Raw genomic sequence first — 72089 nt, 5'->3', positions numbered from 1 at the left:
CTTTAAGCCCATGTGCTAACACCAGCATATTTTTCCATTCTCAGGTTATGCTTAGGCTATGATATGCCTAAAATTGACGGTTAAGCTTTAAGCTATGATTTTTCTCATATTTGTAGAATTGTTGTGAACTATTTGAGCCATGTTTGAGGTTACTTATAGGCTAAATCGCTGAATGAACTTGATAATTGTTATCTTTATGATGAAATAGCCAGTTTGAGCTATGATTGCACATTATCCACATGCCTACACTTTAGCATATCACATATACCAGTCCAGGAGCATGAGATATGTTATCCATTCATCATATACATGTATTCTTGTATATTTGCTTCTGTGTGATATAATTTGGACTGGATGCATGTGACCACGCCGGGCAGATTGTGTTGTTATGCCTGTGACCATGCCGAGTGGATTGTGTTGTTATGTATGTGACTACGCCGGGTGGATTGTGATATTATGCCTATGACCATGACGGGCGGATTGTACTATTATGCTTGTGGCCACCCTGGGCAGATTATAATATTGAGCATGTGACCACGCCGAGTTGGTAGCGCGTTGAATTGGCCGTGCTTGCGTGTGGATATGGATCCATCCCCCTATGGTCACCCTCTCATGTTTCTCTCTTGATGGTGTACACGCGGATATTGAGGAACACGGATCAGTGGTTTGGTACGGATATGGAATGATTGAGGAAATTTGGCCAGTGTTTGTTTGGATTCTGCATTTCATCTTTACTTGCAATTTTCGTGATTTATTTACCTGATTTAACTGCATATTATCTATATATGTTGAACATGGACTGAGTAGAGTATTTGAGTAAATGTAAACATACACACACAGATGCTTCTTCCTGTGCTTTATGACTTGATTTCATTATTGTTCTGAACTTGTTAAAAATGATGAAACACTACAGGTTATAGCTAGTATATAATTTGTGCTTTTTTTACCTCGCCGAGGTTAGTTACGATTCTTATTGAGTACATTGGGTCGGCTGTACTCATACTACACTCTGCACTTAATTGTGCAGATCCAGGTGTAGGGACCAGCTATCAGCAGTAGATCTATCTGTTGGACCTATCTTCGAGAGGCGAGGTATAGCTGCATCCTTGGCCGCAGTTTTGACTTGTCTTTATTATGTACTATTGCTTCAGTTCAAATAGTATTAATATTACTTAGTTTCGAGACTTGTATTCTATTGTAGAGCTCATGACTCCGTATTTACCATTTTCTGGGGGATTTATCTTGTATTGGCAATATTTTGTTACATTGAGGTTTCAGACTTATGTTATTTCTATAATTTCTGTTATTTTGGCTCTTTATTGTTAAGTTTCGGCTTGCCTAGCCGGTGTGTTAGGCGCCTCATGATGGGTTAGGATTTTGGGTCATGACATTCAGATAATGTATTTGTACTTGTTGGCATGATTGGATGGGGTCCCGATTGGCTCGGGTGTATTTTGGATCATCGGTTGAGAAACTAATTAAGTTAAGGATTTGGAGTTTGACCATGGTCAATATCGGGTCAAGATGACCTCTTTTAAATGTTTTGAGTGCGCAAGCAGGTTAGTCGCGTGTTTTGTGATTGAAATGCATATATGGTTTGTATCCTGGAGGTTCTGAATGATTTTTGGGTGCTAAAAAGAAGATTTTCTTATTGCTGGGTTTTTTTTCTGGTATAAATAATTACGAAAAATGCCATTTATGTCCCTGTTCAGATTTTCTTTAAAACTTTAAAACATCATAGCTCCCTCATTTTAAGGCCAAATTGGGTGATTCAAAGGCTATCGTGGGTGTAATATCACAAAGACCATGCTGGGCTTATCAAACGTGAGTTTCGGGATCATATAGGATCTGATTCAGGCTGGGAGAGCTGCTACATTTTTACTTATTTCGAAATTTAGTTACTTTTTTCACAAGGTTTTGGAGCTCGGTTTTGGACAATTTTGGAGAGAATTTTCACTACATGGATTGGGGTAAGTATTTTTATACTTAGATTTGTTTGAATTTCATGATTCCAACCTTGAATTTAGTGATTGATTGATGAATTGAATCGAAGAAATTTGGGATTTTAGTATATAAAAAAAAAATCTAACTCATAAATTGATTATTTGAAGGCCGATTTGAGGTCGGAATTGGATGAAATTGTTATGGTTGGACTCGTATCGGAATTGGTTTTAGAAATTTGTGAGTTTTATTGAGTTCTAGGGTGTGATCCTGGGGTTGACTTCTTGATTTTAGTTAAAGATCGAAGCTTTATTATTCTGAATTGTTTCCTATGACTTTTATTTATGTTATTAAGTTATTTTGGCTAGATTCAAGTCGTCCGAAGGTTGTTTCACACGGAAAGATCTTCTTAGAGTGTTGATTTTGCTTTCTTGAGGTAAGTATCTTACCTAAACTTAGTTGAGGCACTAGTTGCCTAAGTTATTTGTGATAGCTACATGTTATGGGTGCACATATGTGTGGGGTTTGAGTTCATATGCGAGCATCGGGGTATTTATCCATGCTCGGGGTAGTGCTTAAGCTATGAAATGCCTTTATTCGATTGTTAAGCTTTATGTTATGATGTTTTCTCATATTTGTAACCATGTTGTGAACTATTTGATCCATGTTTGAGGTTACATAGAGGCTACACCCCTGATCGGACTTGATTATTGTTATTTCCATTATGAAATTGCCGATTTGAGCTACGATAGCATACTTTGCACATGCATATACCTTAGCATGTCATTTATACCAGTCCAGGAGTATGAAATCTGATATTCATTGATCTATACATGTATTCTTATATATTTGCTTCTGTGTGATAGGATTGGACTATATGGTTGTGACCACGCCGGACGGATTGTGTTGTTATGCCTATGACCACGCCTGTCGGATTGGGTTGTTATGCCTTTGACCACGTTGGGCGGATTGTTTAGTTATGCATGTGACCAGGCCGAGCGGATTGTATTGTTATACCCGTGACCATGCCGTGCGAATTGTGTTGTTATGACTGTGACCACGTCAGGCGGATTGTGTTATAGCTTGTGACCATGCCGAGCGAATCCGTGATATTGAGCATGTGACCACGCCGGGTGGATTGTGATATTGTGCATGTGACCACGTCAGGCGGATTATGATATTGAGCATGTGACAACGCCGAGCGGATTATGATATTGAGCATGTGACTTGTCAGGCTGATAGCACGTTGAATTGGTCATGCTACGTGTGCAGGGGCGGACCTACGTTAGGGGTATGGGGGTCACCAGAAACCTGTTGGACTCTACAAATCACTGTATATATGTTTTGTGTATATACGTGTATACATCAATAGGACCCCTTAAATATTTTGTTGGTGCCCCCAAAATCACAAAAGGCCCATGGCAGAGATGGTTGAGTGTAGTGTTGTAGCCACTTACCTGTGTTTGTCGTCTTGGGATCAAAACCCAACTTCTGCATTTTAGGTTTTCCTTTCCTTTACTGATTCATTGATTGTTTTACTTAGTAGTCAACTATTTTATTTTAATTTCATCTTTTCTGAATTCAATTATCATTTAATACTTGTATATAATAATCAACTTAATTAATTGATGTTATTCTTTTCAAGTCCCTCCCTCAAAAATAAAAAACTCCAAACTCCTATCTATGCAAATAAAAAATTACAAACCCTTCTCTCTTCCTTCAACAATCACTTCAACAAAGTAGTAATATCTATCGATTCCGGTAAACGGGGACTAAGAATTTTACTTTGTGATAAGTCATCATAATACGTTAAATTCTTAAAGAGTTGCACGCCAAAATTTGTCGCAAGTAATTGACATATTTAAAGACAGTGTGCCACGGTTGTACTTAAATCCTAGGTCCGCCTCTGTGCGTGTGGATATTGATCCATTCCCCCAGGGTCACCCTTTCATGTGCCTTCTTGATGGTGTACACGCGGATTGTGAGAAACAGACAAGTTTATGGTTGATGTGAGCTCTCGGAGAGCTGGTTAATGGTTTGGTTTGGTTTGGTTATTGAGATTTTGATGTGGGCCTGAGAGTCGTGATGTGATTTCTATTTTTGATCGGATTGCGCACCGCAAAGGATTGATATTTGATTATTGCATTTCTTCTTTACTTGCAATATTCCTTGGTTGTTTACCTGATTTATTTTCATATTGTCAACCCCCGACTTCGGGGAGCACGACCGGCGCTCAACCGATATAACCCGGCCGATCAAGCCTGCTAGATTGCCTTCTACCCGACTTAGTCATAAATAAAGAGAATATAAATTTCATTAATTAACACCAAGAGGATTCATGAACAACATTAATTCCATTACCATTAGTTGCTTCATTTTAAAGTCTCAAAATACATACACTTTCATAATTGAAGTGAAACAAGTGATTTTGATACACCAAGACTAGTTTGACTTTCCCAACGCCCATATATATACAACCTACACTGTGTCTACGGAGATTCTAATGGATATAAAAGAATTCTATGATAATATCGGCAACAAGACCCCGACTATACCTCAAATACAATACACTGGAACAAAAGATGGAAGATACTGAAATGAAGTAGGGCTCACCAAATCTGCTGGGAAGAGGGTGTGCTGCTATTAATGATCAATACCTCCTACTGCGGAACCACCTGCATCCATTAAAGATGCAGCGCCCCCGGCAAAAGGGACGTTAGTACATATGGAATAGTACTAGTATGTATGACTAAACACCCTCTCATTAGAACAGGTAACAATACAGGAAGAACAGTCATAGAATCAATAGAAGCATCAACCAATACTAAAACATAAAGTTAGGAGCAAGATAATTTTTCAAGTAAATTTCCATTATTTTAGGTTGGGAGATATTAGCACCGATATACCACCGTGATTTTAGCACAGAGCCCGATTATGGCCCGATCAGCTAGGTCGTCTCACCCAGAGACACCAATCGTATTCACAATCACTATTACAGTTTTAATCATTATCTCAATCACAATTTCATGCATAATCACCACTATGTGTGCGGCATGGCGTCCGATCAAGACCCGGTCGGCTAGGCCATCTCACCACAATGTCGTGTGGAATGACGTCACCCTTTTCTAGCAATCATCTCATCTAATAAAGGGGAATAATTACAATCTACTCCTACACCGCATGTGTAGTTTCGAGGTTAGGCTATTTCAACCTACCTTTCCTCGGTGACTAACGATACTCCTAAAGTGTTCATTATTAAAATGGTTTACAACTCATTTCAACTTCCTTTACATGTTTCTTAGTTTCATTGGCACTAGTGGCTCCAAACGTAATATCATACTTGGCACGTTAGTCGTGTTTCACATTTCATGCTTACCTCTTTCACTTTCAACATCATCACGGATTATCGATAACAAAGCATTTCTATTCAAGACTTTAAGTACACATGTGAGCAAGTAAGAATCTTAAGCACATTGAGATTTCATACACAATTCAACATAATAGCTTTCATTTGAATCACGACTTGAAGTTATAACATTTAGATATGCAACCCTTACTTTGAACACATTCTCAAATGGTAACACAATGCAACAAAGAACATTTGAAATACATAGTGAACACGTATATCTTTTGACACAAGGCTTATTCGGAATAATCAATTTATAATGAGCAACTCGGGACTTACAAGGACATTGTGGGGTTCAATTCTAAAAGAGGAGTTAGCCAACATACCTCGCCTTGAGCTTCCCTTAAATTACTACAATATTCTGGAAATCTTAGCCACTTCGATATATTTAGAGATATAGCAAAATTGAACACGAATTAGGAAGGAGTTCATAGTTCCAGCTTGTTTGAGCATTTTATCAAACACTAGGTGTGCATTAAGGTTTCAAGGTCCTCCTATGGTGGATTCCTTCATCCCCAACCCAATATCTACCCTTTTAGCTCAAAAACCTTCCTAAAACTTTGTTAGTACATGCATGCATAGATAACACCCCCACACCTAAGAATTACACTCCCCATTATCCATTTTCTACCCCAAACTCGAAATTGAAGACTAGGGTATGGAACTTTACCTCTTGGATGAAGACCTTGTGACTTCTTCTTGTGAATTATTCAAGACTTGAGCAAGGATTGGTAGACAACTAGTTTACGAACCCCCTTTTACTCTAGAGCACTTCCCCACTCTCAAAATATTAGGGTTTTACCTTATAAATGGTCTTCAACGACTATATATCGAAATAGGGTCGGGTCACAAAATTAGAAAAAATGAAGCCCTGATGCGATTCTGCGGTCGCATATGCCACCGCATAACACTTCTGTGGTCCGCAAAATGGACCGCACAATGGTCCTCCAGAATTGGGCATTTCTGCCTCACTCTGTAACAGGTCTGTGATCCACAAACCAATTCTGTGGTAGCAGAAAGGACCACAGAACCTCCTTTCGAAATTTCTTATGCCGGACATTGCGATGAATATGTGGCTCGCAAAACAATTATGCGGCCACATACTAGTCCTAAAATTAGCTCAAGTTTCTGCTTCATTCTGTGGCAGATCTGCGATCCACAGAAATGCCCTGCTAGGCCAAAAATTTTCTTCAACTCCCCAACGCTCTGTTCAATCCAAATGATCTGTACCACGACGAACAAAGTCTGTTAAGGAAATTATGTGCACTAAGGTGGTCTTATCAGTAATTTTCATGATTCGTTCATATTATAGTTCTGTACTTATTGGAAATTATGAACTGTACAGGTGATTGGAGAGTATCATTTATAATTCTTGCTTCTATTACCTCATCGAGGTTAATCATGATACTTGTTGATTATTTGGGGTCAGATGTACTCATACTACACTTCTGCACCTTGCATGCACATCTTGGAGTTGTGATTCTGTGGATGATGGAGCTGGCATTGAAGATACACATGCCTTCCGGATTAAGCTACCACTTGTCCTTGGTAGTTTAGATTCGAATTCTGTTTTATATATATACAATAGATGTTGAGCTTATTTCATACCAGCCTTGTAAATCTAAGTCTTAGTGGCAAATGACTTGTTCTACCAATCCTTGGGTTATTGTATGGTAATTCAGTTATTTCACTTATTGATCTCTTATTATCTTCATTAGAAATGGGTTCACTATTACTTGGCTTACCAAGCAGGTTTGGGTTAGGTGCTATCACGACTAGGTAGATTTTGGGGTCGTGATAGGTTTCTAATTGTTTCTTCTGACCTTGTCACTGCTTTCAGTCCAAGTTTATTTTTGTTACTTATTGAGTATATACACTCTGCACTTCGTGTGGAGATTCAGATACTTCTGGACGTGGTGACTGCTAGAGATGTGTTGATACCAGCTTTTAGGAGACTACGAGGTAGCTTCTATGTCGGTCACAAACCTTAAAGTTCTCTTTCATTTATTCTGTTATTACTTCTCTATTATCTAGACAGTTGTATTGAATATTTGGCCTTGTATTTGATATTTAGTAGTGCTCATATGCTCGTTGACACCAGATCATTGGGATGGTTGTAGTATTATTATTGTTGCTTTCTCAGTTATTTCATGATATTTCTATTGTTGAGTTTATTAAACCTTGTTTTATCAAATTTGTTGTTATTGTGTGATTGTTGGCTTGCCTAGCAAGTAGTGTTAAGCGCCATCACAGCTCTGATGGTAGTTGGGTCATGACATGAAGGTTCCGTGGAGAGGGCAACGATCGAGGAAGCAACTTGAGAGACCGAGCATGATATGCGGAGAAGATATCCTCATCTTTTTGACACTTCATGTTTGAGGGTGGAATGTAATGAGTCAGTTGGTTTTTTTGTGTATTTGAACCCCATTCCCTTATTTGATGCTTCCATTATATTTGTTTGGTGTTTTATGATATAGGGGGATGGCTGGTTTAGTTTTGGGAAGGTTGAGAGTAATTTGGAATACTTAGTCTCATTTAAAAGCTTAAGTTGCTAGAGTTGATCAATGTTTGTGTCACGACCCAAACCGTAGGGCCGCGACGGGCACCCGGTGCCTTACACAACTGAGTACCAACATAACATATCTTTCTTATCATACTGTCATGGGTAAGTGAGCCAGAAGGGCCATCATGAGATAACGGAAATAAAACATAAGGGAATACTAGACATAGGACGACCCAACATAACATAGAAACTTATACATGTGACATACATGCTTATAAGGCCGACATGATCATTTGTATACTCAAAACATAGGCCGATAAGGCCATATAAGTATCCATATATATGACATCTGTCTACAAGACTCTAAGAGTACATAAACGGCATAAAGGTCGGGACAGAGCCCCGCCATACCAATGAAAACATGTCCAAATTATACTGACCAAATAGGCAACTCTGGAGCAAGTGGAGTGCACAAACATCTTCCGCTGAGGTGATAGCCTACTAGGAGGACTCTCAACCTATCTATCGGGACCTACGGGCATGAAACGCAGCGTCCCCAGGCAAAAGGTATGTCAGTACAAATAAAGTACTGAGTATGTAAGGCATGAAAGTAGTATATAAAGACATAAAAGAAACATGGAGTAAAGAACTCAATATGTAAGTCTGAATAGCTTTGTGAATCATGAAATATTTATAATGTCATGCATATGCGTATAAATGTCATATCATACATAGTTATATGCGTACATAACATAATCAAGCCTCTGAGGGTATCCCATCATATCATCTCGGCCTCTGTGGGTGAATTCATCAATGTATACCAGCTGATCAGGTGGTGGTACATATATAACGCCATAACTTTTTGCCATATCCCATATACATATAATATACGCGTATATAACGACATCTGGTCATGGGTCAATGTACATGTATAAATGAATGCAATGCATAATGAAGTAAGTCAGTAAGATTTCTCTGAATATCATAAGATAAATATGCCTTCGGATAAACTTTAGCAACTTATGTATTTTTCTGATACCCATGAACAAAGATATAATAATAGGACACATGGGGAATCAAGAACGTAGGCACCACTAGTACTTCTATGAATAGAGTCATTTATGAAAGTTTCGTGTTTGCACATTTTGTTTGTATCATATGGATCATACCAAAAGGAAATAAGGGATATCCTTAACATACCTCAAGTCGTTAATGCAACTCAACAACAAGCTTATGACAACTAGAGTGCCAACCCTATAACAAAGAAATACGTGTACAACTTAGATGGCGGTGGCATATCACGTATCTCAAATGATAACTCGATTCTAAAATAAAACGGGCAGCATTTCCCCTGATTTCACTGCTCCCTCAAGCCTACTATAGGTGAGATACAAACACAATACAATCAGCAGCCCAAAAACAACCCAACTACAATTCGGGACCTTCAATACAACAAAACCCCCCAAATATACCATAACACACCCAATCAATAAGTTATCAATTAGCCTGAAATTGCCACGACAAGCGACCAGCCTACTACCCTACCACATATGGCATTTCTCTATGCCCTTCATCCTTCCAAACTCCATAAATTAGTAGCACAATAGGCCAACACGAGTGGACTACAAAACAGTCCACTAAAAGTGAAATAAATCGAACTCACGGCTTCCGATCACCGTCCCATGAGTTCAAAATATTAGGAAACCAATTTAACAACCTTCCTTGATATTTAAACACTTAAATACAGAAATTATATGTTTCTTAACTATAAAGTAACTTACAAAACTCGAACTACAAACAAAAAAGAGAGGCGGTCTAATGATACTTACGTCGTAGGGATTGTTCTGATGTTATCGCTTCTCGATTTTGTACCCGAGATGTTAGTATTCTTTGAAACACTATTAGAGAGCTCATGGATAGGTTTTATGGTGTTCTCTGGTCGGGTTCTATGTAAAAATGAAGAGAGAGATGAGTTAAGACCTATATATCAACTTTTAAAAAGTCAAAGAGGTGCTAGCTTGGCACCCTCTAATTGGCCCATTTTCCAACGCTTATATCTTTTTATGCGGATGTCGTATGAATGAACGGTTAAGATCGTGGAAACTAAATTAAAAGACCTTTATTTTGGTATATAATATGTCCCAAAAGACATCATATAGCACACGAAATTTATTTCTCAAAAATCTTTGTTACAAGGTAAATCCTTAATCGATTTTTTCGCAACTTAAATCCGATTTTTCCCAAACTTTATATTTTCTATCCAAACATCATATATAGTCATATTATGACTTTAAACACATTTAAATCGTGATTAACAAGTCTCATATTCATTACGTCACCTTGGGACACACAAGGTGTAACAATCTCCCCCCCCTCCCCCCCTAGAAATATTCGTCCTCGAATGTTAAGCTCCCAGAAATTTATAGAAATTTTGGTAGAGTCTCCTCTATAATGGTACTACTACAAACCTGTCACACAGAAAACCCAACCATACAAAGCCACACAGGGCCACAATCATCAATAACACCAATGGTCTCACACGACCAATAACAATAACTAACATAAGAATCAAGTATCATATACGAACCTCAAGGTTGTGATGTCTCAGTCTGATCATCCTACAGAAGCGGAAATAAGTGAGGATACCTAGTCTTCATTTCTTCTTCAACTTCCCAAGTCATCTCTTCCACATTATTGTTTCTCCATAATACGTTAACCGAAGTTATATCTTTAGTTCTCAATCTCCGAACTTGTCTATCTAGTATAGAAATGGGAGCTTCCTCCTGTGATAGCTGCTCTATAACCTGAACATCATCAACTGGAATGAATTTAGAGGGACCTCCAATACACTTACGGAGCATGGATACATGAAAGACTGGATGTACAGACTCCAAGTTGGAAGGCAAGTCTAACTCATATGCTACTTGGCCTACTCTACATATAATCTTATAAGGTCCAATGTACTGAAGGCTAAGCTTTTCTTTTTACCGAATCTCATAACGCCTTTCATCAGTGATACTTTTAGGAATACCCAGTCGTCTACCTGAAACTCCAAGTCTCATCGTCGATTATCTGCATAGGACTTCTAACGACTCTGAGCAGCTAATAGTATTTCCCTTATAAGCTTAATCTTCTCAACTGCCTGTTGTATCAACTCTGGTCCTACTAACTTAGTTTCCCCAATCTCGAACTATCCGATAGGAGACCTGCATTTTCGTCCATACAGATCTTCGTATGGAGCCATCTAAATATTGGAATGATAACTATTATTATATGCGAACTCAATAAGTGGACGATGATCATCCCAGCTACCCCTGAAGTCCATCACACAAGCCCATAGCATATACTCCAGTGTCTGAATAGTACACTCAGCATGACCGTCTGTCTGGGGATGAAATATTGTACTAAGACTTACCTGAGTCCCCAATACTTTTTGGAAGGACCTCCAGAGATTAGCTGTAAACTAAGCACCTCTATATGAGATAATAGATTTAGGGAGCCTTGCATAATCCTCTGCTGAATAAGTAGTCCTGACAGGCAGAAAATGGGTTGATTTTTTAAGTCTATCAATAATAACCCATATAGAATCGAACTTACGCTGGGTACGAGGTAAGCCTCTGATGAAATCCATATTAATCACTTCCCATTTCCAAGTCGGAATCTCTATAGCCTGCAATAATCCACCAGGTTTCTGATGTTCAATCTTAACCTGCTGTCAATTAGGGCACTGAGCAACAAACTTTGCTATATCCTTCTTTATTCCGTCCCACCAGTATATTCCCCTTATATCATGATACATCTTCGTCGCTCCTAGATTAATAGAATAACAAGAATAATGAGCTTCTCCCATAACCTGCTGGCGCAACCCTGCCACATTAGGAACACATAATCAACCTCGATATATGAGGACTCCATCTCCTGTAATCTCAAATGGTGTATTCTCCTTTTGAGGGGATGTATCTCTATAATGTGATAGCATAGGATCCTCATACTGGCGTTCCTTCACTTCAGTTACTAAAGAGGATGTTGTCGTGTCCTGAATAGTAACTTCAGTATCACCTGAGTCCAGTAATCAAACTCCGAGACTAGCTAGTTGATGAATCTCATGGGCTATCCCACTCTTCTCTAGCTATAAATATTACATGCTACCCATAGATCTACGGCTGAGGGCATCGGCTACTACATTCGCCTTCCCCGGATAGTATAAAATATCAACGTCATAGTCTTTCAGTAGCTCCTACCATCTCCTTTGGAATAAATTCAATTCTTTATGCTTGAAGATATATTGAAGGCTCTTATGATCCGTATAGATATCAACATGAATGCCATACAAATAGTTCCTCCACATCTTTAGTGCATGAATCATCGCGGCTAACTCTAAATCGTGGGTCGGGTAATTATTCTCGTGCTTTCTTAGTTGTCTTTAAACATAAGCAATTACTTTTCATGGTCGTTCTGCCACTTGTTTCATGAATACATGGCTTATCTCATTGCCCACAAATACTGGAATTTTCTGTAACTCATATGATCTCAAATATCATCTTTTGAATTATTTTTTTCCCCATTCATTAGCCACGATAGGTGTCACTTTCTTATGGAGCGCATATAATGTTATTGTGAGACTGTTGTTACAAGACCATTTTTTTCTTTATGTCATTATGCTTAAGTTGAAGCCTTCTTCCTTATTTCCTCAGCTAGTCTTTCTTTGTAGACTTAGGGGGACCTTTTAACTCCTGTAAAGCTGCAAGCTTATTACCTCGTATACCCAAAAGATTTTTTGATGTTCTTACTCGCCTATAATTATCCTTTATTACTTACCTTCGCGCCCTTGTACTCGTAAGGTTGATTCTCAACTGAAATTTTTGACTGTCTTCTCAGTGGCACCATTTTTTATTTTGGTAACACTTATACAGTACCTTTAACAACCCCCAACTCCTATCTGAATATTTCTCAAGGATTATGATGTCATCATATTTGCGAGACTGAATTCCCTATATTGGGTTTCACTATGTTTATCTCGCACAACCTGCTAATTTGTCTGTATCCTTTTGTTTAGCCATGACTAGGCTCTTCCTGAATCAACTACTCATTAATCCATTCTCATATCTATATTATGCGTAATCTCTCTTGGGTTATATCCTTTATATTAACTTACCCCGCATACTGGCTCCTTATGTATCAAGTGTTCATTTGCACTTATTTATCAATAACATCTAGTGATGGAACCATTACTGCCTCTCACCGTCGTCATGCTTACATAATGTTCTGGAGTCGTATCATATCCGTAGGATCTGAATTAATGCAATCTCATTCCTTTTGCCTTTCTACCACATTCTTCCTTTATTATTCCATAGCTACCTGAACCACATAACTCCGACTTAATACCATATCACACCATCTTCCCCCTGTACTAACATTTAATGCTATGAAGATTTACCTATAAATGTTTTACCTCTTCATCTTTGGCATCTTTTCACATTTCCACGGACTTTTACTTGCCTTGCGGTAACCTTTCTGTAGCATGGATAACTAAATTTCTTACGCACGAAGGTGACACCTAGTGTAACTGCCACACTTAGTCCCTTAAGCTTAACTCTGCTCACAGTTCTTGCTTTAGGGAAGCGTCTTCCTGAATAACCTTTAAAGGTTATTCTTTTGTTGTCCATTCAATTATTGCCGGAACGCGATCTCTGAAATTCTCACAATGTAAACTATTATCAAATCCTTCGGTCCCGAATTCATGTTCAGTTTATCTTATTCACTAGCCCATACTAATTTCTATTACTCCGGGGGTCTAACTTTTCCTTCTAGTAATCACGTACGAGTCACCAACTCATTTCTTGAAATGGGGGCATGACTTTATGGCTTATACTCTTTTATTGTCTCAAGGCCTGTAACTTCTTTTCTTTTCCTTCACTTGACTATAAAATATGTAGTCCTGTCATATTTTGATTTAACGTTATCATCCATTTATCACATCTTACTCATAATATTTTATTTACTTTCTTCTTATTCTCCTGCTAATATTTCTGTCTATCACCTTATTATGAAAACTTCTTCAAAACATTCTCACTTTTAGCCCCCCTTGATTCACCTCACTGGCTCTTCGGGTCGCCTAACAGTCTCTTTACTAGGGATGGGAGTCATACAAAGATAAATAGTTATCCCTTCTAGGATTCAAATGCCAATCTTCTGAAATTTCTGAACATTCTAGTATTCATATCTGATTGTACTATTCTAGAGTGCACCGTCTGGGTGTCTCACAAGGAGAACCATTACCACGTTTGCAATATCCCTCAGAAATGTGAGCTAATGATAATAATTCATCCACAATTTTGGGTTACTCCAACCCCAGTTAGATGTTGATATCCCATCCTTCTCTTAAATTATATCTATTAGCTCCCACGGGGCATAACTGAAATGGGCATTGTCAAGTGAATATATCTTTGTTATTGTTAAAAATAACTCAGAATGCTTATATGTCTCTGCCTGAATTGTAAATATTGGTAATCTTCACTAATTGGGTACCTCATATCCTTCTTCGCATTGCTTCTTTTACTTATTGAAACTTGTATCTACCTTTTCTCTTCTTTCGTTGCTTTTTACCATATGGGTGGATAGATATTCATGCCTTAGGATTCCTTATCAAGAAGCTTACACGTCTTAGTACATAATGATCTGCAGAAGACCTTACATTTACTCATCATAAGTATGATGCAAAATCGTGTTCCTCTGACTCAACTCTTCCACAGCTACATTCAATCTCTTACCAACTATTTTCCTGGATGTAGATGTCATTGTATAACGAATAAAATAGAATTAAGAAGTTTGAATTTCTTACAACTGAGCTCTACCACACGATCCAGAGTTAGAAGAAAGAGTGACAGTCCTAAATTCCCTATAGCCTACGGCTTATAAGTGTGGTGCACAACACACCCATAAATAAGACTCTATTAGACACAGCTTATAGACTCTCTAGGACAGAACTACTCTGATACCACTTTTGTCATGACCCAAACCGTAGGGCTGTGACGGGCACCCAGTGCCTTACACAACCGAGTACCAACATAACATATCTTTCTTATAATACCGTCATGGGTAAGTGGGCCAGAAGAGCCATCATAAGTTAACAGGAATAAACATAAGGGAATAGTAGACATAGGTCGACCCAACATAATATAGAAACTTATACATATGACATACGGGCCTTTAAGGCAGACATGATCATTTGTATATTCAAAACATAGGCCAAGAAGGCCATACAAGTTTCCATATACATGACATATGTCTACAAGCCTCTAAGAGTACATAAACGTCATAAAGGTCGGGATAGATCCCCGCCATACCAATGAATACATGTCTAAATCATACTGACCAAATAGGCACCTCCGGAGCAAGTGAAATGCACCAACATCTTCCGCACAGGTGATAGCCTACTAGGAGGACTCTCAACCTGTCTATTGGGACCTGCGGGAATGAAACGCAGCATCCCCAGGCAAAAGGGATATCAGTACAAATAAAGTACTGAGTATGTAAGGCATGAAAGCAGTATATAAAGACGTGAAAGAAACATGGAGTAAAGAACTCAACCTGTAAGTCTGAATAGCTCTATGAATCATGAAACATTTATAATTTCATGCATATGCATATATATGTCATATCATACATAAGTATATGTGTACAAAACATCATCAAGCCTCTGAGGGCATCCCATCATATCATCTCGGCCTATGTGGGCGAATTCATCAATGTATACCAGCTGATTAAGTGGTGGTGTGTATATGATGACGTCCAAATCCACTACTAAAAAGTAAATGGACACGATCACATGCAATATCATTTACCCAACTATGAGTCGGGGTCGAATCCCACAGAGAACAATATGTAGGCGATTAGGCGTGTAAGAGAATTATCACTTATTATGCTAAGCCAAACAATTATCAGTTATCAATTATCAATTCAAAGTAAATCGGCGAGTCCTAGGGTTAGCTAATCCTTTTGGAAACATTAAAGAACAAGAATAATTAAATAAACAATAACTCACTTCATAATAAATAAAAATCGTTCAATACATAAGCACAATAATATATTTAATCCACACTTTAAATATGAATATTCCCATAAACAAGATTCAAGTGTTGGAAAAAATACTACACACTTAAATATACAATACAAAGCAAGGAAATGAAAACCTAAACATAAATGGGTAAGAAATTCTCAACCAAAAGCTTCAAATCTTCAAGACTCAAGTGTGTGTGCAAGAACCCTTGCTCCAAAACTTGTCCTCTCTAGTCAAGAGGCTGAAAATTAAGCCAAAGATATGTTTCCAGTAAGCTAGGTCGTGTATTTGTGGGTTTGAAGTTGAGAAAATGTGAAATGCCCAGACTGTCGATAGTTGAAGCCTGTTGACCGCCCCTGCGGAAGGATCCTCGCAGGTGCGGCTCCACAGATGTGGATAGCCTACTGCAGAAGAGAAATTTGATGGGAAACACTGGCTCCACGGAAGCAGGCTTGCACGCGCAGATGTGCGATCGCATATGCGAATACTAAGCGCAGAAGCAAAATTTGATGGGAAATATTGGCTCCGCGGAAGCGGGCTTGCACGCACAGATGCGCGATCGCAGATGCGAATATTAAGCGCAGAAGTGCTACCGCAGATGCGGTGAGTCGATCGCAGAAGCGCTTTCTGCCATCCAGGACTTCTTCCGCAGATGCGGGTCCTTTCTCATAGATGCGAGATCACATAGGTGATGTGTCGTCCGCAGATGCGAGATATCTGAAGGATTTTGCATTGTTTCAACTCTTTTCTGCTCAATTCCACTTCAATTGAATTTAACTCTCTTCATGGCATCATTTACCTATAAATTTAGCAATACACGCCATAAACAACCTCATATGATAATTAAAGGATTCAAAATCTAAAGAAAAAGAGACTAAAATAAATGGTAAAATCACCACTCATCAACACCCCAATTTAAAGCTTTTGCTTGTTTTCAAGCAAATCAAAACCAACAATTCAATGAGGTTGTCCCATTTAAAGCACAAGTAGCATTGCTATCATTCACAAATCACATTCTCCAGTTAAGCACCATACTTATGGATTTGGTTGGTACTAATAATTAGGCCCAAGCATGTGAATCTCAACCCAATAACTCCCTCATTTAGAAACAACTTCAAGAAATGCAAAGGAGTTTCAAAATAATCAAGTGAGAACAAAAAGCCTCAAGAAGTGATCAAAAGCACTAGTCAACTACATATGCTCAATTTACTCATTTCGGGATACATCAATATCACCAATCCATCCTAATCCATGTGCCCTAACAAGAAAGAAAGTCCCAAAATCACCGTATTTACAATAACACAAGGGACAAATGCACAAAGACACTCATCTCAACAAAGAATTTCAAGTGTTACAAAATGTCATGCCATAAGCTTGCCCTTATTTTAATTCGCCGCTCATTCAAGAATATTCGGTTGGAGATCCCATATGGACTTTTTAAGCTTGTAATGTAGGTTTAGGAAAGGGTAGGATAAGCATTTGGGACACAAGTGACTACACCCTCCTTGAACATTACTCACATTTGTCTTTCGTTTTTCACTTTGCTTCGTTTTTAAACCACATAGCCCTTATTGACATCTAGTTACCAATATAGAACCACCTTAAAGTACCTCTCTAATTTTCTCAAGAATATATATATATATATGAGTATCTTCATATAAACAACTTTGAGGTATATGTTTCTATACACAATGTACAACCTTACCAATTTCTAAATTGACACAAACGCCCCCAACTTAGGCTTTTAGCCTCATTCTCAACATTCAAGGAGGGACGGGTTCAAAAGAGGGAATTATTTCACAAAAGGTAAAAGGTTTGTAATGAGCTAGCCAAAGAAAAGGTTAAAGGCTCAAATGGGGTAAAGTAGTGATAATATTTATGCAATGGTAGGCTTGAAAGGCAAAAGAGGCCTTTTCAAAGATCACAAAGAATGCCTAAGGTCATCCCTCCAATCAAACATAATTAACATTAGCATTGAAAGACCAACCGGGCAAGTTCTAGATGATAGAAGTAAACACAAGAATTATTTTTAACAAAAACTAACACACATGCACATGAACTAATCAAGACGGATCAACTTCACTTCTTAATAAGAGCATTTAGAGCAATATCATGCCAACTAGTGGGCAAAAGAGTCACTGAAAGAGCCAAAAAGTTATCACAAAAATTATTCTTCCTCATGCAACTTACTTTTTCAATTTAAAACCAAAATTTGGAGGGGTATTCTTAATTCACACTTCACATACAAAGAAGCTAATTTTATTAGTATCAAACAATCTAAAAGTCTCCACATGAAAAAAACGAGACTAATTCCCTTAAGAAAGTCGTCACGCCATCCATCATAGGAAAAAGTCACCTGGTTCAACACAAAAATATTCCTCGGGAAAGAACCGTAGCATAAATAAAACCCAAGAAAATACTACTAAAGTGATAAAAATAATATAAACTAAAAACTACTAAAGAAATAAAATTAACACTAACAGAATAAAAATAAAATAACTAAAAACTACTAAAGAAAATAAAATAACAAAAGCAACTAATAGTAGATGAACAAAAATAACATAAACTAAAAACTACTGAAGAAAATAAATAAAGAAAGAAAAATAAAATCGAATAACAAAATGCGACTAGTCTGCAAATATATCATCAACCACGAACTACGTTTGGCAAGAGCACATGATAATCAATAGTAAAACAAGCCCGGCAAGGGCACACAATATCCATACAAAAGCATAAGCCCGGCAAAGGCACAAGTTAAACATCAGTGTACAAATAAAGTATACTCCCTAAAGCCACCCCCAACTAAAAACACTGCAGTGTCCTCACTGCACAATATCAAAATAAAATAAGAGTAGTTTGAGGGTCCCCTGAGGTCTGCATCAGACTAGCAAAATGCTGGAAAAGGCTAATCACTGCCATGTAGAGCTCTCGGCCTCATCATCATCTGTAGCTTCAGTATCATCAGTAGCAGCACTCGACAGGAATGAATACTCTTCACTATCATCTTTGTCCTCGGCTAGTATCTTCCTGTTCGACTGCCCACATTTGAAGACGGCTTTGATGCCTCTCCACATCTGTATCATAAACTTGCCTTTCTTCTTATTTCTCTCTTTCTACTTTTTGAATTCCGCCTGAAGATTTACATGTGCCTTGGCCATGTTGCCATAGGCTGCCTCAAGCCTGCCAACAGAAGCTGCCAACTTCTCGTGAGATACTGCCTGCTTTTTCTGGACCTCCATGTAGGTCTTCATTTCTTCCCTAGTATAATATTCGGGCATAGGTTGGGAGTGTGATGGCCCACTAGGGAGTTGTGACACAAGGTCACGAATGGAGGAAATCTGGGAATTTAGCATCCCAAATGGTCCCTCGAACTGAGTAGATTGTGATGAGGACCCCTCACCTACAGTAATCTCCACTCTCCTCTTCTTTCTCTTTAGCACACTGCCTGCTCCTGTCACTCTTAATGGGTGAAAAGGCTTGTCTGTCGGTATCAAATGATCTCCATCCCATTTGTTAACTTGTACACGCTAGCACAACTCTGTAATCAATGATGGAAATATCAATGATGTGCCACCTTGAAGCACATACTCATTCAGCTCCCGAATAATATAGTGACCGACATTCACAGGAATGACATCAAGGATGCAAGCAACTATCAAGGCCCTGGTATAAGGGACATCAGACATGTTCCCACAAGGAGACAGTCTGCTCGCAATGATATACAACCACATTTTTGCTTCGGCTGTGAAATCACCATATTTGATGCTTTTTTCCTTTGTACCCCAAGTTACTCTATGACCTGGAGGACATAGCTTTGCGACTAGACAATCACTATTGTCGCATGTATCTCTTTCTTGCATTGGCTCGAGCGGATGATTTGGGAGCCCATAGACATCATTTATATCTTCAAGTCTAAATCTCACAATCTTCCCCCTTATAGTGATTTCATGGTTTTGGGAATGTGTATGCCTTAAATTAGCATAAAATTCCCTAACCCATTCCTCATTGACTTTGCATGGAGTGGGGAGGAAGCAGGTCTAGCCGCTTGAAACTAGCCGGCCATGGAAATCCGAAAGGAGCTCGGCCACTTTGTCATCGGCAATTCCCTTCTCAAGTTTGAGCTTCTTCGTGAGGAGCTCATCATAATACCGGGCTTGGCACTGGGAAGACATGAATCTGTTAGCATCATAGTTCAAGTCCTCAGCCACTTCTTTAATTTCGTGATCAAGCGGAGTATTGTCATTCATGTTCTGGTCAATTTTAAATTTAAAGTACTTCAAAAATAAAAACAAAGTTAGTCGGGCATTAGAATCATGTTAAAAAATTCAAAATAATGCAATTAGGCCAAAGAATCAAGTCGAATGGACCCCGGAAGCTCCAGTTGCAAAGCTATTGGAATTTGCTAAGTCTGCCCAGTTTGCGCACCTGCGGAAAATCCATCGCAGGTGCGGGCTCGTTTATGCGGCATTTCTTTCGCAAATGTGGACTTGGCCAGCTGACCAGAAATCACACCTACAGAAGTTTCAATGCAGGTGCGAGGCCGCATCTGCGGCACTTCTCTCGTATCGGTGGTGTTCATTAGAGGGTTCAAAAGCCCAAAATATTTTGACTCTTTTCACTTCTGAGCATGATTTTAGCACATAATTTATACTCAAGAATTCTAAATTAGTGCACTACATGAACCTATGACTCTATTAAACCTGATTTTATGGTACTTAGCAAAAAGTTTTCTTTCGGACAATTTGTCGAACACATGACATGCAACGAGAAGTTATGCTTCTTTAAACAAATTGGGTGCTCATATTTCCCCCAATTTTCAACAACAACAGCACACATATGCACACTCTCAACCAATTTCCTCACCCTAATATCAACCCTAAACAAGAATGGGAAAAATGGGACTGTGGAATGACTGTGACGAAGAAGAAAAAGAAAATTGAAAAGTTAAAAAAAAAAAGAGCAGTAGAGAAAGAGGTCGTTGATAAGTGCCTTATTTTCTTGTGTGAGAGTAGTAGAAATCGAGAGCAATGGAGAATTTGAGTAGCATTTATGTGAGAGATGAAGGAGTTTGAGTTTAGGGGAAAAAGAGTTAGAGTATTACCTGATGAAATAAGGGATTGGTCCATTAAACCTGCCCGATTTACGCACCTCCGGTGAAAAAAGCGCTTTCACGAAGCCGCTTCTGTGTTAATTCTCACGCACCTGCGCAAAAGGCGCATCTGTGTCCAGTGACTTCACATCTGCGAAAGCGCGCCTGCGAGATTTTATCCGCAAGTGCGGTTTTATCAGAGTTCAGCTGGATTATTTTAAGCAACCACTGTTTTGCCTTGTTCCAACACCTCAAACTCCTTAATTCAACTCCAAAAATCTGAAACTTTGCAAATTAGTCAACAATGACATATTAAGCTAGCCTAAAAAGGAAAATTTCAAAAATGAATAAAAATTTTAAAAATGATGGGTTGCCTCCCACCAAGCGCAACATTTAACGTCGTGGCATGAAGCGAATCAACTTTACCATTTTTTTCGCCACTTGGATGAAATGAATTGGGCACCTAAATTGGACTCAAGCTTATGACTACGAGCAACGGGGGTTGGTAAGTAGATGATCAAGCCACACATTAATTTCTTCATTTTGCATTTCTTGACTTTTTTTGTGAGAAATGTCATTTTGCCTTCTTGAATATGCAAATTGCAAAATGTATGGTTCTTGTTTTTCTTCTTTGCACTTCCATATGGATTCGCACGGCTCAATTCCCATATCACCATGCAATTCCAAAGTTGAAAAATACTTGGAATGCGACCTCAAGCCTTCAAATTGCAATTCTTTCCAGATTTTGACATCCTCTTTTTCCCCCGAACTAGAGTCAACTTCAACCATATTTTTAAATTTATCGGTTGACTCTATTCCATATTTTTCTTGGCATCACTAACGAGCATGGGGTCGGTTGGCGGACGTTCAATTCTTGATTCCTCAAAATAAAGTTCACTTTATTCCTCGAAGTCGGACTCTTCTTGACCTCTTTCCACACTCTCAAGTTGGTGGGCATCGTGAGCCTCAACCAATATTTTCATTCGATCTTCCAAAGTGCGGATATTCTCATCATTTTGAGTCAAGACTTGTTTCAAGTCCTCAAGTACCAAGTTTTGCTTCTCCTCATTTTTCAAGAATGGCCTCCAACATGAGCATCATCCTCTCATTTTGAGCATTTAAGAGTTCTTCTTGGTTTTGATCAAGTGCCAAGGGAAGATTTTCGGCCTCCACATCTAAGGAAGGTTCTTGGCTATCATTCAATTACAAGGCTTTTTGGACCTCCAAAGCTTCAAGCATTTCTTCAATTTGTGAGTTCAACCTTTCAAGCGCCAAGTCATTTTGGAGACTATTTTTCAAAAGCTCCTCCAAGGCACTTTGCTCTTTGTTTCCTCCTTCAAGTAGGCATTCCACCATGAGCTTGAACTCTCCATTTTGACCATGCTCTACTTCTTCCACTTCCATATCCCTATACTTGTCATCATAAAAAGTAGAATCATCATAGCGGGGGTTTGGGGAAGGGAAGGACAAATAAGCACAATTATCTCAATGGCCATTTTGACGACCACACTTATCACAAAGACTCCACTCATGGGTTTGAGATTGTGCACACAATCCGTCCCCGGGAGAATTTAAATAATTTTTCCAAGAGTGTGGTACTCCACAATAAGGACAAAGGTCATCAAAGTATGAACAAGTACCATCCGACCGATTTTCATTATATGATGCCATTTTTCGAAAACTAAGAAAACAAATAAGAAAAATAATTACATAAATATTCACAAGTTTGGACCAAAGCACTTACGCTTACTTCTCAAACAACCTAAATATGCCAAATTGTTCCCCGGCAACAGCGCCAATTTTGATGACGTCCAAATCCATACTAAAAAGTAAATGGACACGGTCGCATGCAATATAATTTACCCAACTATGAGTCGGGGGCGAATCCCACCGATAACAATATGTAGGCGATTAGGCGTGTAAGAGAATTATCACTTATTATGCTAAGCCAAACACTTAGAAATATTTTGAGAAAATATTTATAACTAATTGTGAAAATGTAAACTAACTTAGAAAGCAAATAAAATGATCAATGGATACAAGCATGGATGCATAGGGAATTACACTCAAGTAACGATCCAATGTATTTAACGATTTTACAAATATGAGCGAGTTTATGTTAATTAGCCTCGGGTAATAATTCAATATTAGCTTCTTCCAAAGACTAAAAAAACTTCCTAATTGATTTATCCCTAAAATAATTAAGAGATTAAGAACACCCGATTATGGCTACAAGTAGTTCAATCCTATCCCTAGGTAGAATCTATAAAGTAAGAGTTAAAGCCTCAAGTTCTTGTTAATTAATCTTCCCAACCCCAAATTATCTTTCCCAAAATCAATTCGAAGAAAAAATGGGTGAGTCCTAGGATTAGGTAATCCCTTTGGAAACATTAAAGAACAAGAATAATTAAAGAAACAATAACTCACTTCATAATAAATAAAAATCGTTCAATACATAAGCACAACAAGATATTTAATCCACACTTTAAATATGAATATTCCCATAAACAAGATTCAACTGTTGGAAAAAATACTACACACTTAAATATAAAATACAAAGCTAGAAAATGAAAACATAAACATAAATGGGTAAGAAATTCTCAACCAAAAGCTTCAAATCTTCAAGACTCAAGTGTGTGTGCAAGAACCCTAGATCCAAAACTTATCCTCTCTAGTCAAGAGACTGAACAATAAGCCAAAGATATGTTTCCAATAAGTTAGGTCTTGTATTTGTGGGTTTGGAATTGAGAAAATGTGAAATGTCGAGACTATCCATAGTTGAAGCCTGTTGACCGCACCTGCGGAAGGATCCCTGTAGCTGAGGCGCCGCAGATGCGTATAGCCTACCGCAGAAGCGAAATTTAATGGGAAACACTGGCTCCGCAGAAGCGGGCTTGCACATGCAGATGCGTGATCACAGATGTGAATATTAAGCGTAGAAGTGCTACCGCAGATGCGGTGAGTCGATCGCAGAAGCGCTTTCTGCCAGCCAGGACTTCTTCCGCATATGCGGGTCCTTTCTCGTAGATGCGAGATCACATAAGCGATGTGCCTTCCACAGATGCAAGATATCTGAAGGATTTTGCATTGTTTCAACTCTTTTTTGCTCAATTCCACTTCAATTGAATTTAACTCTCTTCATGGCATCATTTACCTGAAAATTTAAGCAATACACACCATAAACAACCTCATATGATAATTAAAGGACACAAAATCTAAATAAAAGAGACTAAAATAAATGGTAAAATCACCGCTCATCAGTACATAACGCCATAACCTTTTTCTATATCCCATATACATATAATATATGCGTATATAACGCCATCTGGTCATGGGTCAATGTACATGTATAAATGAATGTAATGCATAATGAAGTAAGTCAATAATATTTATCGGAATGTCATAAGATAAATATGCCTTTGGATAAACTTTATCAACGTACGTATTTTTCTTATACCCATGAACAGAAGATATAAAAATAGGACACATGGGGAATCAAGAACGTAGGCACCCCTAGTACTTCTATGAATAGAGTCATTAATGAAAGTTCTGCGTTTGTACATTTCGTTTGTATCATATGGATCATGCCAAAAGGAAAGAGGGATAGCCTTAACATATATCGAGTCATCAATGCAACTCAACAACAAGCTTATGACAACTAGCGTGCCAACCCTATAACAAAGAAATACGTGTACAACTTATATGGCGGTGGTATATCACATATCTCAAATGATAACTTGATTCTAAAATAAAACGGGCAGCATTTTCCCTGATTTCACTGCTCCCTCAAGCCTACTATAGGCGAGATACAAACACAATACAATCAGCAGCTCCAAAATAACCCAACTACAATTCAGGACCTTCAATACAACAAAACCCCCAAATATACTATAACACACCCAATCAATAAGTTATCAATTAGCCTGAAATTGCAACGACGAGAGACCAGCCTACTACCCTACCACATGTGGTGTTTCTCCATGCCCTTCATCCTTCCAAACTCCATAAATAAGCAGTATAATAGGCCAACACGAGTGGACTACAAAACAGTCCACTAAAAGTGAAATAAATCGAACTCACGGCTTCCGATCACCGTCCTATAAGTTCTAAATATTAGGAAACCAATCTATCAACCTTACTTGATATTTAAACACTTAAATACAGAAATTAGATGTTTATTAACTATGAATTACCTTTCAAAACTCGAACTACAAAGAGAAAAGGGAGGCGGTCTAATGATACTTACGCCGTAGGGATCGTTCTGATGTTATCGCTTCTCGATTTCGTACCCGGGATGTTAGTATTCTTTGAAATACTATTATAGAGCTCAAGGATAGGTTTTATGGTGTTATCTGGTCGGGTTCTATGTAAAAATGAAGAGAGAGACGAGTTAAGACCAATATATCAACTTTTGAAAAGTCAAAGAGGTGCTAGCTTGGCACCCTCTAATTGGCCCATCTTCCGACACTTATATCTTCTTATCCGGCTGTCGTATGAATGAACGGTTAAGAGCGTTGAAAACTACATTCCAAAAACTTCTATTTGGTATATAATATATCCCAAAAGACCTTATATAGTACACGAAATGTATTTCTCAAAAAGCTCTGTTACAAGGCAAATCCTTGTCGGTTTTTCCGCAACTTAAATCCGATTTTTTCCAAACTTTATATTTTTTATACAAACATCATATATAGTCATATTATGACTTTAAACTCATTTAAATCATGATTAACAAGTCTCATTTTTATTACGTCACCTTAGGACGCACAGGGTATAACAGTTTGACTTTTGAGTAAACGGCCTCGGATTAGCGATTTGATGAATCTAATATATTTGTATGGTGATTTTGCAATTGGTTGTATATTCAGATTTGAATTTGGAGGTTCCTAGAAGGTTTTGTCTCTATTTGCCGAAATTTGGTAATTTAAAGAATTGGATAGTTTGTAGGTTTGACTGATAGTTGACTTTGATATTATTGGATTCTGATTGGTGCTCCATTACTTTGAATAGAATTGTTTGGCTGAATGGAACTTGTGTGTGAATTTTGATTGAAATCTGGATTGTGTAGATATAATTCAGACATGTTTAGCGAAGTTGGAATGTTTGAAAATTAAGAGAATACTTTTTATCTTAGAGTCTTGATTTTGATGTAATTGGTGGTGTTTTGAGCCCTCGAATAAGTTTAGATTAGGTATATGTACTTGTTGGTATGGTTGGACGGGGTCCCAAGGGATCGGCTGAGTTTCGGACCACCTGGAGCAAGTTTGTGATGGCTGATTTCTGCTGGTGTCTAGTGTTCATCACGTTCGCGAGGGGTGTCTCGCACTCGTGATGAAGGAGTTGGACTAAGGGGATCATTGTACTTCATGTTCACATTGGGGTGTTACGTTTGCGAATATTGAGGTTGTTTTGCTTCGTGTTTGCGGAAGGGGAGCCGAGTTCACGAAGAAGGACTTGGTTTGAAGGCTTTGCCCTACGCGTTCACATAGGTGCTTGTCGCGTTCGCAAAGAGGTGCGACTGTAAGCTTTCGGGTCCGCGTGACTCCTATCACATTCGCGAAGGAGGATTTTTGGGAGAGGCAAATTTCTTCTTCGTGAACGCGAGTCTTGGGCTGCGCTCACGAAGGGCAGGGCTGAGCAGATTAATTAAGTTTGAAATTTCGGGATTTTACCCATCTTTTCATATTTTAAACTCTAGACTTTGAGAAGAGGCGAATTTTCAAGGGATTTTACTACTACTTTGTGGGTGAGTAATTTTTACTTGGATTTGAATATATATCTTGTTTTTCCATGAATTGATACACTTAAATCATTAAAAATTGAATTAGAAATTAGGGTTTTTATTTATGAGATTTGAGGGTTGATTTGGACTCCATTTTAGAATCTAATTACATATTTGGACTTGTAGGGTTATGAATAGTCAGGATCTACCCCTTGAATAGAATTTTGACCATGTGGGCCCTGGTTGGCTTTGTTGGCTTTGTTGAGATTTGATTAAAGATTGAAACTTTATTGTTTGAGATTAGTTCCTATAGCTTTGTTTGACATTATTGAGTTGTATTTGACTAGATTCGAGTCGTTTGGAGTTTGATTTGAGCGGAAAATCTATTTTAGAAAGTTGAAGTTGTTACCAGATGGAGGTAAGTATCTTGTCTATCCTTGTAAGAGGGAATCCCCTCACAAGTAATCTATTTTCTACTTGCTACTTGATTTAGGAGCCACATATATGCGAGGTGACAAGCGTATATATATAGCTAGGTTATGACCATATCTGGTAGAGTTTGGCTTATGATTATGCCTCATTTGGACTATATGAATTTATTGTCCATGTTCAATTGATTTTATGACTACGTGATGACTCATAATTATGATTTAGAACCATGCTTAAGGTTATGACTTGTTGAATTGGACATAAAAAATTATTTTGCCATAATAAACTTTATGATAAATCCGTAGTCATATAATTTCTTATTTGACTCATGATTTGGTGGTTAAATGGCTTAATTCACTCAGGCTAAATATTATGATTTGAATCATGAATGCTGAAATTGCACATTGAATTGTTATGATAAATTGAATTAGATGATTAGCCATAGCCATCTTTTATCCATATGAGCTTTTATCCGCATCTGTTTTTTAATCTAATATACCACTAAGCTAGTTGCTTAGTGTTGTTTCTATTAATAATAATCAAAACAAAATAAAATACAAGGTGTTAGGAGGTCTTACAAAATATAAGTAAATAAAGTATGAAAGTACATAAATCCTATTATCAAAGTTGAGTATTACACTCAACTTTGATAGTACAAGAAGTACTATGAAGCATATCCCTTGAGAAGCCAAATCTAGACATGAGCATATGAGACCATGATTATCTAAGCATGTATAGCAAACATTGCACTTCTTCACATGTGATTCTGGGCTTGAATCTTTGCACTCCTCCGTATATGGCAGCTCAAAACAATATCTAACATTGAGCTTTAACCATGTCAAAGCCATTTTTTAGTCGCATTATATGCACTGAGGTTCAACATTATTGTCCAAAACAAAGCACTACTAATGGTGTTGTAACTTTGCCCCAGCAATTTGTACTTGTGCTAGCCTTCTCTAATTGTTTACCCGGTATAACAAAACTCATCTTGTATTAGAGATGCCCGGTAGTTCTTCCATATGACAATCATCTGACCTGCAACAGGATGCAAAATCCCATGGTCCATAGCCTGGGCAATGCAATCTTCTTGCGGGTGTCAGTATTACTTGTGTTATCATGAGACCTGCTAGAAATGTCTTGTAAGACCTCCATGAAATAGTAGATGCACAAGCGATTACATCTTATGATACAGAACTTCCCATCACTACCAAACTGGAATTCTAGGAAGTTCCAGTTTTGTTGACTCATATGAAGTCTTCTCCATGTCTTGTTTGATGAGAATTTAGGCTTGTCTACGTAGATATTACACCTATAGGGAATTAGAATCGAAGATACTAATACCACCTTAATAGGCTTGGCCAAAACATAGAACCAAGCACCCTCAACAGTACCTTTAAAACAAGAAACAACGTTAGTAGATAAAATCTTCCTACTCTTCTCTCTATGGATTCGAGTAGAAAGTGCAGTGTGATCTCCTTCCCCTAACACCTTCCCATCTCCTTCATCATATTTCCTCATCATCCACCTTATTATAAAGAGGCTCCCTGTCCACTTTATGTCATTAATTTGCATCATCACTTAGAATTTGGCTTGGCAGTTCTTACCATAATGTAGGGTATATGTAGCTTGTCATTATTCAGAACCTTCCTCCCTTATGTGTCTAGTTCCTCAAATGAATGTACTTCAACAATGTCATGTTGTTCTAGAGTCAAGTTAGCTAGATGATCTACTAACTTGTTGCCTTCCCTCAATACATCAACAACCTAAAACATACCCCTAGCCAGTAGTGTTTTAATTTACTCCACCTGATTGGCTATGGTCCAGGGTGGTTCCCAAACTTACTCCAGCATTCTCTTCATCAACATAGAGTCTGTTTCAGTAAGGCATGGAGGAAACTGCAGATGGATTATGTACCTGAGAGCTTCAAGAATGGCATGTGCTTCAGCTATGTTGTTTGTTGCATTCTCAATTGAATCAGCCTGCAGCTCAAAACAATATCTAACACTGAGCTCTAACCATGTCAAAGCCAATTTTGTAGTCGCATTATACGCACTGAGGTTCAACATTATTGTCCAAAACAAAGCACTATTAATGTTGTTGTAACTTTACCCCAGAAATATTTACTTGTGCCAGCCTTCTCTGATTGTATACCCGGTATAAAAACACTCCTCTTGTATTAGAGATACCCAAGATTCATGGTAGTTCTTCCATATGACGATCATCTGACCTGCAATAGGATGCAAAATCCCATGGTTCATAGCCTGGGCAGTGCAGTCTTCTTGGGGTTGTCAGTATTACTTGTGTTATCATGAGACTTGCTAGAAATGTCTTGTAAGACCTCTATGAAGTAGTAGATGCACAAGCGATTACATCTTATGATACAGAACTTCCCATCACTACCAAACTGGAATTCTAGGAAGTTCCAGTTTTGTTGACTCATATGAAGTCTTCTCCATGTCTTGTTTGATGAGAATTTGGATTGGTCTACGTAGTGATTACACCTATAAGGAATGAGCATCGAATATACTAATATCACCCTAATAGGCTTGGCCAAAACATAGAACCAAGCACCCTCAACAGTACCTGCAAAATAAGAAACAATGTTAGTAGATAAAATCTTCCTACTCTCCTCTCTATGGATTCGAGTAGAAAGTGCAGTGTGATCTCCTTCCCTAACACCTTCACATCTCCTTTATCATATTTCCTCATCATCCATATTATTACAAAGAGGCTCCTCATCCACTTTATGTCATTGATTTGCATCATCACTTAGAATTTGGCTTGGCAGTTCTTACCATAATGTAGGGTATATGTAGCTTGTCATTATTCAGAACCTTCCTCCCTTGTGTGTCTAGTTCCTCAAATGAATGTACTTCAACAATGTCATGTTGTTCTAGAGTCAAGTTCGCTAGATGATCTACTAACTTGTTGCCTTCCCTCAATACATGAACAACCTAAAACATACCCCTAGCCAATAGTGTTTTAATTTACTCCACCTGATTGGCTATGGTCCAGGGTGGTTCCCAAACTTACTCCAGCATTCTCTTCATCAACATAGAATCTGTTTCAGTAAGGCATTGAGGAAACTGCAGATGGATTATGTACCTGAGAGCTTCAAGAATGGCTTGTGCTTCAGCTATGTTGTTTGTTACATTCTCAATTGAATCTGCCTGGACATATTTAAGATCACATATTCCATCCCTTATGCAAAATACATATGAAGCTCCTACATTGTCTCCTCTACACACCCCATCAGTATTACATTTGATCCAGCCCACAAGAGGTGGTTGCCACTACACCTTAGTATACCTCAGTTTAGGAATATGTTGTAGTATCTTATCATGTAGATCTCGCCAATTTGCAGCAACTCCCTTGAAGTTTGGCCTTCTCACCTTTAGGAGCATCTATATTGAGGTTTAAATCTGAAAGATCACTCTGTTAATAGACACATTCCTCCCATGCATCCTTGAATTCCTCCTCTTCCATAAGTGCCACACAATTAGACTTGGCATAGCATGATACATTGCCTTCAAACTTATGTTAACTGGCCTACTCCACCATTCATTTATGACTTGTACTAACTGTTTCCCTACTGTTTTAATCCCTGCAGGTGCACCAAAGTAGTCCCAAACATATCTAGCAACTGGAGACTTCAAAAAGACATGAGGCAGTGTTTCCTCATTAGGATTCCTACAGCACCAACACCTTGAAGTTCTAAAGTATCCCAGCCTTAAGAACCAGTCATCTAGTGGAAACTTTGCTTTCTCAACCTCCACTTAAAGAAACTAACTTTGAATGGTAAGCCTTTTACCCAAATGAATTTGTATATCTTATTTTCTTCCCTTCTTCTCCTTGTGTATTTCCATGCAGATTTCACTTTGAAGTGGCCTTTTGATTCCAATTTCCACCATGGTTTATCCTTCACAATAGAGTCTGCATGTGGTATGATGTTCTGCAGTATATGGTCATCTATATCATCAGTCAAAAGCTCCATCAACAACACTTCATTCCATGCCCCATTCTCCATAACTTCATCTGCGTACCTAATGATTTCATCACACCAATGATTTATCCCTGAAGCATGGTAAAAGTCTCCAAGTCCAGTCCAATTGTCATACCAGAAGAAAGAGTTGCCACTCTTCAATTGCCACCATACCTCCCTCATTTGAAGCATTTTCTTCCACACATGAGAGACACCTTCCATGGTACCACGCTTCATTAATCTTCTTACAGTATTTGTTTCTCATAAATGTAGTCCACATTGCGTTCTTAGTTCTGTAATTCCACCAGAGCTTGGAAAACAATGCCTTGGGCACATCATAAAGTGACCTAAAGACAAGGCCTCTTTCCTTTTTAGGCAGACACAAAGTATCCCATGAAGCCCAATGTCTTCCCCTACCATTCCCAGAATTGCTCCAATAAAACCTAGCAAACATCTTATGTGAGTGGTAAATGACATTTGCATGTGAATTTAATGCTGACAAGAGGTGTATTGGCATACTTTCTAACACATGTGATATCAATACAACCCTTCCACCATTTGATAATAGCTTGCCCTTCCAAGATGATAGCCTCTTCTGAACTTTAAATATAATATTCTTGTAGAAATCCTTTTGCCTGCTATTGTAAAATATTGGACATCCCAAGTATGTAAATGGGAAAAGATGTCTTTGAAATTCAATAATGAGATGGACAGTGTTCACTTCATCGGCATGAGAACTTTCATGCATATAAAAAGAATATTTTTCCGTGTTGATCTTCTAACTTGAGATTGGCTCATATTCTTCCAAAACATTCATTATAAGCTATATTGCCCTATAATGTGAAAAACTGAAGATAATCGTATCATCAGCATAAGACAGATAGTTGATGTTGTGACTCCACTTTGGCATTCCAAATCCTATGAAGTCAGGATTGTCAAACAAATCATCTAAGGCTCTCCAAAGCACTTCAGCTGCTAGTATGAACAATGTAGGTGAAAGATGATCCCCTTGTTTAACACCCCTTGAAGATTTAAAAAAGCCATTAGCCTGCCCATTCAAAAGAACTGAATATCAGTTATTAGACACCAACCTAAATATCATATCTACAAATACCTCTCCAAACTCCATCTGCCTCAAAACCTTTGTCAAGAATAACCATGAGACTCTATCATAAGCCTTTGCCATATCAAGTTTGATAACCACATTTTATGGCTTGCCTCTCTTTCTTATGTCTGTTATGATCTCCTGTGTTAGCAGAATATTTTTCACTATACTTCTTCCCTTGACAAAACCTTCCTGGTTAGGAGAGATTAGAGTAGACAGTAACTCAACTAACCTTTCATGGATCACTCTGGATATAATCTTGTTGGAGAAGTTGCTCAAGCTAATTGGCCTCGTGTCTAAAAATGTAGCCACATTCTTCTTCTTAGGTAACAACATAATATTTGTATGAGTGATGAACTTTTGAAGTTCTGCACCGCAAAAGAATGCCATGACCATATTAAGCAGATCTTCACCAATAACCTCCTAGCAAGCCTGATAAAAATGTCTAGTGAATCCATCTGGACCACTAGCATTGTTACCATTCAATCCAAACATTGTTGCCTTGACCTCCACCATTGTTGGTTCTTCCCACAGCCTCTCATTTTGATCATCAAAAATCATTCTAGGAATATTTTGTATTATATCAAAGTTTGTTGGAATTCTTTCTTTTGTGAATTGAGCTTGAAAAAGGTCCACTGCCTTCCTAGCCATTTCAGCCCGTGTTTCAATCCAATTACCATTGTTATCCAATATTTTGGATACCTGCAACCTTTTTCTTTTGCCTTTGACATGAGCATGAATTAAATTTGTGTTTCTATCCCCATACTTGAACCACTGCATACTATCCTTTTGCCTCCAAAATTCTTCTTCTAAGTGATATAACCTTGTAAGATCAGCCTCAACCTTATGCAGCTTAGCTTTATTTTGAGTTGTTGGATTTAGTTCAAACTCCACCTCATGCACCTTAATGACATCCTCTAGTGCTGCAATTTGTTTAAATATGTATCCAAAAGTCTCTTTGCTCCAACCTGCCAGTGCTTTCTTTACATTCTTTAGCTTGTTTTGAAACATAATAAATGGATTCCCCACACTATGAGTTAACCAATTCTCCTTCACCACATTCAGGAAAGTCTCATGTTTTTTTCCAAAAATTTAGAAACTTGAAAGGTTTCTTAACCTGGACACTGTTAGTGTTACAAGATAACAAGATAAGGGCATGATTAGAACCATATTTAATCAAATGCTCAACTTCCAGTGCTGAGAGTAGATCCTGAAATTGTTGATTAGCCAAGAATCTGTCAGGCCTCTTGAAAATGCAATCATCATCATACCTCCCATTCCACCATGTATATAGACTCTATTTGAAGCCCAAATCATACAATGCACATGTATCAACACAGTACGCAAAGTCTTCTACTTCACTTGGGTATACTAGACGTCTACCATACTTCTCTTCTTCAGATAAGATAATATTGAAATAACCCCCTACAAGCCATGGTGATTCCATATCTGAGGCTAAATGATACATAGAATCCCACAATTCAATCCTCTCTATAGCATCACATTTAGCATACACTAATGTAACAATTATCTCCTAACTCAAACTTCTATGACACTACCTTAAAGTCATTTGTTGCTCCATATCCATCATGATTTCTACGTCTATTTCCTCATCTACAAAAGTCCAGATCTTACCATTCATGTCTGCAAAGGCAGAATGAATCCCTAGCTTTCTTCTATATTCCTCCAGCTTATTGATATCTTGCCAAGGTTCCATCAAACCAATGATATAGAAATTGCACTTCCTATGTAGGTTAATTAACCTTTGGAAAGATTTTTGTGTGTTCGCAGACCTCACATTCCATACTAATGCATTATTCATAAGATCACTTGGAAGTTGAGAGCCCACTCCTCTTTGATTGTACCCTCATAGGGACGGTCTTCTCTTTGTGTTTCTTTGATTGTTTTCTAGCAGATTTATTTTTATCAACACTCCTAGGTGAGATGTCACCATCCCTAGCTGCTTGTTGAAAGTTGGCGGCAGTAGATTCTTCCTCAATATCCTCACCTAGTTCCTCTTGTTCACATTTATCATTGTCAACCACCTGGAGTGCCATAAGATTTGACTCATGCCTCTTAGCTATTATTCCAAACTCCTTTTGGCCCCTATGATTGATAAGCATACATTTTGCCAATACGCCGCTAGTAACACTGAATGTTTTCCCATCTAGAATCCCAGGATCATCCACTGCCAACCCTGCGATTTGGATTGCCTTGTTGTTTGCATTTGACTGCCTAGCTTCAGAAGCATAAGCTCATGTTGCTAGGTCAATTTGATCATGTGACTGTCTTGTAGCCTCCTTCAACACCAATGCATTCTTCTCCATAGTACCAAATGCCTCTTGCATCACCCTAAATTGAATATCATAAACTGATCCTAATGTAGGGTTTACTGTAGCACTTGCAGCAAACACTGTTCAATTATTTCCATCTCCTTGCCTTCAGCTGTTTGATGAGTTGACTTCACTGTATCCTCTAATACCTTAGTACTAGCCTTCTCAACTTGAGCACCACTCAAAATTTCCACCGGAGCACCTCCGGCATCATCTACAACCTGAGCAGCATCCCTAGGGAATACTGTTACATTAGATTTGTTCCTAGCTGAAGCTCCAAATGTTGATCCTTCAACAATATCAGCTTGTTTATGAGATATTTGAGCTTCTTTAACTAGTATAGTACCATGCTTCTTATTCAATTCTTCAGAAACCTCAACCCTAGATTTTTGGGCACTAGGGTTTACTGTAGCAGGAGGAATTAGGTCAACTGTTTTTTCCTGCACTCCTCCAGTTTGTGCATGCATTCATGTATTGTTTTCTTCATTTTTTTTTTCTCCATAATCTCAACTCTATCACTCCACAATGGATATCCAGATGTTGCTTCCTTATCAGTTGCATTCACTTTGGTGGACTCTTCAAATATTTGTGAGGGAATTTCATGGCATGAATGATTAATTGTTACATTGAGTTGCCCTAATTCTTCTTTGTTTGTACCAAACCTTCTGTGTACCCATTAAATGGTCGACTTCTTTTTGTTAGCTTCTTCAATCCCAGAAAAAGTAGGATTAGGATTCTTTAATTTGGCAGCACTTGTACTCCCACCTTTCTTTGGACTAGAAGTCCCAATAGCAATAGGATTTGACTTGTTTCCCTTACTTGCCTCAGCTTCACCATTGTTCAGTACCTTCTGCACTGCCTCCTTCTTTATCTTTATGGCTTCATCAATTTCTCCTTCCTCCGGTAATGCAAATTTGTTTTTTGTTTGAATTGGAGCCTTGGTTTTCTGCTCCACATTCTCAGTCTTTTTACAGTACCCTCATTGCTCTTCTTCTTGTCTTCCTTCCCAGCATGATCCTTCTTTGGCCTGTTGTCCTTGACCTCCGTCCGCTTACCATTAGGATAACCAACTACTTTTCCACTAGTTAGCATTCTAATTGGTGGCTTGATATTATTTAGTTGCACCTGCTTCTTATCAGTAGCATCACTTTGAACTTGTGCCTCCGATTGAGTTTCCACAGTTGGTATAAGCTCTGGATATAGTCTTCTACATTCCTCTTCATTGTGACCTTGAAGCCTGCATTTCTTTCAATATTTGGGAATATAGTCATACTGCACCTTCACCCATTCATTTCTAAGTTGTCTTATTCTCTATGTCCATCCTTACCTTTTTAGGCAAATCAGATAGAAAATCCACTTTTACTTTGACTCTAGCACAATTAGGCCTAGTCTTGTTGATTGTGGCCATATCAAGATGCAATGCTTTACCAACTACTGAGGTTAATGAGAACAAAAACTCATTTACAAAATAAGTTGGTAATAGATTAGGGAATGAAATCCAAGTCATTGCTATAGGTGTTTCCTCACCAACTTTGAATTTAGCATCACAGATTTGAGGTCTCATCTGATATTGGTATTCATCTTTGACTTTCACATAGTAAGCACTCTTTGAAGTAAGATTAACATAATATTCCAATAATGTAAGCCTGATCAACACATGCCTATCTCTAAGAAAATCCACATTGCACTCACCGTTTATCCCATATTGAGCAGGAATCAACCTACGCAGCTCCTGCAATTCTGGCCACCCATACAAAAATTTGCCAATGACAGCATATTACAATCCTTCAATGATGTTCGTGTGAGTAACTTCTGCTTCTGTCCATTTGATTAATGGCTGCCCATGTAGAAAAGTAACAGGTTTTATGGGGATAGGGGCAACAATGATCATATTAGGTTTTACGTGCATGATCGTATTTAATGCACTAAGTTTGAGAATATGTATGTAATCTAAGGGTCAGAGAATGATAGGGGTATTGTTTGAAGATGGTGTAGGGTTGTTAGGGGGCTGATCAGCCGGTAAAATAGGTTGGTCGTCGGCCGGCGAGGCCATAAGAGAGCTCATGAGTTTTTTTCCCAGTCTTCGCAAAATCGCCTATCGCCAAAGCTCTAGGTCAAGAATCGTTGTCTTCTTCCCCCAAGTTCTGGGGGCGATATTTTATCCGCATCTTTATTGTTATATTCAGTGCTTTTTTATTAAATTATTTCATACACATATGCATGATTGGAGAGTTGATTATTGTGGAAAGTTGAGAATTTTGGCACTACGGATATTATGAGCGGATATTGATTATTCATAATTGATCATTGATTATGAAATAATGCAGCCGGAGTCAGGTAATTACCCATGTCACTTTGGGCCCTGTGAGCATAGGCACTCAGGTTTGGTGCTTAATTTGGACATGTGGTATGTGTCAGCCACATGAATATGTGTTGTGAGTAAGAATTGATCCCGAGCATACATATTTAGGTATCTTGACTCATGTATCAAGTTTTTATGTGAGGATTGAGGTGTTGATATTTTATTTGATCTCCTTTATATGTAAAGCATGCTTTAACTTTGTATAAACTGTGTCTTGAGCTTTCATACTCATTTGATAATGCCATGCCTTATTTCGTATCTTATTTATGCTTTCATCTGATTATTTGGATTGCTAATGAGTGTTAGAGTTGACCCTTTGCCACTACTTCTTTGAGGATAGATACTGAGTACTGTTATTTTTGTACTCATAATATGCTTCTGCATATTTTTGTGCCGGTTCTGAGGCTGGTATTAGTGGTATTCCTCCAGCAGAGTAGGAGATTTATTTGGGGACTTCGTGGTGAGCTATTTTACCTGATCCGACTCGCAGCACATGGAGTCCCTTTTCCTACTTAGCCATTTCTGTCTATTTATTTTCTTTTAGACATATGCTCTTATTCGGTTTAGACTGTTTACTCTTGTTAGATGCTTGTGACATTGTGGCACCGAGTTTGGGTATTGTTCGACAGTTGTGGTCCCATTTTAGATCCAATATTAGATATTTGTATTTATGATATTGGTTTTGAGACTTATTCCGTATTATTATCCTTATCATATCACTGTTAATGACTTAAAATTAGATTCTATTATTGTTGGCTTACTTAGCAAGCAGGATAGACACCATCACGATCAGAGGCGAATCTAGGAATTCGAGAAGATGGGTCCACCATTACTTCAAAGACAAACATTTACTTTCATGATATAAAGTTTTACAAAAACAACAGCTTGGCTAGCAAAAATTATCCAATTACATTATCTCACAAATACATCATCAATTTACATTTGTATTCGACGAGCTTTCATATCTTGAAAGCAATCTATAATAGCATCATTACTTACAGTTGCAAATACCTTACGCTCTATATTGCAAACTAAACAACCATTCAAAAATTCATCACCAATGTTATTACGTAGATCGTTCTTTATGAGCTTCATTGAGGAGAATACTCTTTCCACGCTTGTTGTAGCAACAAGTAAAATCAATGCCAACTTCATAAGTAAATAAACAAGACACGAAGTTTGATTCAATTTTGTTTTGGCCATCACTATAGCAAGATCCTTAATTCCTTTCAAATTGAGAAATACGTTATCACACTTTCGAGCATAGACAATGAAACTATCAAGCTGGTAACTGAGATCCCGAAGCTCCCTATCACCAAACTCACTTGGATAATACTCGGCCAACTTCATTATTCTATCTTTGTCAAAATTAGTAAATAAATCATCCGGATTCAAACTAGCCATACCAAGGAGTAAGTCACTAGTCACTACATCAAAGCGATAATTGAGCTCTAGAAGTTAGAAATCAATAATAGCATAAAATACTTTCACACGAACAAGAATTTGGTTGGCCATTGTTTAACTTGATCAAGTATCTATCCATTTTGATGTTCAAAAAAGTTGTTCCTACAAAATCATATACTCGCATTTATTCAATCTTAGACCATATCCATTTTATAAATTCAAATCAATCTTAATCATAACAAAAAAATCATGAAAAGGGGAATCACACCCCTTTAGAATTCATTATTTAAAGGAAATCACGCATTCATACCCCTTTCACATTCAAATATAAGAGAATCACGAATCACGAACACTTGCAAATTCATAATATAGTAGGGGAATCACATCCCTTCCAACTTACAATAAAATAAAATGAAAATATATCAATTCGTCCGCAAAATATGTAATAATTTATCTTGATCAACTGAATGTCTCTGCGACTCTGCCCAAGTTCCGGACTTTGGAAGCAAGTTTCACAATGTAATCTGCCAAATGACACAAAATAAAGTATTATAATGGTTAATAGGATTCCAAAAATTATATAAACAATTAACCAAATAACTGAGATTAACAATAAAATAAGAAGTAAAAAATATACCTGCTTAAGGAGTACAAAAAACTTGGAAGATCCTTGAGAAAGAGAGCAAATAAGGATTGAAGAATCACTGGTAATAGAGATTCTAAGATACCATTCTGGAATTGCAAGATTATAGCGATGTGAATCGAGAGAAGACAGAGGATATGCTGATTTGGGGTTTAGAGTTTAGAACAAGATTAAGAGAGAGAGAGAGAGAGAGAGAGAGAGAGAGAGAGAGAGAGAGAGAGAGAGAATTGACTTTTGGGTTTTGGCATGGGTGGGATTTGGGGGGGGGGGGGGGGAGGGATATTGGATATTTGGGATTAAAAAACTAAAAAGAAATAATACACTGCTACCACCGTGCAAAACAAATAAAAGAGAGGAGAAAAATAACTGAGTATAAAAATTGAGACTCTTGACCAGTTGACCGCAAAAAAACTAAGAAAAGGCCCACTAGTGCACCTTTGACCTATTTTTTACCATGGGGCCAGCAAGTTATTAAGTGAATTATCTATATAATAAATTAAATTTTATGGGATTAGCATGGGGTCACCGGTACCACCATTTGTTAGGCAGATCCGCTTCTGATCACGATCTTTGATGGATTTTTGGGTCGTGACATAAGCATGTAATCCTCAATTTTTTGCACTAACAGGATTAAAGTATACTAATTATAAGGTGAAATGTAGCGAAAAAGCCGTATTTCTAGCGTACCATCAACAAGTTGGACTTTTACAAAATAAATGTATCCCCCCAAAAAAGGTTAGCTGGCATCCGTGCATGCACCAAATTACACTAAAAATTATTATAGTTAGATGATAATTGAAGAGATGATACATAATAATTAGTCATAGATAAGTAATAAAACACTTATGTGAAATATAAGGATTAGTTCCTATAGAGATTCTCTTTGGTCTAATTCCACGCCTATGATGAAAGAGGAGTCAGCGTGCCGTAAAGTAAAGATTGAAGGAGTAGAAAAATTTACCTATAGAATATTTCGAAAGGGTAACCTACGCATTTAAAAAAAGACCTGGTATTTCGACTTGAGAAGCGACCAGTTGGTTCACCAAAATTCCAACCAAGCGTCACATATTCTCGAGATCCTAAGGGATCTAGTGCCCAACTATCAACTCCTCCCGAAAATGCATTATACTAGATGGAGTAAATATTTTGCATCACGGCATTATTATGTTTGGTTTTTTCAACATTCTTGGTAAGAAAGTTTTTACATAGCTGTAAATATATAAATACTTTTTAAAAAGATAAAGAAGGAAAAATATCACTTTTAGTCCTTAAAGTATTGACAAACTCTAGTTGTTGGATATCATAATATTTGACTAAGCATATTTAACATTTAATTAATTAAGATATGCACTATTGGTCTTTTGCTTGTGTATTTTCACAAATTATATATCTTATTACATTATATAGTAATAAATTGAAAATTAATTATGCTTAGTCATATATTACAAGGACTAAAACTAAGATATGCTAATTATAATTAAGGTTATTTACATATAATTCAAATAACTCAGATATTTAACATGGTTAATGTCAAATATCAAAATGGAGTCATACTGGAAAAACAAAATTCACTGGCTAAAGAATTTTTAAATTTTTTAGATAGCCATCTAAAATGAGTTTTGAATTAAGGATAATATTTTCACTTACATTATTATAAAAATAATTATTATTGAAAAATAAAGTTTTAGAAACTGAAATTTTAAAAAAGAAATAATTTTTAAGAGATATCAACACACCAAATAAGAGTTCAAGTAGTAGTAAAAGAGTCAAGGTGTATCCAAAGAGTCATTTATAGTCTCAACATTTGATTGTTTTTCCGTAAATATGAGTTATTATTTTGCTTCATGACTATTTTTAGGATCCAATGACATCGGCGAGAATGGTATAAAAACAAAAAATAGAAGAAATTATTAAACTTTTTCATGTAGTATTTTTTATTAATATTCAATGATTATCTATATTTACCGAGAAAGTTGAAATTTTAAGATTATTTACATATAATTCAAATAAATTAAATATTTGACATGATTAGTGTCTGCGCATCCGCGCGGGTGCTAATACTAGTTACATTATATAGTAATAAATTGAAAATTAACTATGCTTAGTCATATATTACAAGGACCAAAACTAAGATATGCTAATTATAATTAAGGACCAAGAGTGTTATTATCCCAATCAAGGTTTAATGCCCTAATGTGCATAAAACTTACTCAATAAGTTCATTTCTTTTACCAGGAAAAAAAGTACGTACTTGTCGAAGAGGGAAAAATCAAACACAACTTTTTATCCTTCGGACCTTCTCTACGGCGAGCAGAGTTTTGCTATGCAGAGTTTCATCCCGCCAGTGCTAGCTCCTCATTGAAGTTGTTGCTTCTTATTTTTCATGGAACGCGATTTTCTATCGGCACACATGCGTAATCCGCCACCAATATTTCGAGGCATCTTTTCGAGCCTTTATCCAGTGCCTAAAACCTGTTTGATGTTATGCCCCAATAAACCTCAATTGGGTAATATTTCCCTCTTTCCCTCTGTTCACTTTAACTGTTTCTCATGCGCTGCTCTACAAACAATTGAACCCAACTCCCCATCAGTTGAAAACCCAAAACTTCAATATTCTTTTGGGTCTAAAAGGTTGAGTAAAGAGTTGAAATATGGTGCCAAGGAGAGATTTTTGATTCTGAACAAGAAAAAGGGGGTTAAATGGTACTCTGAAATGCTCAAAGATTATGCCACTAAGTTATGTTTGAAGGAAGGTAAAGCTTTACATGGTGAAATCATTAGGAGTTGCATAGAGCCCGATTCGCATTTGTGGGTTTCCTTGATTAATTTTTATTCGAAATGTGGTGATTTAGCTATGGCGGGCAATGTGTTTGATTTAATTCCAGAGAGAGATGTTGTCTCTTGGACAGCACTGATAGCAGGGTTTATAGCTCAAGGGTATGGCAGTAAAGGTATTTGCTTATTTCGTGATATGAGGGGAGAAGGTGTTAGGCTTAATGAGTTCACTTTGGCGACGGTTTTAAAGGGTTGTTCGATGTGTTTAGATTTGGAGTTTGGCAAACAACTACATGCCGAGGTTGTTAAAGTTGCTGGCTTTTCGGATATTTATGTTGGTTCTGCTCTTGTTGATTTGTATGCTAAATGTTGTGAATTGGAATCTGCTGTTAATGTGTTCTTTTCCATGCCCGAGCAGAATTCGGTGTCGTGGAATGCTTTACTTAACGGGTATGTGCAGGCTGGTCAAGGTGAGGAGGCTTTGAGATTGTTCTCGAAGATGTCAGATTCAGAGATGAGGTTTAATAATTATACTCTGTCTACTATTTTGAAGGGGTGTGCCAGTACACCAAATCTGAGAGCTGGCCGAGTTATCCATTCGTTATTGGTCAAAATTGGGTGTGAACTTGATGATTTTACAAGCTGCAGTCTTGTAGATATGTATAACAAATGCGGTCTGCAAGATGATGCCCTGAAAGTGTTTTTGAGGACTAAAAATCCTGACACTGTGGCATGGACTGCAATGATCAGTGGACTTGATCAGCAAGGACAGAAGAGGGAAGCTGTTCAGCTATTTTGCTTGATGAGACATTCAGGTTTGAGACCTAATCAGTTTACACTGGCTAGTCTTATTAGTGCTGCGGCTGATTCAGTGGACTTAATTTGTTGCAAAAGTATCCATGCTTGTGTTTACAAATTTGGTTTTGACTCAGAAGAGTGTGTCAGTAATGCATTGATTGCAATGTACATGAAATTTGGGTCAGCTTTTGATGGGCATCGTGTATTTTCTTCTACGAGTAATAGGGATATAATTTCGTGGAATAACCTTTTGTCTGGGTTCCACGATAATGAAACTTCTTATGAAGGACCAAGAATCTTCAGGAACTTGCTTGTGGAAGGTTTGAGGCCAAATATGTACACGTTCATCAGCAATTTGAGATCTTGTGCAAGCCTCTTAGATGCCACTCTCGGGAAACAAGTGCATGCCCATGTAGTTAAAGCTAACCTTGGTGGTAATAAATATGTAGGAACTGCTCTGATTGATATGTATGCCAAGTGTGGGCATTTAGATGATGCAGAAGTGATCTTTTACAGATTGAGTGAAAAAGACATCTTCACTTGGACAGTTGTCATTACAGGTTATGTGCAGTCTGATCAAGGAGAAAAGGCTTTTCGATGCTTCAATCAGATGCTAAGGGAAGCTATTAAACCCAATGAGTTCACTCTTGCTAGCTGTCTGAGAGGTTGCTCTGGTATAGCGAGCCTAGACAATGGGCAGCAGTTGCATTCCCTGGTAATAAAGTCTGGGCAGTTCAATGATATGTATGTGGCTAGTGCATTAATTGACATGTACGCAAAATGTGGGTGTATCAACAATGCTGAGTCTCTATTTAAGAGCGTGGGATCCTGTGATACAGTGTTGTGGAACACAATTATATTTGCCTACTCCCAACACGGGCTAGATGACAAAGCATTGGAAGCATTTAGAACCATGTTAAGTGAAGGTACTCTGCCTGATCGGATTACCTTTATTGGTGTCCTTTCTGCCTGCAGCCATCTGGGCCTGGTCAAAGAAGGAAGAAGGCATTTTGACTCAATGAAAGTTGTGTTTGGTATCACTCCTTCGATTGAGCACTATGCTTGTATGGTTGATATCCTTGGCCGTGGAGGCAAATTTGATGATATGGAACACTTCATTGAGGGTATGGAGCTTGCTCCTAATGCCTTGATATGGGAGACTGTTCTTGGAGTCTGTAAAGCTCATGGAAATGTGGAATTGGCTGAGAAGGCTGCAAACATACTTTTCGAAATTGATCCAACAGCAGAGTCAAGCTATATATTGTTGTCCAATATATATGCTACAAAAGGGAGGTGGGCTGATGTTTCAAAGGTTAGAGCATTAATGTCCAGGCAGGGTATCAAAAAGGAACCTGGTTGTAGCTGGGTTAAGATTGATAATCAAGTTCATGTCTTCTTATCTCAGGATGCTTTGCATCCTAGGTTAAATGATATCCATAAAAAGTTAGAGGAGCTGGCTTCAAAAATTTCTGCTGCAGGATATATTCCAAACACAAACTATGCACTTCATAATGTCTCTGACAAAGAAAAGATAGAAAACCTTTCACATCATAGTGAAAGGCTAGCTCTAGCTTTTGCTCTCATGAGCAGCAATAGAAATAGTACTGTCAGGATCTTTAAAAATCTGTGCATCTGTGGAGATTGCCATCAATTTATGAAGCTGGCGTCAATAGTAACAAACCGAGAAATAGTTATTCGTGACATTAACCGCTTCCACCACTTCTCTCATGGAATGTGCTCATGTAAGGACTATTGGTGATTATTGACTGGCTAACCCATCAGGCAACCACAGCTGCAACAGATCAATAGTGCTTAAATGAAGTTCTAAATGCAAGTCATGATAGTTCAATTTGAATATATTACTGAGGTGGCAAAGTAATGAGGTATTTACCAATCTTTAGTAGCATTTCACTGTTATGCAGAGTATAAACTTCGATCTTTATTCATCTTTTTCTCCGTGGATGTTGTCGTTATTCTTATATTCTTTCTTTCTTTTATTATTATTACCTTCTTCTTTCAACTTAGTCTGAAATATATGTTGACCCGGTGTTAACTTTGACTTGGTTTTTACAGCTAATCACCAAGCTATGTTGAAGTAAGCATTTGATTGTGAATGTTTTATTTTCCTTTCTCAGTTTCTTGACGTGGGCTGTCCATTCCAATTCTTCCCAAGAAAATTTTTTCTTGTGTTTGTCGGAAGTACCAAGCTGTTTTAATTAAGTAGCTATTTTGATGCATTCTTTCTCCTAAAGTGACCAAAGTTCCTTGATCCTGAAAAGCTTTGGTTGAAAATTCTAATAATCTAGCATATTCTTCATTTGTTAGCTTCAGTCTCTGCCAAGGTTTTTTTTTCCTTGGACGATCTTTCTAATTTGAACACAGCTCTTTCTGTTACCTACAGGACTAATAGCTGGGTTAATAAGTTACCTGAAGGGACAACAACAAACCCAGTATAGTCCCAAAAGTGGGGAGAAGAGACAAATAGATCAAAAGGTTAATCAATCTCTGAGGACTGAAACTAGGTGTGTGAAACCTCTGATAAACTTATTGCAGAAGGTGAAGAAACTGCTCAAGTAAATCAGAGGTACTCACGTCTCCCCTTTCTCCTATTCCATGTTTGAGCTGTACTCAACTCACTTTGGTAGCTGCAACGATATGTGACCATTTCCTGCCATCCACATTGTTTAATTTTTGAAATGCCTCTGAATAAAGTTCTTTTTCTATCAGAAGGATGAAAAGAAGATCAACTGATATTTCTATATCATTAAATGTAGAAAACAATATCACCGGTAGGGAACTCCCAACTACATATTACACAAAAATTTGGCTAATAATGATTTTGAAATACTGCAATTCTTTTGAGAAGTAAAAAAAAAAAAAATTGAGAAGAATACTGCAATTTGACAATTCATAAATTAATGCTTTTCGTATCTTCAAAAGATGAACAAGAGAGTTCCTACTCCCTGTTGTTATAGAGCTAGACGTGCTTTCACATCTTCTTAACCTTAGATGGCTGAAAAGGTCTTCCAGTAATGGAAAGAAATCCACCCAACTCCAGCTTCATGTATGGTTGCGTGATGCCATGGAGGGTAATCCTATTTCACCTCCTATAATCTTGATGGGAATTTGGATGAGCTTTGCTAAATAAAGAAGAATTGGTAGAGCTAAAGTCCAGGTGGTGATGGGCCAACATAACCTAGTTCACCATATTAAAAAAGCCAAAAGAAAAGCAGCTTATTAAAGGTTTCAAACTCAACTATGGTGAATAAACACAAGCATTGGAAATAAACAAAAAGTGTCCCTATAAGCACGTATTGTTTAAACAGTTTGAACCTATTCTAAGATAAGATTCAACATATAGTTGCATCAAATATGGAATAGAAAAATAATCTTTCATATTACATTGGCTAAACCCAACAAGAACAAAAAAGAAGCGTTGGAATCGAGTTCTATTGACCAAACTGAAACCTCGTTCTAAGTCCTAAGAAAAGAAGTTTGCACTCGCTAACTCCCCTTCCTTTGCTCCACTGATACCAAAGATCAAAAAAACCGGATAGAAAGAAGGATTGGTTAGCGAGCAGTCAACCACTAGTTAAAAAGATCTTAGCATATTGTGAATAACCATATTCCATCATTTTTTAAGTGGGATGATCTGATTGGCTGTACTAGCTTAATATAAGCTATGCACTGTTCAATGCAAGAAAAGCCATGCAAATAACAGGCATAAGCTTGTCACATTTCTTTGTGTTGAACCCCATACTCCTACAACGAACGAGTTAGGTATAAGAAAAACTCAAAGGCTGTTCGGGTGAGGTCATTAGAAAGAAAACAAAGTTGACCATGTCACTGGAAGCAGACCATATTTTGCTTATCCTTTTATGTCTTGACTCTAGAGTTCAAGATTATGCAGTCAAATGGTTGCAATCAAGAATTGTCCCCATTTGATGGTGGATCTTTAAACATTTTTTGATGCTATAGTTAGAATCTGAAGTGATCGAGAGTCCATAAAGCCTGGTGGTGTTCTCTAGGCCTGTTTGTGAATTAGGCATAACACTAGCAATTTTTTCTTCCATATTTCTATTATTATAGTCTTTTGCAACTTTTGTAGGGTCTGATTCTGAATGTTCGTGGCTTTGTGCATAGCTTTTATACGTGAATAGTTTGTACAAGCTGTTCTATGAAGAGCTGGTGTTATCTAGCTTCTTACATCTTGATGGGACTGCTATACAGATTGACTTTGCTACACCAAATAAGAGACTGAATGTCATGAACATCGTTTCAGTGTTGGAGTGTACTTCCAAGTCAAACCAAGCTTGGAGTATAGCAAATAGTAAGTGTCTGTTGTTGATAGAAGCATAGTGTTTAAAGAAAAGATGACCATAAGGTTGGACATCCCTCTTCCTATTAGCAACTTGTTCTTTTTAATCTGATTGGTTAAACCTTTCTAAATCCTCGTTTTAACCCACTTCTCCGGGATTCAAAGGCTCAGTTGTGAAGCATTATCATTCAAACAGTTTAGTCTTAAAACATCACCTGATGAAATCAGCATGTTCAAGTATTCAGAAATCAACTGCAAATCTGAATCACCTGCTAGATCTTTTATATCAACGAGGCCTTAGAATCTCATTGGCTTCAATAGTTTGTCTACATCTGTATACTAGTTGAAATTTGCATAATCCATGTAGTTCATTGAAAAAAACTTCATTCAGTTTTTCCCTTATGAACAATTCTGTCATTCAAAATATATAGACTTCAAAATATATAGACTTTAATTTTCCCTCATTCCTCACGGCATAATTCTCTAGAATGAATGTCCTGAATCATCATTTACTTAACAGGTAGTCTTGATAATTTGGTTGATGCTATCTCCTACTTGGTTTCTTAATGGCATCAATTGTGTACAATGTGTTTTAATGAATTGAACAGAAGATGGTTATCAAAAAAATGAATTGAACAGAAGATGTTCGATTCCTTTACTCACAAACAGGTCTTGAGTTATGATGCTGTTTTATATAAACAAAATGATGCTGTTTTGTATAATAGGGAACCTTCTAGATTCATCAGATCATGCACGTATTATCATCAAACCTTGCATATTATTTTCCAACGGTACTATGTGAGAATTAGTCAAGACAAGTTTTCCAACTTTTCCACAAAAGTGAATACTTACTATCAAAAAGAGAATCTGATTAATGAACTTTCCATGCTAATGCACCGGCAAAGTTGGGTCCTGGATTAAGTGAATTATTACGTACTTTTTTGTGACAATGGGTTAGGACTTCGGATAAATATATATGATTTTTTTTAACTGCATTCACACCTCGAGCTAGAGGCTATTGATGGGCCCGCGCCTGCACCTGCTGCCTTCAATATAGATGTGCTCATGCTCAAAAGTCTTAAGAATTAATACCGAGTGAAAAGTGTGGGGGAAGAGGAAAAGGTTTAGAAAATTCAGCTAGTAGCTGCTGAAAATTAGAGCATAACCTATCCAGGATATGCAGCTTTGTCTGTTTAAAATTCATAATTGTGATTCTTTTGAGCTCGCACAAAAATTGCTATTGTGCTAAATATGATTGATATGAGCTGTGAGCTTTAAAAAACTCTACAACAACAAATCCAGTGAAAAGCTTTAACAAACTCTGGTTTTCCAAAAAAAATTACCATTGAAATCTGTTCTTTAATTTTATTGTTTGTATTATGTTTTGTTCATTTTCTTTGTTTTTTCTTCTGTTCACAGGCTTATTTCTTCTCTCTCTGTGGCACTGTTTTTGCCGAGGGTCCGCCTTGAACCGTTGAAAAGGTAACTTTGCAGAGGAAAAAACAGAAATAGCAGATCATTAGGTTTTTCAAATTAGTAGAAGAGAAACAAGACTTGACCCTATCTGGGAAAGTTTCTTGCTAGTTATATGCAGTATTCTCTACACCAGGTTAATCGACCGATATTATATCACTCTGTTGCAGTAGGTCCAAATGATTTGTCTCAGAAAAGATCATCTGGGTGGGATATGTTCGAAATTAACTTGATTCAGAGATAATACGGTTGACTGATGAAAAATGCATGGAGAAAATAGGTGAATTTCATTGAGTCCCATGCCATAACATTAAATGTTTGGCTAGTACATTGTGACTATCAATAAATATTAATCTTGCATAGAATGATGCAACGGGAGCTTGTAAATTGACTTAATCACGTCTTCTTTACTTAGTATTTCTTGTTTGTTTTTCCCTCTTCTTTCTACTGTTGCTCTGCCCTAAACTCCTTTGGTTCTTCTCCAACTACTGATGCAAACTCTTTTTCTGGTTACTTTGCCTCTATTTTTCATTGTGATTTATTCTCAAGGCTTGTATTTTGATGTATAAGAGGTTCGGAGGTTCGTATCACATTGAATCTGCTCAGCTGCATGGGTCTGCTGCAAAGCCTCAAGGGAAGAAGAGAGAGAGCAAAAGGATAGGCTAAAGAACCTCGCAAGTAAGTGGTCTTCTTTCTATTCTATGGCCTTCAACTACTTGCTAAGATTGGACTTGACCAACTCTATATGTACATGCCAGCTCTGTGCTTGATAGGCAGAGAATAGGAAAGAGGGAAGAAATGTCACCTCAATTTTAACTCAGAGGGACCTGATCTACTGAATAGCTTCTAACAAGCTGGAAACAAGGGATAAAATTTGCAATTGGTTTACTCTCTGGTTGAACGCCTTCTGTTATTTGGTGCCAAAATCCATTAGCTATGCTGTTGTACCTCACAAGAAGACCAAGAGGTAGTCCCTCTTGCTTATCCCCATCTATCTCATATGAATCCTATTATATCTTCGGAAAGCATGAACTGATGATTAACCATGGTTTAAATACTATTCTCAGTTAGTTATCATGTTCTCTTATATGTGTAGATTACCAACTGTTTGATTTAGCCTAACTTGATGCAGCTGGTGTTGCTTAGAATGTTGTAAATCTCAGACGTAGGCAAAAGGCAACTGTAATGTAACACTGCATAACTGTTTTGAGTTTTTAACACATTTAAAGAAGTTTTTTGGTCCTTTTTGGCGTTTCGTTTTTAGGCATTGTTCTTTCTAAGTTTTTTTTTTTTTGCCATTTTCACTGTTTAACTGCATTGCATAAGTATATGTAACAAATTTTCTAACAAATTTTCTGGGTTGCTTTTATGGATGAAGTACCAGTGCTTTTCTAGGCTCAACGGCATATGCTGGCATGATGTAGATTTGATAAAGCAAAGGATTTACCTAATTGTGGCTCTGTTAACTATAGGAAACAAACAATGTCGGTTTCCATTAAGTAGTTTTCTGAAGTTAACAAATGGTTACTAAAGTTCACTCCCTTCCCCCTTTTTTGAAATGAATATACATAATCAGGTCCCTCCCTCTTTTGTTATGAAGCTTTTCGAAGCGGATCATAAAGGAACTAAATATCATATATAAGTCCCTCTTTGTATTATGTAATACTAGTATTCATACCCGTGCATTGTAGAGAGTATTAAATATAATTTTTTTATAAGAAAATATTACTTGAAAAATGTGATACACACAAGAAGCATGTAAATGATATTATTTTATGAACATGTAAATGCACTGAATATCCATTCATTGAAGTCTATCCAAATTATATTATTTTTTCTTGAATTATAATTTTATTATTTAAGTACTGGAAGAAATTGAAAAAAAAAATCAGGATAAAGTTTGCATTTAAAATATTTAAAAATATTTATCATCTTTTTGTTTTTTTCATGAAATAGTAGATAAGATTATTATATAAACCCGTCAACTGATAAATATTGATGCGACAATATAAAAATAGACAGATATATATCCCTTAGGAACATTTTGGCCGACCAAGAAAACTTGCTATGTTGCACAATTTCATTTGTTTATTATTTGTACCAATTGTCACCGTTTGTGAGAATGCTAAAATCTACTGGCATAGTTTGGATCAGATAGTAATTATGAGAATGATAGATTTTTTATTTAGAAGATGTTGTAAAAGTGGCTTTGTAGTATCTTGGCACTTGGCTTAATCTTATGAATAACTATTTTTTCGTCCTAAAATTTTCAAGTGACTTTTATTATGTTGCCACTTAGTTTAATATGATGTCTTTACTTCTCTGTTTATTATATATATTAAATAATAAATATCCTAACAATATATTTATTTCCTATTTTCTATATTTTTTTTCTACTGCTATATTTGATTAGTTTTTCCATTTAGTATTTTACTTATAATTAAAATACTCTTACTTTTCATTAAATAATAACTTTAAATTCATTAAAAGCATAAAAAGAGTTCAAAAGTCTAAAGAGAAGCCTTCTATTATTCACATTAATACTTCCGTATACTATTTATTGGCTTTATAATTTTATCTTGGTTATTTCTTTTGCTTTTCAAAATTTGTTCATGAATAATTGCAAAATTTATCAAGTGGCTTTGTAGTGTCTTGACACTTGGTTTAATCTTATGAATAGCTATTTTTTTGCCCTAAAATTGCCAAGTGAATTCTTGTTATGCTACCACATGGCATAATATGATATCTTTGACTCTCTTTTTTAACCCAAAAAAAAGAGGGGGGGGGGGGGGGGAGGGGGCAAATGGTAATTATGTTAGCTGAAAATGTTGAACTTCCCCAGTCAATATCACAATAGTAGTAGTTTGTGTTTATGTTACTTGTTGGCAATCATGAAAAAGGGAAAAATGTAATGGACATTTGGATAGAGCAAAACCAGGTGAACTTACCCAACCAACAGCAGGTATGACTTCTAGTTACTTTAAGTAACTATTTTCACAAGAAATTTCTGTTTAGGGAAAATGTGGCTTTTGATTTTTGATATCTAACATACGTTATACAAAAGATGAGGTCTTTGTGTGTGTGTGTTTTTTTTTCCGTCCTTGTTAAAGGTGTAAAAAGTCTATGATATCCAACAATTTTTTTTACATCATGCATGAAATGAAATTTAAACGAGCAAGTTAAGTCACCCTCAATATCCGAAACCCCCTCCCTCCTCCTTACTATGCTATAAGACAATAACCCATTTTATCAAAAGGTTCTTTCTTATTTTGTAAAAACAGTTACTTCAGCCTGTTACAAACACACCTCCACCCATATTACTTCAACCTTAAGTCCACATACTCCCCATGCAACGTACCCGACGCCTTTAAATACAACAACATCTTCAACTATCTCAGACTCTAGTACTAAAACTACAACTACTTAAATACTCCATCCAATACCTCTCGACAGTCATGGATCAAACCCAACCACCATATCCCCCACCACCGTACCCGACACTATATGTGACCCAGAACATCTCGGATTTCCCCCCTCGGTCTTGGCTAGAACAGGATCTCACAGGTCAAGCCCTCCTGTTTCGCCTAATTAAATATCAACAATCAGGAGATCATAGTAGTTCTTCAGGACTCCTCATACCTAGCACAAGTTGTATCAGAAGGAATGAGACTCGGCATGGATGCATTTGGCCAGTCCCATTGGTCGATGAATGCCCCACCTCCACACACCTTACTCCGTATTCTGAAAATCCTTTTTTACCACCCCCGCCCCTACTCGGCCTGATATTCACACCCTGGAACAACCAACATATACTAGCATTCCCGATGGATCTCATGACGACACCGCCCAGTCCCCCGAGCACTCTCCTTTACTCTCCCAGCCTGATCATTCCATCCCAACCATTACCCATAGAACTAGGTACATCAGCTCTACAACAGGACCTAGCTGCCACTCTACTAGAAATGAGGGAGACACGAACCGCCCATGCAACCTTAGACAACCTTCGTAGCTTTGTATTAAAGGAGCAATATGCAACAAAAAAAATACGTCTCAAATGTCCACCCAATCTCATAACATGCTCTCTCATCATTCGGCCGACACAAAACCCAGAAATAGGAAAGTATGCCATAGTACTAATACCAACTCTGCAGCAAGCGACCCCTCCACAGTTGGACACCCAGCTTGCTCTAGTTCCCAGGGACACCCACTCAGTTCCCCCTGACTCACCTGACACTATGTCTCCCACCACTCCCAATATGAATTTTATACTTTGGAATTATCGTGGTGCTAATAATAATGACTTCCATCGCCAATTCCGTTCGCTACTAGATTATCATGCACCGGCTTTAATAGTTTAGTTTGAAACTTACATGCAAAATCATGCCATTCTACGTGATGACTTTGGGTTTACTAACCTTTATGAGGTTCCGGCTAATGGTCAAGTGGGTGGTATTGTCCTGCTATGGCACGACCATCTGCTGAATGTTGAAAATATAACTATGACAGGAGATACACGTCATGATACAGGTAATCCCTTCTACACAAAAGTGGTTTTTTCTGCTATTTATGCTAGTCCTTATTATAATAACAGACAATTATTATGGAAAACTCTTATGTATCTTTGTGATCATTATAAGGGTCCCTGGATTATTGGGGGCGACTTCAACGAAATCCTGCACTCAATTGAGAAATTTGGTGGGCGCTCTATAAATAATTCACGCTCTAATCAATTTACAGATTGTATAAATTACTGTAATTTGGTTGATCTTGGTTTCAAGGATAGTAAATATACTTGGACAAATAAAAGGCGTTATGCTTTCCATATTCTTTAAAGATTAGATGTCTCTTTGCAAATTACGACTGGATAAATTTATTTCTTGAATCTACTGTGCGACACTTGCCACGAACACACTCAGACCACACACCACTATTGCTTATACTTCAACCACCTAGAATTGCTAAATCAAACATATTTCGATTTGAAACTATCTGGACATCTCATCCTGATTTTATACACATACTCCATGATAGTTGGCATCCCTCTCCCTCCTTACTAGATGATATCGAACAATTCCAGCATAATATTCAAAATTGGAACAAGCAATCTTTTGGAAATTTATTCCATAAGAAAAGACGTTTACTAGCTCGATTAGAAGGCATACAATCATCCCCGAATTTTTCCACTAGTTTCTTTTTACAAGACTTAAAAGATACCCTCTAAAAGAATATAATGAGGTCCTCCGCTTAGAAGAAGAATTTTGAAAACTTAAATCACGTGTTCAGTGGTTAAATGAAGGGGACGTAAATACAAAAATTTCCACCTCTCTACTTTACAACATCGTCAGACGACCGTATTACCGCCTTAAAAGATCAAGTTGGTAATTGGTGCTTTGAAGATACTCAAATACACAATACCATTCTCACCTATTTAAATATTCTTTATACCACCGAATCTACCAAATCCCCATTACCAGGAGCGATGTTGTACTCCTCTCCTATCTCGCCAACTGATACCTCTAACCACTTAAGACATGTAACTGACTTAGAAATCTCTCAGCAGTTAAGTCGTTTAAGCCTTTTAAAGCACCTGGTCCAGATGGCCTACATCCTTTCTTTTATCAACATTATTGGCCTGATGTAGGCCCTAAAGTGACTGCTTTCTGTAAGCAAATCTTTACAGAATTCGAAATTCCAGCCAATATAAACAAAATATATCTTTGCCTAATTCCTAAAGTGCGCCATGCCTCAATGATCTCCCAATTCAGACCAATTGGACTCTGCTCTACTGTCTATAAAATCATAACAAAAGTCACTGTACATCGTATTAAACCTCTCATGAGGAAAATTATTAGCCCTACTCAATCCAGTTTCCAATAAAACCGTAGAGTTTCGGATAATGCCATTATAGTTCAAGAAATTATTTCACATTTTAAACATAAATCGGGTAAGACTAGTTACATGCTTCTATAACTGGACCTTGAAAAGGCATTTGACCTTATAGAATGGTCTTTTGTTTGACAAGCCCTCCAATACTTTCAAATTCCTCCACCACTCATCAAACTTATCATGTCCTGCGTCACCACTACTTCCCTATCAGTTCTTATAAATGGTTCTCGCGCTCTTTTCTTCACTCCATCCCGTGAAATTCGCCAGGGCGATCCGTTATCACCATACTTATTTATACTATGTATGGAATTACTTACAAGAAAAATTGATATGGCAGTTGATTATCAACTATGGCGCCATATTCGTTTATCTCGTCATGGACCACCACTCTCTCATCTATTTTTTGCGGACAATATTATTCTTACATCCACTACTTCAGCCACTAGTTGTCATATCATCATTGATACCCTTAATGATTTCAACCCTAGTATCAGGCCAAAAGATCAAATGTTCAAAAATCAAAAATATTTTTCTCTAAAAATTGCCCCCCTCAAGATAAGAATTTTATTCTTACCTCTATCCCCATCTCTGAAAGAAATTCCTTTGAAAAATATCTTGGCTTTCCCATCTTCACATCCCGACCCCCAAAACTAGATTTTCAATTTCTTCTTGACAACTTTAAAATAAAGCTTGCCGGCTGAAAAACAAACTTCCTTAGCATGGCCGGTCGCACTACTCTTATTAACTCCACCCTTAACAGCTTGCCAAACCACGTAATGCAATATATCAAAATCCCTTAGTATATCATTCATCACCTTGAAAGGTACCAGCACAACTTTTTGTGGGGGACAACTCCCAATAAGAAAAAAAATTCATCTCCTAAAATAGAGCACAGTCGCTACCCCGAAGCAACATGGGGCCTGAGCATCCAACAACTCCAACTAAAAAACCACACCTTACTCGGCAGTCAAGCTTGGCGATTACTCAAATAACCAACTTCATTAGGGGCTGCCACACTGCTACATAAATATTTCTACCAAAGACGTGATAGAACCACTGATGGCTCTTTCATTTGAGTGAACCTTATAACTGGATGGCACCTGTGTCAACAAGGAATACAATGGATCCTCGATAATGGCACTCTTATTAACTTTTGGATATTGTGATGACCCAAAAGGTCATCTTATATTTTAGAACTCGAATCTACGCTCTTAAGCCTTAAAAATCTCATTTTTACCCTATTCGATTTGTGTGCGCAGTTCGGGCAGGTTTTCGGAAAGTTTTTATGTTGAAAATTGATTAAAATAAGAATTTATGCCTTAAAAGTTGATTTTAGTTAACTTCGGTCAATATTTTTGGTAAACGGGCCTGAATCTATGTTTTGATGGTCCCAATAGGTTTGTATTGAATTATGGGACCTGGGCATATGCCCGGAATCGAATTCAGAGATCCCTAGCTCAAGTTATGAATTTTTGATGAAAATTAAAAGTCTGGAAATTATTTGTTTTAAGAATTGACTGATGTTTGGCATTGTTAGTATCGAGTCCGTATTTTAGTTCCAGATCCCGGTATAGGTTCATTATGATATTTAAGACTTATCTGTGAAATTTGGTGAGAAACGGAGTTGATTTGACGTGATTCGGACCTTCGTTTGAGAAAATAGTAACTTTAAAGTGTTCTTGAGAATTTTATTTGATTTGATGCTAAATTTAGAGTGCTAGGTGTTATTTTGGCGATTGTATAGCGCGAGCAGGTCCGTATGATGTTTTTAGACTTGTGTGCATGTTTGGTTTGGAGCCCTGAGGGCTCGGGTGAGTTTCGGATAGGCCACGGGATATTTTGGACTTTGGAAATCTAATTTTTTCTGCAGAGTCTGGGTTCTGGCATGTCCTTCTTCGCGTTCGCGAAGGTCCTCTCGCGAACGCGAAGGTCCTCTCGCGAACGCGAAGAATAAACTGATGAGGCAAGGATTTCTTCTTCATGAACGTAAAGGCTTGGTCGCGAATGCGAAGCGATGGGGGCGTTACCCTTCGCGAACGCGACAAGCCCATCGCGAACGCATAGTGTTAGGCACTGGGGAGGGGGAGTCAGCCTTTTCTTCATCACGAACGCGAACACTGTCTCGCGAACGCGAAGACCAGGGAAGGGTAGCCTACGCGAACGCGAGCACTATCTCGCGAATGCGACAGTGCTCTCGCGAACGCGATGAACACTATCGCCCAGCACTTAACAGAATCCAAACACGAGATTTAGCAAAAAAATTATTTTTCTCAAACACCAAACGGTGTGAGGCGATTTTTCAAGAGTCATTTCTTCCCCAAAGTGTTGGTAAGTAATTCTAAACCATTTTCTTTCAACTATCCATTACATTTCTTGAATTTTCAATCTAAAATCTAGAGTTTTCATGGTAAAATTAGGGGTTAGGATAGAAACTAGAAATTTCGGGAATTTGGGGATTTAGACCTCAATTTGAGGTCGGATTCCAAAACCAATTATATATTCGGCCTCAGGGATGAATGGGTAAATGAATTTTTGTCCGAACCTCAGGTTTTGACCAAGTGTGCCCGAGGTCGATTTTTTGACTTTTTGGAGGAAAATTTGGAAAATTTAATTTATGCAATATAATTGATTCCTTTAGCAATATTTGATATTATTGAGTCATTTTTGAATAGATACGAGTGGTTTGGAGGTGAATTCCAAAGAAAAAGTTGTGATTGAGAATTAAGTGGCCTTCAGAACGAGGTAAGTGTTGTGTCTAACCCTGACTTGAGGGAATTAGGAACCTTAGATTACTTGCTAATTGAAATTCATGTGAGCGGCTTATATGTGAGGTGACGAGTACTTATGCGCCGCCAATTTACCTGTTTTTCTATATTTCTTTGTTTTTTCTTATATTGTCTCATTCCTATGCCTAATTGCTACATGTTATACTAGTGTTGTTCAATTTATTGTTCTTATCATGTTTACGGATATTCTGGTGATAATTGAGTTTTTATTTCAAAGTTGAGATTGATATTATGGAACCAAATATTGAAGTAAGGTTTGTACTTGTTATTCTATCTCCATGTTGTTATTTATGCATTGCATTATGGTAAGGGAGAGTGTTAATGCACAAAGGGTGATGTCGTGCCATATTGTGAGTGTTAATGCACGAAGGGTGATGTCATGCAATATTGTGAGTGTTAATGCACGAAGGGTGATGTCGTGCCATATTATGAGTATTAATGCACGAAGGATAATGTCGTGCCATGATATGAGAGTTAATGCACGAAGGGTGATGCCATGCCGTTTCTATTAATTTTATAGTGAGATTGAGAGTAAAAGTACGAAGGGTGATGCCTTGCATTTTTCCTTACTGTATTCACTATTCCTGTTGATTCATGGTATATTGACTGCTCTGGTGATCATTCTGTTGTAGTTCTTTATCTTGTATTCCCCTCAATATGTTCCCCTCCCGACATTTCCTGTTTAGTTATTCATTTCTGTTATTTGTATATACACTGTTAAATTGTACAAGTTGATTTGTAGGTGCCTTGCCTTAGTCTTACTACTTCGTCGAGGTTAGGCTCGACACTTACCAGTACATGGGGTCGGTTGTACTGATACTGGACTCTGTACTTTCTGTGCAGATTTTGATACCGGCTTGGGTTGATCGAGATTTTGCTATTGGTCCACTATTTGGAGACTCAAGATAGATCTGTCAGCATTCACACACCTTGAAGTTCCCGTCTATCTTTTCTGTTCTACTATTTCTTTCATTCAGATAATTGTATTTCTTTCAGACTATTACTTGTAGTAAATTCTAGAATGCTCGTGAATTGTGACTCCAGATCCTGGTGGTAGTAATTAATACAATTTTATGATATTCCGTACTTATTATATTTTATCTTAGTTAATTATTGTTAATTACTGAATGGGAATAAGGAATTTGTTTAATGATTCTCTAACGTTGGCTTGCCTAACAAGTGAAATATTAGGCGCCATCACGGTTTTATCGGTGGGAAATTTCGGGTTGTGACAGTTGGTATTAGAGGACTAGGTTGCCTAGGTCTCACGATTCACGAGCAAGCTTAGTAGAGTCTGGAGGATCGGTACGGAAACGTCTGTGCTTATCTTGCAGAGGCTATGAAGTTTAGGAACAAGTTTCACTTCTATTCTTCTCTGTCGTGCAATTTTGCTTTCTCAATGCTGATTGAACTCTTCTACTCTTATTCTCTCACAGATGGCGAGAACACGTACCGCTTCCTCAGCTGAGCAACAGCCAGAGCCTCCAGTGGCAGCTCCTATGCAGGGTAGAGGTCGAGGCCGAGGCCGTGCCAGAGGCCGAGGCAAGGGCAGGGCTCAGCCTAGAGCCCGAGCAACAGCCCCAGCAGTGGAGCCTCAGATAGAGCTTGACGAAAAGGTTCCAGCCTAGACTGTTCCTGCCGGACCAACTCAGGTTCCGGAGGGGTTCATTGCTACCCCAGTACTTCAGGACGCTTTGGTCCATTTGGTGGGCCTTATGGAGAGTGTGGCCCAGACTGGCATATTTCCCATGGCACTAGCAGTCTCTCGGGCTGGAGGAGGAGCCCAGACTCCCACCACTCCCGCTCCGGAGGAGATAGCTCCCCAATATCAGGCTCCAATAGCTCATCCAGTCGGATTAGTTCAGACGGTTATTGCGGCACAGGTCGGAGATGGGGCAGCTATGTCTTCTGAGGCTTTATAGAGATTGGAATGGTTTACCAAGCTCTTTCCTATTCACTTTAGTGGTACTCCTTCAGAGGACCCCCCAGGAGTATCTTGACAACTGTCACGAGGTTCTACGAAACATGGGTATAGTGGAGACCAATGGGGTCGATTTTGCTGCATTTTAGATGACTGGTTCCGCCAAGAAGTGGTGGAGAGATTACTTATTGACCAGACCAGCTGGGTCTCCTGCTCTTACTTGGGACCAGTTCTCTCAGCTCTTCATAGAGAAGTTTCTGCCTATCACATTGTGAGAGTAGCATCGTCGTCAGTTTGAGCATCTCCAGCAGGGCAGTATGACTGTTACTCAGTATGAGACCCGTTTTGTAGATTTAGCCCATCATGCTATTCTTCTACTTCCCACCAAGAGAGATAGGGTGAGGAGGTTTATTGATAGACTTGATCAGCTTATCAGATTGCAGATGGCTAAGGAGACTGGGAGTGAGATTTCTTTTCAAGCGGTTACTAATGTCGCCAGACGAGTCGAAATGGTTCTTACTCAAGGAGGTCAGGGGTCTGACAAGAGACCTCGACATTCCGGTGAGTTCAGCGGTGCCTCATCTAGAGGCAGGAGTACTTTTGGTAGAGGCCATCCTCCCAGGCCGTTTCATTCAGTGCTCCAGGCATCCCACGGTGCCTCAGGTGGTCGTGGCCCTCAGATGCATTATTCCGACCAGCTAGCCTATAGTGCACCACCAGCTCCTATTAGTGCACCTCCACTCCAGAGTTATCAGGGTGGTTATTCAGGTCGACATGGTCAATTTCAGGGTCAATAGTCACAACAGCCGAGGTTATGTTATACTTGTGGTGATTCGAGGCACATTGCTAGAGTTTGCCCTCGAGCAACGGGCAGTTCACAGCATCAGAGTTCTCGTGCCATGGTTCCGGCACCAGTTGCTATGCCACCTGCTCAGCCAGCCAGAGGCAGGTGTCAGGAAGCCAGAGGTAGAGGCTAGACTGTTAGAGGTGGAGGTCAGGTCGCTAGAGGTGGAGACCAGCCAGTTAGAGGTAGTCCTAAGGACGTAGTTCAGGGTGGTGGGGCCCAGCCCCGGTGTTATGCTTTCCTAGATAGGCCTGAGGCTGAGTCATCTGACGTTGTTATCATAGGTATTGTTTCAGTTTACAGTAGAGATGCTTTAGTTCTATTTGATCCTGGATCTACTTACACCTATGTGTCATCTTATTTTGCTTCCTATTTGGTTGTTCCCCGTGATTCTTTGAGTGCTCTTGTGTATGTGTCCACACCAGTGGGAGAAGCTATTGTTGTAGATCGTGTTTATCGTTCGTGTGCGGTTACCATTGGGAGTCTTGAGACTAGTGTAGATCTTCTACTTCTCGACATGGTTGATTTTGATGTCATACTGGGTATGGATTGGCTGTTACCTTATCATGCTATATTAGATTGTCACACCAAGACGATGACCTTAGCCTTGCAGGGGTTTCCTCGATTAGAGTGAAGAGGGAATCTGGGCCATTCTATCAGCAGGGTTATCTCTTATGTGAAGGCTCGGCATATGGTCGAGAAGGGGTGTCTAGCTTATTGGGCTTATGTCCGCAATTCTAGTGCGGAGGTTCCTTCCATGGATTCAGTGCCGGTTGTTCATCAGTTTTCAGAGGTGTTTCCTGTAGACCTGCCGGGATGCCACCCGACAAGGATATTGATTTGGCTCCGGGCACTCAGCCCATTTCCATTCCGCCATACCGCATGGTCGCGCCAGAGTTGAAAGAATTGAAGGAGCAGTTGCAAGATTTGCTTGATAAGGGCTTCATTAGACCTAGTGTTTCACCCTGGGGTGCACCTGTGTTGGTTGTGAAAAAGAAATATGGATCGATGAGGATGTGTATAGATTATCGGCAGTTGAACAAAGTCACTATCAAAAACAAGTACCCATTGCCGAGGATTGATGATTTATTTGATCAGTTTCAGGGTGCCCAGGTATTTTTGAAGATTGATTTGAGATTTGGCTACCATCAGTTGAGGATTAGGGCATCTGATGTCCCTAAGACAGCTTTTCGGACTCGGTACGGGCATTTCGAGTTTCTAGTGATGTCATTTGGGCTGACAAATACCCCAGCAGCATTCATGGATTTGATGAACCGGGTGTTCAAGCCTACTTGGATTCCTTTCTGGTTATGTTTATTGATGATATCTTGATCTACTCTCACAGCCGTGAGGAGCATGAGCAGCACTTTCGGATCGTTCTTCAGACTCTGAAAGACAGCCAGTTATATGCTAAGTTCTCAAAATGCGAGTTTTGGTTGAGTTCAGTTGCTTTCTTGGGTCACGTTGTATCAGTAGAGGGTATTCAGGTGGATCCTAAGAAGATTGAGGCAGTTCAGAACTGGCCTAGACCCACATCAGCTACAGCGATCCGTAGTTTCCTGGGTTTGGCGGGCTATTACCGTCGATTTGTGGAGGGGTTTTCATCCATAGCAACCCCGTTGACCAGATTGACCCAGAAGTGTATCCCGTTCAGGTGGTCAGACGAGTGTAAAGCGAGCTTTCAGAAGCTCAAGACAGTTTTGACTACGGCACCGGTATTGGTGTTATCCACAAGTTTAGGATCTTATACAGTATATTGTGATGCATCTCGTATTGGTATGGGTGCGGTATTAATGCAGGGTGGCAAGGTTATTGCATATGCTTCGCGGTAGCTGAAGGTTCACGAGGAGAATTACCATGTTCATGATCTAGAACTGGCAGCCATTGTTCACGCACTGAAGATTTGGAGGCACTATCTTTACGGCGTGCCATGTGAGGTATTCACTAATCATTGGAGCTTGCAGTATTTGTTCAAGCAGTATGAACTCAATTTGAGGCAGAGAAGGTGGTTGGAGCTATTGAAAGATTATGATATTACCATATTGTATCATCCCGAGAAGGCCAATGTGGTGGCCGATGCTTTGAGTAGAAAGTCAGTCAATATGGGTAGCCTTGCATATATTCCAGTTGGTGAGAGACTGCTTGCCTTGGATGTTCAGGCCTTGGCCAACCAGTTCGTGAGATTGGATATTTCTCATCCTAGCCGTGTTCTATCTTGTACAGTTGCTCGGTCTTCTTTGTTTGAGTGCATCAGAGATCGACAGGATGACGTTCCTCATTTACTTGTCCTTAGAGACATAGTGCAGCACGGTGGTGCCAAGCAGGTTACTGTTGGAGATGACGGAGTTTTGAGGATGTAAGGTGGTATTTGTGTGCCTAATGTGGATGGTCTTCGTAAGTTGATACTTGAGGAGTCCCACAGTTCCCGGTATTCTATTCATTTAGGCGCCGCCAAGATGTATCAGGACTTGAGGCAGCATTATTGGTGGAGGCGAATGAAGAAGGACATAGTTGCATATGTAGCTCGGTGCCTAAATTTCCAGCAGGTAAAGTGTGAGCATCAGAGACCTGGTGGTTTACTTCAGAGGTTAGATATTCCTGAGTATAAGTGGGAGCGTATCACTATGGATTTTGTTGTTGGACTCCCACGAACTCAGAGGAAGTTCGATGCAGTTTGGGTCATTGTGTACAGGCTGACTAAGTCAGTGCATTTCATTCCTGTGGCAATTACCTATTCCTCGGAGCGGTTGACAGAGATTTACATTTGTGAGATTGTTCATCTTCACGGTGTGCCCGTATCTATCATTTCTGATCGAGGTACGAAGTTTACCGCGTACTTTTGGAGGGCAGTTCAGCATGAGTTGATTACGTGGGTTGAGTTGAGCACAGCATTTCATCCTCAGACGGACGAGCAGTTCGAGTGTACTATTCAGATCTTGGAGGATATGCTCCGCGCTTATGTTATAGACTTCGGAGGATCATGGGATCAGTTCTTGCCCCTTGCAGAGTTCGCCTACAATAACAGCTACCAGTCGAGCATTCAGATGGCTCCCTATGAGGCATTATATAGTAGGCGGTGTCGATCGCCAGTTGGGTGGTTCGAGCCGGGAGAGGTTTGGTTGTTGGGCACAGACTTAGTACAGGATGCCTTGGATAAGGTTAATATTATTCAGGATCGACTTCGCACAGCTCAGTCCAGGCAGAAGAGTTATGCCGACCGTAGAGTTCGTGATGTTGCATTCATGGTCGAATAGAGAGTGTTACTTCGGGTATCACCCATGAAGGGTGTAATGAGATTCGGAAAGAAGGGAAAGTTGAGTCCTAGGTATATCGGACCTTTTGAGATTCTGGAGAGAGTGGGAGAGGTGGCTTACAGGCTTGCGTTGCCACCTAGTTTAGTAGCTGTTCATCCGGTATTCCATGTGTCCATGCTTCTAAAGTATCACGGTGATCCGTTCCATGTGTTAGATTTCAGCTCTGTCCAGTTGGATAAGGATTTGACTTACGAGGAGGAGCCGGTGGCAATTCTAGCCCGGCAAGTTCGCCAGTTGAGATCAAAGAGTTACCCTTCAGTTCGAGTGCAGTGGGAAGGTCAGCCTATTGAGGCAGCTACTTGGAAGTCCGAGTCCGATATGCAGAGTAAATATCCCCACCTTTTCACCAGCCCATGTACTTTTCTATGTCCGTTTGAGGACGAACGGTTATTTTAGAGGTGGAGAATGTGATGACCCAAAAGGTCATCTTATATTTTAGAACTCGAATCTACGCTCTTAAGCCTTTAAAATCTCATTTTTACCCTCCTCGATTTGCGTGCATAGTCCGGGCAAGTTTCCGAAAAACTTTTATGTTGAAAATTGATGAAAATAAGAATTTATGCCTTAAAAGTTAATTTTAGTTGACTTCGGTCAATTATTTTGGTAAACGGGCCTGCATCCATGTTTTTACGGTCCCTGTGGGTCCGTATCAAATTATAGGACCTGGGCGTATGTCCGGAATCGAATTCGGAGGTCCCTAGCTCAAGTTATGAATTTTTGATAAAAATTAAAAGTCTAGAAATTATTTATTTTTAAGAATTGATTAATGTTAGGCATTGTTAGTACCGAGTCCGTATTTTGGTTTCGAAGCCCGGTACAGGTTCATTATGATATTTAAGACTTGTCTGTGAAATTTGGTGAGAAACGGAGTTGATTTGACGTGATTCAGACCTTCGGTTGATAAAATAGTAGCTTTAAAGTGTTCTTGAGAATTTTATTTGATTTGGTGCTAAATTTAGAGTTCTAGGTGTTATTTTGGCGATTTGATCGCGCGAGCAGGTCCGTATGATATTTTAGACTTGTGTGCATGTTTGGTTTGGAGCCCCGAGGGCTCGGGTGAATTCGGATAGGCCACGACATGTTTTGGACTTTGGATATCTGGTTTTTTCTGGAGAGTCTAGGTTCTGGCATGTCCTTCTTCGTGTTCGCGAAGGTCCTCTCGCGAACGCGAAGAGTAAACTGATGAGGCAAGGATTTCTTCTTCGCGAACGTGAAGGCTTGGTCGCGAACGCGAAGCGATGGGGGCGTTACCCTTCGCGAACGCGGCAAGCCCTTCATGAACGCGACAAGCCCATCGCGAATGCGTAGTGTTAGGCACTGGGGAGGGGGAGTCAGCCTTTTCTTCATCGCGAACGCGAACACTGTCTCGCGAATGCGAAGACCAGGGAAGGGTAGCCTACGCGAACGCGAGACTGTCTCGCGAACGCGAAGGCTTGGCAGCCTATACTCTTCGCGAACGCAACAGTGCTCTCGCGAACGTGATGAACACTGTCGCCCAGCACTTAACATAATCCAAACATGGGATTTAGCCAAAAATTCATTTTTCTCAAAAACCAAATTGTGTGAGGCGATTTTTCAAGAGTCATTTCTTCCCCAAAGTGTTGGTAAGTGATTCTAAACCATTTTCTTTCAATTACCCATTACATTTCTTGAATTTTCAACCTAAAATCTAGAGTTTTCATGGTAGAATTAGGGGTTAGGGTAGAAACTAGGGATTTCGGAAATTTGGGGATTTAGACCTCAATTTGAGGTCGGATTCCAAAACCAATTATATATTCGGGCTCGGGGATGAATGGGTAGATGGATTTTAGTCCAAACCTGGGTTTTGACCAAGCGGGTCCGGGGTCGATTTTTCGACTTTTTGGAGAAAATTTGGAAAATTTAATTTATGCAATATAATTGATTCCTTTAGCAATATTTGATATTATTGAGTCATTTTTTAATAGATACGAGTGGTTTGGAGGTGAATTCCAAAGGAAAAGCTGTGATTGAGAATTAAGTGGCCTTCGGAGCGAGGTAAGTGTTGCGTGTAACCCTAACTTGAGGGAATTAGAAACCTTAGAATACTTGCTAAGTGAAATTCATGTGAGCGGCTTATATGTGAGGTGACGAGTACTTATGCGCCACCAATTTACTTGCTTTTCTATATTTCTCTATTTTTTTCTTATATTGTCTCATTCCTATACCTAATTGCTACGTGTTATACTAGTGTTGTTCAATTTATCGTTCTTATCATGTTTACGGATTTTCTGGTGATAATTGAGTTTTTATTTCAAAGTTGAGACTGATATTATGGAACCAAATGCTGAAGTAAGGTTTGTACTTGTTATTCTATCTCCTTGTTGTTATTTATGTATTGCATTATGGTAAGGGAGAGTGTTAATGTACGAAGGGTGATGTCGTGCCATATTATGAGTGTTAATGCACGAAGGGTGAAGCCGTTCTATATTGTGAGTGTTAATGCACGAAGGGTGATGCCATGCAATATTGTGAGTGTTAATGCACGAAGGGTGATGTCGTTCCATATTGTGAGTGTTAATGCACGAAGGGTGATGTCGTGCCATATTGTGAGTGTTAATGCATGAAGGGTGATACCGTGCCATGATATAAGAGTTAATGCACGAAGGGTGATGTCGTGCTGTTTCTATTAATTTTATGGTGAGATTGAGAGTAAAAGCACGAAGGGTGATGCCGTGTATTTTTCCTTACTGTATTCACTATTCCGGTTGATTCATGGTATATTTACTGCTCCGGTGATCATTCTGTTATAGTTCTTTATCTTGTATTCCCCTCAGTATGTTCCCCTCTTGACATTTCTTGTTTAGTTCTTCATTTCTGTTATTTGTATATACACTGTTAAATTGTACAGGTTGATTTGTAGGTGCCTTGCCTTAGCCTCGTCACTACTTTATCGAGGTTAGGCTCGACACTTACCAGTACATTGGGTCGGTTGTACTAATACTATACTCTGCACTTTGTGTGCAGATTTTGATACCGGCTCGGGTTGATCGAGATTTTGCTATTAGTCCGTTGTCCGGAGACTCAAGGTAGATCTGTCGGCGTTCACAGACCTTGAAGTTCCCGTCTATCTTTTCTGTTCTACTGTTTCTTTCATTCAGACAGTTGTATTTCTTTCAGACTATTACTTGTAGTAAATTTTAGAATGCTCGTGAATTGTGACTCCAGATCCGGGTGGTAGTAATTAATACAGTTTTATGATACTTCGCACTTATTATATTTCATCTTAGTTAATTATTGTTAATTACTGAATGGGAATAAGGAATTGGTTTTATGATTCTCTAACGTTGGCTTGCCTAGCAAGTGAAATGTTAGGCGCCGTCATGATCCCGTCGGTGGGAAATTTCGGGTCGTGATAGACATACTCTTGGATACCCTCCAATACGCCCATTCACAACTCCTTAATTGGGCCCCTTCCTCGTAATACATATACCAATACGGTTTTTACCTATCTGTCCCATGGTCAGTGGGATTTTACATCCCTCTCCTTTGAATTACCAACTCCACTACTCCATAATATTCCTAGTATACATATCCCTTTCTATACAATTCCCCCTGACTCCTATGCTTGGGCTCTCACGAAGCATGGGCTCTTCACCACCAAATTGCTCTACCACCATTTACCTCCGTCCCCCTCTAGATACTCCTTCATATGAATCTGGAAACTTCAGCTACCTCCCAAAATTAAACATTTCCTCTGGCACTGCGGACATCATCGCCTACCCACTGCTGCACATTATAATCGCCTTGGCATACTAAACACTGATGTTTGTGCTCGATGCCACACTAGTCCAGAAACTATTAGACACATCCTCCTAGAATGTCCAGCAAACACTCAAATTTGGTTAGACTTACAAATGCTCCCGAAACTTGCGGTACTCTAGGGACTTGACGACTCCCTTATACAATGGCTACAACAACTTATCTTACACACTGATGTTCCTAATTCCCTGCATATCCCAAATTCCATTCTCATACCATTTTGTCTATGGCATATTTGGTTAGCTAGAAATGCCATAGTTTTTCGCTCGCCTACAAAACCACTTTCTTCCTCTCATATCCTCAACATGGCGGCCGAATTTTACCATATTGATGTTTTACCATTATCCTCACATAAACGTAGACTCATACAACTCCAATCCCCTTCCCCCACCCCCAGCACTACTCCTTTCAAACTTAACAGTGATGGTTCAACCCACTTAGATACCCGGCCAGGGCAGATTGGCGGTGTCATACGTGACTCCATGGGTAACTGGTACATCGGCTTTTTAAGACACCACATCTCTCATGGGAGTGTTGAAACTGAACTACGTACGCTATATCATGGATTGCAATTGGCTTATAATCATGAATACAAACCTCTCGAAGTGAACCTAGACGCACAAATAGTAATGAATATATTACAGACCTCGCACCCTCTATATACTAATCTTATACATGATTATAGGTTTTTGCTCAAGCAGCTGGATGATCCTGTCATACTTTACACATACATGGAGCAAAACCAAGTAGCTGATTTGCAAGCAAAGTATGGCTGCCATATGAATAACAATGCAGGCGTCATAGTTTTTGCACAACCCCTGTCTTTTATACAAACAGCTTTGGACGATGATCGCTTAGGCACACTTTTTGTCAGAAGGGTTGCACCAACAGTTCTTCAGCACTCAACCTATTCAGAAAATCCTCTTAGACAACCTTTTCGTATTTCAAGACGTATGGATATTAATAGTAGTAGTAATTACCCCAGATCCCTCTTTTGTAACGACCCCTCACTAGGTCGCTCCCTCAGGTTAGTTTCTATGTTTTCAAATGCTCCATGTATTACTCTGGTTTAACTTAATATAATAGTTATCCCTTGAACAAAAAAATGATTCCCTACCCTTTCCATATTTATGGAAGTCCTAAGCATGTGGTTATGAAGTCTCCAGTTCTGTATCCCAGGAACTACTAACTGTATTGGCGACACTTCTAACTTTGATACAGCTTCAAAATCCATCAGCATATATAGCTTTTAGAAATTACACAGCTTTCCTTGGTCTCAGAGAATATGAAGTTATCATCTGCATACGATATTTGTATTATGTATATACTACTACTACTGCTGCTGCTATCCTTCTCTATATTGAAACCCTTAATATTAGTTACCTTCTTTGTCAACTTTTTTGTGTGTGTGTGTGAATATTTTCTCTGTAGCAAATGACAACTTGGCCCTCCAACTTTCAGATTATTAAAACAGAGAGTTACAAATTTAGGATTTCATTCTTGATCATCCTAGAGTCCTATAATCATTTCCCTATTAATTAATTAATTAATTAATAACCCATCATTCATTAAACCTTCTTTTAAATCGATCGAAACATTTAATTTGTCTCTTAGTGTGGATGGGGATGAAGCATTTGAAGTGTGGGGCTCACCAGTGTTTGTCAATTTGATGATTTTGTACGGTCAGAACCGATTGAGTCAGTCGTACGGACTGATCGATACGGAAATACTTCGATTGAAAGGTATCTACGTAAGGTTAGGTCGAGGTCCGAAGAAAGGGGCTTCAGGATTCGAGCTCCAAGTCCGATCAAGGATCAGTTTGGTATCATTATCGGGTCTATGACCAACTTAGAACCATACACAAATTTAACTCTATCCAATTATTTGAGTAAACAGTTTGGCGCCCACCGTGGGGCTAAGGGTAACAGTGGTTGTTTGATACAAATCTGCAATACACACCAGTATATAACTTCAAATCAACAATGGCAAACCCTCGATTGATGGCTTTACCTATCGACCACAAAGTCGGCCTTCAAGATGAAACCAACAACTTGACACCCAGCACCGGAAGGCGAAGTACCGCTAGATGTCAATTCACAAGTGGCTCTTGAGGCGAACCAACGTTCCGAACCGGAAAAAAGCATTCAGAGCGGTACTCGATCCGTAGCTAGAGACACCCATAATGTGGAGGAGATCGGAGTCAGCTTACGGATGATCTTTGAGATGTTACAAGCCTAGTAAATAGCGATAGCTCAGTTGCAGAGCCAAACTCAGGTACAAAGCAGGCAGGAGCCCAATCCGCTTCGAGAAATCACTCATAGAACGGAACCAGCCATAGTGAAGTCAAATGATCAAGAATCGGGGACTACTCTCAAAATTACTAAATTGCTCGAGGAACTTACAAAACGAGTCGAAGCCAACGATAAAAAAGTAGAAACATATAATTCCAAGGTCGATCAGATCCTGGGAGCTCCACCAATGATAAAAAGGCTAGATTCGAAAAAATTCATTCAAAAGCCTTTTCCCAAAAAATTCTGTATGCCCGAAATACCCAAATATAACGGAACGACCGACCCCAACGAGCACGTCACTTCTTACACGTGTGCCATCAAGGGCAATGATTTAGAAGATGATGAGATCAAATCTGTATTATTGAAAACATTCGGTGAAACCCTGTCAAAGGGGGCAATGGTATGGTATCATAATTTACCATCTAACTCTATTGATTCATTTGCTATGCTTGCAGATTATTTCGTAAAAGCACATGCCGGAGCCATAAAGGCTGAAACCAGAAAGTCGGACGTGTTCAAGGTAATACAAAAGGATAACGAGATGCTAAGGGAGTTCGTATCTCGTTTTCAAATGGAATGAATGGATCTGTCACCAGTCACAGGCGATTGGGTTGTTTAAGCTTTCACTCATGGTCTAAACGAGCGGAGCTCGATGGCTTCACGGCGGCTGAAGCAAAATTCGATCGAGTACCTAGCTATTACTTGGACCGATGTGCATAATCGATATCAATCCAAAATAAGAGTCGAAGATGACCAGTTGATTTCTAGGTCCGTTACGAAAAGAACTACCAAGCAAAAGTCGACCAGAGATCGATACCAGCCATATAGCGGAAACGATACTACTGCTGAGAATCCGAGGCCTCTTTAAAATAAACCTCGTATACTGGGGGGGCTTTATCAATGAACGCATCTGTGATGATTATCAAGTTCGGTGCAAAGGAAGTTACTTCGTTATTTCATGACAAACAGTGTCTCAACAGGAAACGTTGTAAGAGCCAAATGGTCAAAACGAACCATGCTTATGTAGTTGGCCCGATCCCTGACGCAAAACATGAACACATGTATAATGACTTGCAAAGAAAGCCCTCTTCTTTACCGATATTCTATGTTCAAGATTTATTATGCAAACAGGATCAAGTTCGATCAAGCGCTCACTCGACCATTATGCCTACGGGCTACATTATTTCGAGTTTGAATCATTCACTCGACTACTAAGCCTACGGGCTACTTTTATTTCGAGTTCGAGCAAGCACTCACTCGACTATTACGCATACGGGCTACATTATTTCGAGTTCGAATCATTCACTCGACTGTTAAGCCTACGGGCTACTTTTATTTCGAGTTCGAGCAAGCACTCACTCGACCATTAAGCGTACGGGCTACTTCGACTATTACGCCTACGGGCTACATTGCATCGAGTTCGAATCATTCACTCGACTGCTAAGCCTACGGGCTACTTTTATTTCGAGTTCGAGCAAGCACTCACTCGACCATTAAGCCTACGGGCTACTTTGACCATTACGCCTAGGGGCTACATTATTTCGAGTTCGAATCATTCACTTGACTACTAAGACTACGGGCTACTTTTATTTCGAGTTCGAGCAAGCACTCACTCGACTATTACGCCTACAGGCTACATTGCATCGAGTTCGAATCATTCACTCGACTGCTAAGCCTACAGGCTACTTTTATTTCGAGTTCGAGCAAGCACTCACTCGACCATTAAGCCTACGGGCTACTTTGACCATTACGCCTACGGGCTACATTATTTCGAGTTCGAATCATCCACTCGACTACTAAGCCTACTGGCTACTTTTATTTCGAGTTCGAGCAAGCACTCACTCGACTATTATGCCTACGGGCTATATTACATCGAGTTCAAATTATTCACTCGACTACTAAGCCTACGAGCTACTTTTATTTCCAGTTCGAGCAAGCACTCACTCGACCATTACGCCTACGGGCTACATAATTTCGAGCAAAACTACTCATTTCTTCGAATTCAAACGAACACTTGACTATTTAAGCTGAAGGATGTTCGAGCCCGATAAAGCAAAGGGGACTACCCACAAGGCCCGAAGGCAACAGAGATTAAAATTCAAACTATCTATTTAGTTTGAAAGGCTATTTTACTTCAAAAGGAAGAAAGATTTATATTTACAAATTTTTTGTACAGAGGCGACTACTCTGCCAAAAGGAAGTTCTTTATAAAAAAATCAAAAGCGGTATCAAAAGAACGCAACAAACGACATAAGGCCCTAAATGACTCAATCTTCATCGGAGGCCGTATTCTCGGCATCGTCCTCATCTTCAGACTCCCCCGAGTCATCGGAGTCCTCCTCAGGAAAGGCCAACCTCTGAGCTTTGTTCTCCTCCGCCCTGGCAACTTCAACCTCGGCCCCAATATCGAAGCCTGAGCTCTGACCTCCTCGAGAGACTCTCTCCGAGCTTGCCATTTTGCATGTTCGACCATGCTTTTAACTTTGGCTTGGTTAACCTCGACATCGATCCTGAACTGAGCCACTTTGACATCGGCTCTTTTATTGGCCTCGATCACCTCAGATCTGGCCACTTCAAGTTCTTTGGCCAAATCTGCTTTATCTGAAGTGGCCAAATCCAACCGATGCTGAAGCTCTTTCATCTTTTCGATCAGCCCCAAATCATTTTTTTTTTCGCAGATCGAAGTTGGGCATCAGACAGCTCCAACTGAACTTCGACGGCTTCCTTTTTCGAGGCAAGGATATCCATATACTTTTTAAATTCTCCTGCCTCGGCAAGTAGCGCATCGACCTGTGAGTTAAACCGTCTAATCCGCTCGATCCTCTGCCGAACCTGCAGAATCGGATGATTAGTGGTTATCTCTTTTTCATCTTCACTATCACGGAACATTCGAAATACCTGCTCCGCCATCTCCTCATGCTCTTC

The 72089-nt window shown here is 38.8% G+C and overlaps 2 protein-coding genes across 17 annotated transcripts; one reads left to right on the top strand and one right to left on the bottom strand.

Annotated features, from left to right (window-relative positions):
* Window positions 1-32659: 32659 nt before the first annotated feature.
* Window positions 32660-33953, bottom strand: LOC138895665 (uncharacterized). The gene is made up of 4 exons (XM_070180379.1): window positions 33872-33953; window positions 33609-33751; window positions 33354-33533; window positions 32660-33286 (listed from the first exon to the last, which is right to left on the bottom strand). Exons 1-4 carry the CDS (start codon window positions 33951-33953, stop codon window positions 32660-32662), a joined length of 1032 nt encoding a protein of 343 aa, XP_070036480.1.
* Window positions 33954-41202: 7249 nt separating this feature from the next.
* Window positions 41203-49585, top strand: LOC104117924 (pentatricopeptide repeat-containing protein At2g27610-like). 16 transcript variants are annotated; one of them, XM_009629069.4, is made up of 6 exons: window positions 41203-44434; window positions 44953-45135; window positions 46660-46881; window positions 48289-48351; window positions 48913-49020; window positions 49101-49585. In XM_009629069.4, the coding sequence occupies exon 1, from the start codon at window positions 41362-41364 to the stop codon at window positions 44308-44310; it is 2949 nt and encodes a 982-aa protein (XP_009627364.1). In that variant the 5' UTR covers window positions 41203-41361; the 3' UTR covers window positions 44311-44434; window positions 44953-45135; window positions 46660-46881; window positions 48289-48351; window positions 48913-49020; window positions 49101-49585. The 16 variants fall into 16 exon arrangements, with proteins under 16 accessions (XP_009627364.1, XP_070037700.1, XP_018633691.1 ...); XM_070181599.1 differs by having other exon boundaries at window positions 48513-49020; XM_018778175.3 differs by having other exon boundaries at window positions 46660-46935.
* Window positions 49586-72089: the final 22504 nt, after the last annotated feature.

Source organism: Nicotiana tomentosiformis, chromosome 7, assembly GCF_000390325.3.
Source record: "Nicotiana tomentosiformis chromosome 7, ASM39032v3, whole genome shotgun sequence".
NCBI classification, from domain to species: domain Eukaryota; kingdom Viridiplantae; phylum Streptophyta; class Magnoliopsida; order Solanales; family Solanaceae; genus Nicotiana; species Nicotiana tomentosiformis.
This window is presented reverse-complemented; position numbering and strand designations above follow the sequence as displayed.

Coding starts and splice junctions, on each gene's coding strand:
- LOC138895665 (XM_070180379.1), bottom strand. CDS start 33,953: ATGGAACCTTGGCAAGATATCAATAAGCTGGAGGAATATAGAAGAAAG. Junction 33,534..33,608: donor AGAAGTATGGTAGACGTCTA/GTATACCCAAGT, acceptor GGCTTCAAATAG/AGTCTATATACATGGTGGAA. Junction 33,287..33,353: donor GTAACACTAACAGTGTCCAG/GTTAAGAAACCT, acceptor AATGTGGTGAAG/GAGAATTGGTTAACTCATAG.
- LOC104117924 (XM_009629075.4), top strand. CDS start 41,362: ATGGAACGCGATTTTCTATCGGCACACATGCGTAATCCGCCACCAATA.